Source organism: Eleginops maclovinus, chromosome 4, assembly GCF_036324505.1.
Source record: "Eleginops maclovinus isolate JMC-PN-2008 ecotype Puerto Natales chromosome 4, JC_Emac_rtc_rv5, whole genome shotgun sequence".
Taxonomy (NCBI): domain Eukaryota; kingdom Metazoa; phylum Chordata; class Actinopteri; order Perciformes; family Eleginopidae; genus Eleginops; species Eleginops maclovinus.
In genome coordinates, this window is record NC_086352.1 from 33,299,691 (window position 1) to 33,359,238 (window position 59,548).

The 59,548-nt window shown below is 39.7% G+C and overlaps 2 protein-coding genes across 2 annotated transcripts; both read left to right on the forward strand.

The window, feature by feature from the left end:
• Positions 1-3,569: 3,569 nt before the first annotated feature.
• Positions 3,570-25,989, forward strand: LOC134862518 (tryptophan 5-hydroxylase 1-like). The gene is made up of 11 exons (XM_063880487.1): positions 3,570-3,818; positions 6,638-6,778; positions 6,926-7,109; positions 7,482-7,582; positions 7,673-7,740; positions 18,075-18,271; positions 19,083-19,218; positions 19,318-19,444; positions 19,874-19,969; positions 20,442-20,575; positions 23,201-25,989. Exons 1-11 carry the CDS (start codon positions 3,723-3,725, stop codon positions 23,373-23,375), a joined length of 1,455 nt encoding a protein of 484 aa, XP_063736557.1. The 5' UTR covers positions 3,570-3,722; the 3' UTR covers positions 23,376-25,989.
• Positions 25,990-26,290: 301 nt separating this feature from the next.
• LOC134862899 (CD81 protein-like) lies at positions 26,291-52,473 on the forward strand. The gene is made up of 8 exons (XM_063881016.1): positions 26,291-26,551; positions 36,251-36,365; positions 44,720-44,817; positions 45,238-45,312; positions 46,232-46,363; positions 47,223-47,321; positions 48,981-49,064; positions 49,936-52,473. Exons 1-8 carry the CDS (start codon positions 26,486-26,488, stop codon positions 49,996-49,998), a joined length of 732 nt encoding a protein of 243 aa, XP_063737086.1. The 5' UTR covers positions 26,291-26,485; the 3' UTR covers positions 49,999-52,473.
• The last annotated feature ends 7,075 nt before the right edge of the window (positions 52,474-59,548 follow it).

Below are 59,548 nucleotides of genomic sequence, written 5' to 3' on the forward strand. Positions count from 1 at the left end.
TGAATCAGACTGAAGTTCCAAAAGTTCCATTTGAAGCTCCTCACTGACTGCATCCACATTTACAGACAAGGGTTGCGCAAACAGCTCAAATGCTGTTGTATTTGCACGAAAATCTTCAAAGCGATGGTCGAACTCCACCACAAGATTGCTGAGAATGTCGAGGTATTTTGGTGTGTCTTCCTCCATCAACCCAACTTCTCTGTGTCTGGGAAAATGTGCCAAATTTCCTGAATGTACAGACACAAAGACAAAAGTAGCAATGTAAGATGCAAGGTTGTTCATGAAATGAAATGAAATACCAATCATCAATCAAATGAGAAAAAAACAACTTCTTTTGTTTTGTTTATGGCTGCAGTAGGCGATAAAAAACCAATACTGCTACTGTTAGTAGATTTAATGCCTAGATTTAAAAACAACATCTATTTTCCACCAACACAAAGTATGCATGCATCACACAAATATTGTAAACGTCGTAAAACTTTCCCCCGGCTCAGCCACCGCACCTCCTGGTGGTACAATACATCACCATACTGGGCATCCATCTCATCAAGAAGAGCTTTGAGCTGACGGTGTGAGAGGGCGTTTGAGCGAATATTATTGACAATGGCGACGAACATCCTGCATGTGTTTAGCGCACAGTTGCTCCTGATGCAAAATACAATGATATTTAAAAATCGAGCCACCAAACTCAGACTTTGTCCAACACAAGTGCAGTTAGGCCTGCTCTATTACCGACCATGGCCGAGGGTTCCATCAGTCGTGATGCCAGATTTTCCCACTTCAAACCGTTCTTGTGCATAACTTGCTGCACTGCCATAAATATATCGATACCTTTTGTTGTCCCTTTTAGTGTTACAAGGGCCGCTAGTTCTTGGCACACTTCAAAGTCCTCACTGACGCCTCGCAAAAACACCAGCAACTGTGCTGAGTCAGATATGTCGGTGCTTTCATCGCACGCAATGGAGAAGGCAGAAACCCGACCTGCTCTTTGGGCTATCTGGCTCCGAATGTCTTCGGCCATGTCCTCAACGCGGCGGGTGACCCTGTTCCGTGAAAGGCTAATCTGAGAAAAAACCTGCATCTGATTTGGACACACGACTTCAGCAGCAATTGTCAGACACTTTTTGACAAAATCACCCGCTGCAAAAGCTCCTCCACTTCTGACAATGACATTGCTAATGAGATAACTAGCCCGAGTGGCATTTTCTTGTGCAGTAGACGGCTGAAGTAAAGTTTGCTGCTGGGTGGTTAGCTTCGTTAGCAAGTCTGCTACCTTCACCTTGCGATGCTCTCCTGTGTATTTTGCGAACTCAGAATGCTTAGTTTCGACCAATGTTGTACTTCTTTGAAACAGCGACCCTTTGCTTACATACCAGACACACTGCAGTGGAATCGACCTTGGTAAAAAGATAATCGTGTTCGCAACTTTTTTTGAATTTTCGTTTGGCTGTGTGCCACTTCCTAACACGCTCCATCATTGTATCCTCTCACTCACTGGTCTTGGGCGTCATCGGATTGGAGCTGGCAGGAGCTCAACAGCGCCACCCTACCATCAATGTATCTCACAATGGTATTATTTGGAAGTGCACCAATAAATAATATTCAACGAGAGATTCCGAGCGCTGATGGCGGGAAAAATAGGACAGTGGGCAAGGCGCGGGCCAAATATAATTGGTCAAGCTTGGCCCGCGGGCCCCAAATTGGGCCGCCATGACTAGAGAAACGTGTCCCTGCTTTTGTCTTCAGTAGATTGGACTACTGTAATGGCGTCTTTACAGGTCTCACTAAGAAATCCATTAGAAAGCTGCAGCTGATTCAGAACGCTGCGGCTCGAGTCCTCACTAACACTAAGAGAGTAGATCACATCAGTCCAGTTCTGAGGTATTTACACTGGCTTCCTGTCTGCCAAATAATTGATTTCAAAGTTCTGCTGCTGGTTTATAAAGCATTGAATGGTTTAGGCCCAAAATACATTTGTGATCTCCTGCTACATTATGAACCATCCAGAACTCTCAGGTCTTCTGGGAAGGGTCATCTGTCAGTCCCCATACTTAGAACTAAACAAGGAAAAGCAGCGTTCAGTTATTATGCTCCAAATATCTGGAACAAACTCCCAGAACCCTGCAGGTCCGCTGTAACTCTTACTACTTTTAAATCCAGGCTGAAAACATTTCTTTTCGCCGCTGCTTTTAATCGAACTATTCTTATCTAACATTGCACTGTAACTTTTATTCATGTATTTTATACCTGTTGTGTTTGTTTTATTATCTTTGCTCTTAAATGACTGTTTAATGCTTTTAATGTGTTTATGCTGCACTATTTCTTAATGCTCAAAAACAGTTTGGCTTTCCGGCGGAACCTCTAACCACAAACATTGGTTCCTACCTTCATACACACAGTGTTAATTGGCTTCTACACATAGCATGTACAGTATTGATGAGCAGAACAACTAAGTGTACAGTTCATATAAGGAACTAGCCAGCAATACAAAATCAACAGCATTTACAAACACACCACAGTGCCACAGTGCAACTCTTAAAATGCTACATGGGAAAAGAAAAAATGACAGGGCAATTACAAATATATTGAATTCATGTCCAAGCCAAAACAATGATATCTAGAGAAACGAGTTGTTATAACATTTATCCTGCTCATTTATTTGTTATTTTATGTATTTATTTCCTGTGTGACTTTTTGGACCCAAATGGAGTTTGACTATACTTAAATAGAACATTCTAAATTAATATAAAAAGAAAGCAAGCTGATGGTGTGTTAATTATTACATTTTATTTTATAACCAAGCTGTTTTATAATAAAGCTTTTTGATTTCTAATTAAGCTTTAAAGTAAGAATACATTAAAGTGAAGATAACACGGTAAATGTTGACTGCATCTCAAAAAAATGACATGAGAACAACTTACCTCTCAAAGTGAACCGTTTGTCCTGATAGCTGCCAAGCTAACTAGCCCTCTGACCATTAACAAACTAACTAGCTCACTTACTTACAGTAACAATCTAAATATGAAGAAATAGCTTATAAATACTGTGACTGAAGGCTGTTAGAATGCTCAGGCATGGGATTGAACAGCCTTAGACACAACAATAGGCTACGTTTGTAGTTAGCATGTTAGCCCACCAGCTACAATAGTTAGCCCTGCGAGTGTCCCCAAGTTTGTAAACCAACTAAATTAATTAGATATTGCCACTTGTATTTGTAACCCCGTCATAAGATCTTAAATTCTTCTACATTCTCTCTTATGTTGAATGGCATTGCTGTTGCTCTGTTTTATTATACTTTTTGTTTGTGCTTTCTTTCCTTAAAACCTTGTTGAGCTTTGGAAAAGGAAAAGTGCTTTGTAAGCCTTATCCTTTTTTCCAATAATTTATGAACAGAAAATGTTAAATGCCGTCGTTGTTGTGTACTTCTGTGGAGTGTGTTAATCGTGTCCAGTACTAATCTCTTTCCTGCTGGAATAAATGGCTGCTCCCTCTCCATGACCCCCACCCACTACGGCTTCATAAACACCTCAGCATTTTGCTCAGTGTAACAGTACAGCTGGCAACTCATACTGAGCTGAACTACTACTGCACTTCTCAGCTGCCAAGGGAAGGCTGTGCTTCCTTTGAAGAACTAATTCATCTACCTTCAAACTTAGCTGTTGCTTGGGCAGAAAAACTTTATTAGTAACAATTGCATTTGTACTGCTGATATAGAAACAGCCATGTATGTCAACAAGTCTGAAGAACAGGGACCATTCAGAGGAGGGTCTTTGGACTCGGTAAACCCTACTAATGAGGAGAAGCAGCTCAACAATGAAGTAAGTCCATGCATTCTATGTTCATTTAAAATCCTCAACAAAAGAATAATGTTTGTTTTCTCAGGAGTTCTTTTGACCCGCTGATTGAACATATTCCTTGCATGATATAGTTTAAAAATTACCACTTTTCAATACTATTTGATACAAAGCCAATTGTTTTTTTATAATATCTTTTATCAAAATTATCTCAGCACCCAGGATTTTAGGAGAATGTTTTTTTATTTTATTTTGATATGTCATCATATGAATTTAACTGTATTGCTACCGTACTCTGAAAAAAACTAAATGTTGTTTACAAATCTAAATTAAACTTGCAGAGTAAAAATTTACCCTGCGATGAAAAAACTAAGTATTATTTTTCTTCTAATAGACACAATCACATTTTGTATAGTTTCTTCTTCTTTAACTTTTTACAATGAATTGATTGCAGCGATCTTGACTCTATAAAAGGCAAAAATATATAAAATGTATTTATTAGGACTGCCATTATAAAAATCTAATCACATAACTCATTACAGCCCGCAATTAAGATGTTTGAGAACAATAAAAAGAAACTACAAATCGAAAACAAACAGTGTAAATATCAAGGTTTCAAGGGGTTCTTATTATCATGGTTTTTATTATGTGCACAGTATTGTCCAACAGTGCAACATATTATAAAAGGACGTAAGACAAAGTAATAAAACAGAATAAAAATAATAAAATAAAACAAAAAGTAGTGCAAAATGAAACAGAGTAGTTTAAATTAGAGTAAAATAGTGAATGTAATATAAACACGATAAGCTAAATTAAGCCCTAACCCTAACCCAGGGCATGATGAAAGTGATCAAATATATGCAGGATTCTATGTACATGTAGTAGAATTAAATATACAACAGATCCAACATATCCAGTTGTAGTCCATTGTACTTTATATCAGTGCATGCACAACAACAGTTGGTAGCCGTTGATCACATATAGATCTTTGGCAGTGTAAGCACCAACTGCAGACATTCAAGAATTCAACCTCTTCCTTTCCCTTGTGAAACCTTATCCAGTTGTTGGGCAGTAGCTTGTTTGGGAGACTTCAAGCCACACCTGATCAGTGCCTGTACTATATGCTTGTGAAGCTGTGGTGTGTATAGGCGCCTCTTCATGTATGGCATAACAAGCTCTTTGCCCAGCTACTTTCTCATACATGGGTTATACCCGCAATGCAATCATCAGGGTGTGGTGAAGGTGTTGAAAGCATGTAATGTGGAAACATCCAGCATGTTGTGCCAGAGCACCATGGGCCATTTCTTTCTTATGCATGTGTAGGTGTACATCATCTGTGTCTTTCTGTTCTTGTACTGTTCTAATTCTTGCTTTCCCTTCACCCCATTATCCACAACTTTGTCATCATGCATTCTGCTGAGGAGGAAAAAAACAGTTTCATTTTATGGAACTGAGCATAGCTAATGTTGTTGAATCAATTTGTGGAGCAATTTAAATCCCTGGATTTAGATGGTTTCATTATGGGCGTTATTTCTGGTTGTTCTGACAAGGGCCTGTAATATTGTCGGGTCCTTCTCAAGAAGCTTCAAGGAGACAATGGAATAAAGAAAAAAACATGGTTTGATCGACCTACATTTACTCCATATAAAATTCAGAAATGTATCTTCAAGACTAGCTACACAATAGTAGACCACTTTCACTCCTGTCTTCCGTCAATGGTATTTTATTGGAATTTTGCTGATTTGCCTAGATGATATTATAAAAGCTGCTTCTAAATTACACAAGCTGCTTATCGTCTGTGAAATAGTTACCTGGGCTGACCTTTGCCCTGCAGCATGTCATGAAACAGTCACCTACCTTAATGCTGTCGGTGCAGTGTGAGCGCTGTGGTGCAGGCTAATCTCGTCTCAGTGTAATCTCTTTAAACTGATTTTTTGTGTGATTGCAGAATCTGCAAAGTGCTGTCCCGTTACTGATTAAACCTTTTAAAGTGCCTGCACTCTATTAAATTCAAGCACTTACACGGTGACGTCAATAAAATTCCTAGGGTTTATTGGGCCTTGGTGTCTGCAGGAGCACATTCTGCCATGATGACACACAGATTTACAATGTTAAAATCTGAAACGCATTGATGGCGCGGCTGGTCATACCATTAAAAAGTTCACATACTATGTGAAGTGCCATGCGATGAGGTAGCTAGCTAACAAATAATGGGGAAAGGCACTGTAAAAATGAAAACTGACAATGTGTCTTTGTGCAAACTAAGAGTTTAAAGTGCAAAACACATTTTAAAAAACTTAAAAATTGAATAGTTTAGTACATTAATTCAAACTCTTAAATTAGCATGCTAATCGAGCTACATCCCACATGGTTACAGTAAGCTAGCAAAAAAAGGGAGTAGTTTTTAACAAGTTATAAATGGTGCACTTTGCCTGAAGGTATGATCGGCAGGTTAACAGAATTATCATTAGAAAATATTAAATATATTCGCTCAAATTATATAATTCAAACGCACCTAATGTGCTTTATCTCAGACAGTGCAGTGTGGAGACATTTGTGATGCAAAGCATGCACAGAGTTCTATTAAATCGAATGGTGGCAAATGTTTACATGTAATTCAAAAGCGCCTATTGAACGCAATGTGTGAATACAACGTAAATGGGCATGCATTAAACCAAAACCTGCCATAAGAGCTAGTTTTATTTATACTGTATCTGCATTTCCCCTATAAATGAATTCAGATTAAAAGGTAATGATCCTTAGCTTAATTTCCCTTTTACATTTATATTTCCGGTCTTGCTGTTTCTGTAGCTCACTGATGTTTACAATATCTATTTTTCAAGGCCAGTAAATTTGGAGACCATCAGGACAACAGGAGCATCTCCACTGGAAGACCCACCAGCTCCAAGAAAGACGTTTCAACCATAATATTCTCCCTGAAAAATGAAGTTGGTGGTCTCATCAAAGCACTTCGGCTTTTTCAGGTGAGTGTTTTATTCACTGTTTGTTTTAATAAAGTTTCATCTCTAAATTCAAATTTGCTGAATCTCTTCAGATGGTCAATGAGTTTGATCAGTGTTTGCAAACCTTTTACACTTGTTAAGTTAATCTTTTATGTAATGTTTTTGCAGGAAAAACACGTCAACCTTGTTCACATTGAGTCCCGCAAGTCCAAACGAAGGAATTCCGACTTTGAGATCTTTGTGGATTGTGACACTGACAATGAACAGCTCAAGGAGCTGACTCAGCTGCTAAGGGAGCATACCGATATAGTTGAGATAACTCCATCAGAGAACTTCACTATACCTGAGGATGGTAAGCCATAGCTGACTTTTGACTAAGCAAAAAACTTTACAACCAGCATCATAACTGTATGGTTAAATAGCATGGCTGTTTTGTTATGGTGTACTCAATATTGACACACAAAATCTGACCCCAACATATTTCTAGTCAAATTGAACCTGAATTGTACATTTGTTCTATTAATATTCTACAACTCTCACACTATTTATATCCCGCTTTATATTTTGTTTTTTAAAATATTTTCTGTACATTTTTCGTCACAAATATATATATATTTTTTTATTGTATTGTAAATATATTGCCTTGTTTTTATGCTACTGCAACGTAAACATTTTCCAAATTGGGATCAATAAAGTAATTCTATTCAATTCTATTGTGTTTCAGATATTGCTGGTGTGCCCTGGTTCCCGCAGAAGATCTCTGAATTGGATCTGTCTGCTAACAGAGTTTTGATGTATGGCTCTGAGTTAGATGCTGACCATCCGGTATGTAGGACAGTCACAGAGGTGCTTCATTAATATCATATTAAGAGACTTATGAAGATGGATACTGATATTGTGAGTCTGTTTTTGCAGGGATTCAAAGACAACATGTACCGTAAAAGAAGACAATATTTCGCTGATTTGGCTATGAGCTACAAACTGTAAGTTCCAGTGCTCTTTGACAGCGATGCAAATTGTTTAGTTTTGATTTGATTTGATTTGTGTAAAATTGATATAGGTGACGATTTCGAAAATTGAAGGATGAACCCCACCCAAACCCCAACTACCAAATCTCAATTATGAGCATCAACTGCATAAACATCAAAAGACATAAAATAAATATTACTATTATTATTGATAATCAGAATAAGAATATCAGGCTAAATGAACTTACTTTGTATTTTGTTTTGAGGTAAAATGTGCAACCAAATGTACAAAAAGTTACAAACTTGAATGAAATGTTCACAGGTTTTCACACATGAGGAATTTATCATCCTGTCCTGATTTAGATCAAGTGTCAATAATCAGCTTGAAAATCACACAAGTATAGAGAAAAAGGTGGTCATTAGTGATAAAGAAGTTGTCAATCAAATAAGATCCAAAAGCAGGAAGATACACAGGTCATGGTTTCATTCATTGAACTATATCCCAGTAGAAGTCAAGTTTCCTGCAGTTGCATGTGTCTATACATTATACCAAAAAGATATACTTAAAAATAGATTTCAGCCTGGCAGTGGCGGCCATGTTGAATTTCTCAATTTTTTGGTATTTTGGGACATTTTTGAGCTTCATATACAGCAGATTTGGATTCAGCACCCCTTAATACCCCTAGAAATGTTGTATATTATAATATTCACAAAATGCCTCCAGCACTTTAAATAAGCACATTTTCAGAAATTCTGCCTAGACTAATATAACGAACTTGGGAAGCGCAAGTCCACCAACTGATTTAGGCATCTCTAAAATAGCCCTCTTTGCTCTTGGGACAGATTTGTTCCAAATAAATGATGAAATGTGTGAATTCAGATCCTTAAAAAAGGAAATGGGGAGAAACAGTGGTATCATTTGAAAAGCATACAAAAATTGAGGAAGGACTGTCATTTTCACAGTGTTGACACGGCCAGATATCCTTTTAACATCGTTTAGTAGACGAGTGACATAAGGCAAGGAAGCTGTAGGGGTAGAAAGATACAAAAGACGGTCATCAGCATAAAGTGAAACCTTGTGGGTAAGGCCCCCCCTAACAATGCCAGGAACTCTATTGTCAGCTCTGAGAGCTATGGCCAGAGGTTCAATATCAAATAAAAAAGGGGACAAACAGCAGCCCTGCCTCACCCCACGTTGGAGAAAAAAGAAATTTGAATTTTTCTAAAATTAGTGCTCACAGCTGCCTGTGGGGTACTGTAAATAAGGTTCATCCATGTAAGAAATGTTGTGCCAAAACCAAATCTACTAAGCATTAGAAAAGGTATGACCACTCAATGCGCTCAAATGCCTTCTCGGCATCTAGGGAGAGTAGAACTTCTGGTGTATCTGTAAGTATGCTGAGAAGACGCCGCATATTGAAAAGGATTGCCTGCCAGGTATGAAACCCGTTTGATCAGAGGAAATGAGATCAGAGATGACAGTTTCCAGTCGGCATGCTAGTATTTTTGTAAGAATTTTGTAGTCATAGCAAAGAAGGCTTATTGGACGGTATCCACTGCATTCCAGGGGGTCCTTGCCATTCTTTAGTAAGACTGTTATTACAGCCTGATTCATTGTTTCTGGCATTCTCTTTGTGGAAAAAACCCAGTATAGGTGCAGTTTGTTAGAAAAAGTTTTGTAAAATTCAATTGATATCCCATCAGGGCCTGCTGCTTTACCGCTTTGCAAGGAGCTAATGGCTTGTGTGATTTCCTGGCATGTTATAGGGGCATCAATAAATGTTTGTGCTTCTAGGCTTATCTGTGGAATGTCAAGTTTATCCAGGAACTCTTGGATCTCCCCAGTATTGGCATTAGCCTCTGATGTATAAATATCTGTATAGTAATGTCTGAATTGTTCATTAATAGTCTGTGGATGGGTGGTGGTTATCTGGTGCAATACGTATTTTAGGGATAGCTGTCTTAACTGTTTTCTGACGTAGCTGATGAGCGAGGAATCTGCCTGCTTTATCACTATGTTCGTAATGCATTTGCTTTGATTTAAAAATAAGTTGTTCTGTGTCTCTAATAGATAAGCAGTCATACTCTGATTGCAGTAGCAGACGCTCTTTGTGCAGATTGGTATCAGGATCAGAAGCAGCCCTACAGTCTAGATCAGGGGTGCCCAACCAGTCAATCGCGGTCTACCAGTCGATCGCGGGCTGAGTTCCAGTCGATCGCGAGAAAATGTTGTGTGTAGGCTGTCCTCCTACTGTTGTGTTAAATAGGCCTACATCAAAACTTCCAACTTAAAACCTCTTAAATAGGCACAATGAACTGCTGATCGCGTGAAGCAGTGTGTAGATTTGTACAGCTGTAGTAAGGTAGATCAGGCATAATCACAGAAAAAATCTCACGCGCTTCTTTCTATCTGCGCGCGCATGGTATGGTTGCTAGGTTCTAACTAAGGACTCGGAAGGGCGCGAGAAGCTTGACTAGAGTGAGTGGATACTACCATGGCGGCAGAAGCTAAAACATCTAAAACTTATCATTTTCATTCAGAGTGGGAGGAGGATTATTTTTTCGTGTATTAGAATGCCAAGTCCATCTGTCTTATCTGCAATGCAAATGTGGCTTTACCAAAGAAAGGGAATTTGGAGCGGCATTTCAAGACTGTCCACAAGAGCTACGATACAGACTTCCCAGCTAAATCACCACTGCGCGCCCGAAAAGTCAAGGAATTGAAAAGTCAGTTAGCAGCACAACAGTCCATTTTTACCAGGCCCAATACCACGAGTAAGGCTGCAACCATAGCTTCTTATCGTGTCTGTCGTGTTCTTGCAAAAGGAAAGACATCTTTCAAGGATGGTGAGATTGTGAAAGAAGCGTTCATGGAAGCCGCTGATGCGCTTTTTGCCGATTTTAAAAATGGAAAGGAGATTGTGTCTGCTATTCAGGATGTGCAGCTATCAAGAAATTCTGTTACACGGCGATGCGAGGGAATGGCGGAGGATGTTGAACAGCAATTGAGGAATGATGTTGAAACATGTGAGTGTTTTTCTCTGCAAGTCGATGAATCCACTGATGCTGTGGATGTGGCTCAGCTATGTGTGTTCATTACAATGGTTTTCGACAATATGAGTGTAAAAGAAGAGCTGCTGACCATTTTGCCTTTGAAAGGGCACACAAGAGGCACAGATATTTTTCAGGTTTTTATGGAATTCGTTAGTAAGAGCAAGTTGCCCCTCTTCAAACTCATCTCCATTACAACCGATGGGGCTCCAGCAATGATTGGACGTACTGCTGGGTTCATTGGATTGTGCAAACAGTCTGAATCTTTCCCGGATTTCCTGAATTACCATTGTATAATTCACCTGCAAGGGTTGTGCGGGAAGATTTTAAACATGAAAGACGTGATGGATGTGGCTAACAAGATTGCCTATTTTGTTCGGGCCAGGAGTCTGCAGAGGCGATTATTCCGTGCGCAACTGGAGGAGACCGGTGCAGAACACACAGATCTGCTGCTGCACACAGACGTAAGGTGGCTCAGCAGAGGTACATTTCTGGAACGGTTTTCTGAATTGTTGCCCGAAATTAAAGACTTTCTGAAACGTTCAAACCATGCTGAGTATGCACAGCTAGAAGACAGTCAGTGGCTCTTGGATTTAGCCTTTCTTACTAATCTGACTGACGAGCTCAATAACTTGAATCTAGAGCTGCAGGGTAGGAACAAACACATCATCAACATGATCAGCTCCGTGAACACCTTTAAAAGCAAGTTATCTATCAAGCAGTTTGCAACAGTGTGATCTGCGGAACTTTCCACACATGGACACAGAACTTAAGCTAAAAATATAGATGTGGATTGTATAAAGTCCAAAGTGGCATCACTCTTCAACCTGGATAGCGGTGCTATTGAGAATGAGATCCTCACACTAAATAATGACATTGAGCTCAAATCAAGAGCTACATCTGACACAAACGTCCAATTCTGGAATCTAATGCAGAAAGGGAAGTACCCCAACCTCAGACTGCAAAGAATTTGACTGCACTTTTTGGATCAACATATTTGTGTGAGTCTGCCTTTTCACATATGAAAATCATTAAGTCAAAATACAGATCCACCAGGACTGATGACCACCTTGCGGCCTGCTTACGGCTGGCACTCAGCTCCTACTGTCCGGACTATGAGAGCTTCCTCCTCTCAGTGCCAGAAGTCCCACTAAGGTAGAGAAGCACTTTTCCAACTTGAATTAGGCATTGTATTAATTGGGTTGTATGTTGTTGTGTTGTTACGGGCCAGTCCTAGGCCTACTTTGCTTATTCTTTGCACGACGTACATTTACTTCAATAAATGTATTATTATTGTTAAAACTTGATCTTTGTGTCTGAAAATTGTGTTATTATATAGGTGCACAATTAATTGTGGCTACGCTATGGCTTTCGATATGGCTTGGTAGATCTCGACACACTATCAACTTTAAAAGTAGATCTTGGTTCAAAAAAGGTTGGGCACCCCTGCTCTAGATAAATCACTAAGTTGCAAATTACACATTGGTTGCGAGTTGGCTGAGTAGCAGATGATTTGCCCTCATATATACGCTTTAAACTTCTCCCAAATGATGCTATATGACATATCTGGAGTTGTATTGGTTTCAAAAAAGAAGTCTATTTGACTACTAATGAAATTACAAAAAATCCTTGTCAGCTAATAGCACCGGGTCAAAGCGCCACGCTCTGTGTTTTGTGCTACTATTAGGCATATGAAGGTCCAACTGTAGAGGGCAGTGGTCTGATATAATACTGTGATATTTTGAATGTTTGACAAAAGAAAAAGACTTGTCATCAACACGAAAATGTCAATTCTTGAGTAAGACTTGCGTACTGGAGAGTAAAAAGAATATTGTCTGGTTGTTGGGTTAGAGCTTCTCCAAGGATCCTGTAGCCTGTAGTCATTTAGAAAAGACAGATGTACCTCCCCAGATTTGGAAATATTGATTTGGGTCCCGGCCCTGGACCTATCCAAAACCGGGTCGAGAACGCAATTGAAATCTCCTCCCAATACTATATGATGTGAGTTGATATCTGGTAACTTGGCTATAAGGCGTGAGAAAAACTGAGGATTGTCCCAGTTTGGACCATATACGTTGGCTAGGATAATGGGAGTGCCAAACTGTTTCCCTGAGACTATGATGTATTGTTCATTTGTATCAGAGATAACTTGAGATGGGACAAAAGGGGTCCCACTTTTAATCAAAATTGCCACCCCTCTGGCTCTGGCCTCATAGTCAGAGCAGAATATTTGACCAACCCAGCCTCTTTCTAATTTAGAACGTTCAGTAGCCAAGAGATGCGTCTCCTGTAAGAAAATGATATGTGGGCCTAATGATTTTAACTGCTAGAAGACACGTATGTTTAATTGGGTGGTTCATCTCCTTTACATTCCAGCTGATGAGAGGTGTGGTGCGGGGCGCTCCGCTACTTTGTGAAGTCATACAGTATTTTAAGTGAACACTTGGGTGATTTAGTATTCAAAGGTCCCAGTGGTGAGCAGACAAAGAAAACATTCAAAAACGCACAGTGTGCAGTGTAAAAAAGAAAAAAACTAACAAACAGGTAAATATGTACCCTATACTCCTATGCCGGCCTCCCCCTAAACTGGAGATCGCATAAGCACATGCAGTACCGGTTCACCCAATACGCACACTACGCACGTTGCGTAGGGCCCCACAAACTCATAGAGGCCCTGTGGGGGAAAAAAAACAAAAACGTGACCACGTGACCGTCCGTCGCGCTGCTCGCGCACGTCAGATTGCCAGTGATGCATGTGCATCAACGGCATCAGCAAGATGAAGCGGAGTTATCCCTCGGGGAGTGAAAAGAGAAAAAAGAAAGTGCATGAAAATGAACAGCAGCAACAGCAGTCAGGTAACTCTCCTCTCCGGGTGGGAGAGTGGGAGGGACGGGGCTAGTCCGTGTTTGACCTAAATCACAGGGCGGTGAGCCCTGGGTGAACCCCGGACGGTCTCCGTGTGCGTCTTGCTAGCTTCTGTAATTTCAGTGTTATATCAATCGCTCTGAGTGTAGTTACAACTGCACTTATACAAAATGGAAAGTAACGGATAAATATTTACTAAGATTGAATTTTGTTTGCTTGGATAGCCAACAGGCAAATATAGGTGCAGATATATTGGTGAATAAATAAAACTCGTGAAATGTTATGACAGTGGTGCTAAATAATAATGTAAATCACCTACATTTTAAGTATATGAAGGTAAAACAAGTGCAGTCAATTTGATGGAGCTGAATAATGGTAGCCTATTTTACAGGTGCTATGCTTAAGTTCCTAACAAGCAGCACAGAGTCCAGTCAGTCAGCCAGTGGAGGGACAGACCCAGATAAGACAGGCACAGATGAGCCACCTTCAACCAGCAGCAGCACAGGTCCAGTACAGCCACCGTTAAGTACGTGTGTACAGCAAGCATCAGAAGCTAGCTCAGACCCTAAAGCAACAGTCTCTGCTCCACCAAATGACCCAGCAGACTGGCCCCCAGTCTTAACGGACTGTATGCGGATTGAGTTAGTGCGCAGAGGTCCATTCAAGCCAGGAGTGGATTTTTCTTACCCCAAAGACAAGTCCAGAAGAGGGTTCCATCCAGGATTATAACAGAGATGGCTGTCAAATGGTGAAAAGATTACCAGGAGCTGGCTTTCACAAAATAATAGGAGAAGGTGTTAATGACTGGTCAAATATCAACGCCATTCTGAAGCAGCATGAGGGTAGTCCTGAACACACAAGCAATATGATTAAGTGGAGAGAACTTGATCTGCGCTTAAGTCGTGGAAAAACACTTGACCACATAGAAATGACAGCTTTGGAGGCTGAAAGAAAGAGATGGCGAGATGTCCTTACACGACTCATAAGTATCACAAAGTCTCTAGCTGAAAGAAACCTAGCATTCAGAAGTTCATCAGATAAGCTCTTCCAAACAGATAATGGAAACTTTCTAAAAGAGGTTGAATTATTAGCTAAATTTGACCCTGTTTTGGAAAATCACGTCAGCAGAATTAAAGACGGAGAGACACATGCTCATGACCTTAGTAAGGACATACATTCTCACAACTATTGTGACTCAAGTGAGAGACTCAAAATACTTCTCCATTATCTTAGACTGTACACATGACATTAGTCACCAGGAGCAGATGTCCATTATCCTCAGAAGTGTGGCTTTAAAGGGACAGCCAGAGATAAAGGAGCACTTCCTCGGCTTTGTGAATGTTGAGGCTACAACTGGCTTAAGTCTGTCTACAGTCATCTTGGACAAGCTGACTGATCTGAAAATTCCATTTGACAATTGCAGAGGGCAAGTCTATGACAATTGGGCCAATATAAAAGGTAAACACCAAGGAGTACAAGCCAGACTGTTGAGAATGAATACCAGAGCTGTGTTTGTTCCATGTGGTGCACTCACATTAAACCTCGTCATTGCAGATGCTGCCAAATCCTCCAAAGATGCTGTTGTTTTTTTGGCTATGTACAAAAGCTGTTCACCTTTTTTTCTGCTGGCACACAAAGGTGGAATATCTTGAAACAACATGTGAACATAACAGTGAAGTCATGGACTGACACAAGATGGGAGAGCAGGCTTCAAAGTGTCCCTGCATTCAGGTATCAGGCCTCTGAGATTCGATAAGCCAGACAGAAGATTAATGATCCTGTGGCGAAAGTGGAGGCACAGTCACTTGCAGAGGAAGTTGGTTCTTACTGCTTCTTGATTTGCTGTGTAGTGTGGTGTGAGATACTGTCAAGAACAAATACAGTGAACAAGCTCCTCCAATCTGCTTCAATGCAGCTTGACGTAGCTTTGCAGTTAATCTCAAATGCAAAAGCCTCTCTCACTCAATACTGAGACACTGGATTCTCAGATGCCCAGACAACAGCCAGAAGCATTTGTGAGGAAATGAGTGTAGAAGCTGTTTTGAAGGACAAGAGGCTGAGAACCAGCAAAAAGCATTTTAGCTACGAAGCTCCTGATGAGCCAGTGGCTGATGCACTGCGGAATCTTGAGGTCAACTTCTTCAACATTGTGGTTGACTCCACAATAGCATCCATTGATGAACGATTTGAAACTCTGAACCAGGTGAAGACTAAATATGTAGTAGTGCTGAACTTCAGCACTGCATGTCAGATGTCCAGTGACTCCTTAAAGGCTCAGTGTATGGAACTTGAGAAAACTCTGACCTTCATCCAAGACTGTGACATCAGTAGAGTTGATCTGGCAAACGAAATCAAGAATTTACCTGACCTACCATCAGCTAATATGACTGCCTTTGAGCTGCTTTCTTTCCTTTGTGAGAAAAATCTGGAGGAACTCTATCCTAACCTTTGGATAGCCCTGAGAATTGCTGTCACTCTGCCTGTGACAGCTTCAGCAAGTTAAAAATGATCAAAAACTATCTGAGATCTTCCATGTCCCAGGAACGTCTGAGTGGTTTGGCCATCATGAGCATCAACTATGATGTGGGGAAGCAAATATCATATGATGACATTATTGATGATTTTGCATCCAGAAAGTGCAGAAAGGGACACTTTTAATGGTGAGTAATGTGTTACACATTTAGTTCGATTTGATTTGGTCTGTATTTATTTTGAGTTAGACTAACAGGTGGCGACACTAGTGCAATATGTTTAAAGGGGGGATGAGTGGAAGCACTGGGTGTCAGGTGCGACTGTTCAATTAAGAGGGCCCCTTAGCAGAATTTTGCCTAGGGCCCCATGGAGGTCTGAACCGGCTCTGAGCACATGGCTTTACAGGTAGCCTAACTACTAAACTAGCATGCAGTCTGCAGGGAATTAGAAATGATAAACAGAGGTAGGTTCCATAATGCAAACATTGATAACACATGAAGTTGAGAAAACTTAACAAGAATGGCAAGTTGCCATATTAGACCAACCATTTATCATTTAGCCATCCTCAAATAACTAAACACAGGCAAAACCAAACATAGTGCAAACCAGTGAGGAGAATAATAATAAGAAAATAAAAAGCAGGCCTATCGCCTCGACAATCCTCACAAATGACTATTGTGGCTTTGACAGTCCTTATAGTTAGCTTATATTGAGATCAAACATAGCCTACTGTAGAAGAGTGAATAAAGAGAAATGATATCACCTTGACAATCCACACAAACCTATTGTGGCTTTGGCAGTCATTATTAACTAATTAGCTTATAAGATCAAACATACTGCAAAACAGGGAGGAAAAACAACAAATATCACATTGACAGCCCCCATGAATGACGGTTGTGACTACAACAGTCAGCCCTATTGATGGCGAACAATGTTCTGGGAGACGTATGCACGGGCAGCTTCAGGTTCAGTGAAAAACGACTCGGTCCCGTTGAATGTAATGCGGAGCCAGGCTGGGAAAAGAATTCCAAACTTTACTCCTGGAATGACCTTTAACATCCGTCTGACGTCGTTAAAAGCCGCTCGCGCTTTAGACACTCGCAGTGAAATCCGGGTAGATAGAGATGGTCATGTCGTCAACTTGGATCCTCTGGTTGGTTCTTGCTAGGCGCATGATACCATTGCAGTCCTTAGTGAAGATGCGCTATGGCCGCCCTGGCCGGTCCTCCTGTGGACCTGGCTGTGGTGATAGGTGCGATCTGTCGACCAGGGGCGCTTTATCCAAGTTGAACGCATCTTTGAGCAAAGCTGAAATCGCTGTGGAACAACTGCCAGTGGATTCAGGAATTACGACTATCCTTATATTATTCTCCTCGACTTCCCTTCTAAATCTTCACATTTGTTTTGAAGGGTATCAGCCAGCTCTGTCAACCGCCTCACATCGTTGCAATGTAGTCACATCGTCAGTACACGTGGACAGACAGTGCTCTGCGCTAGTTTAGCTAGCGTGCTGCGTAGCACAGCTATTTCTGAGTTAGTTGTGTTTTTGAATTCCTCCAAGCCTGATTTTAGAGCCAAAACTTCCGATTTGAAAAATCCCGGTTCGCTTTCGAGTACAGATCGAACCTGCTTTTTCATTGCACCAACTAGGTCATCGCGTAGTTCACGTTTAAATCCTTCAAAATCGAGAGGCATAGCTGAGGTGCCTTCATCCGCCGTCTGTTTTTCGCATGTGGTCTGACTCGTTGAAGAAGGCTTCGACGCAGATATGTTTGTTTGTGGTGTTTAGCCAAGTTTGTTCGACATCTTGCGTGTCTAACAGTTGCACAAAGCAAAAATGACTGATGAAGTGCTGTTTAAAGAGGTTACAACTGAAAGTAATAGTTTAGTCATAGTTTCCTGCAGAGCTACACAAACACGTCTTACTCCATGCTTGTTTTACTTACTTCTTGTTGGTCAGTGGCGATCCCATCCTTCGTGTAGACTTCACATCAGAGGAGGTGCGTACCTGGGGGGTGGTGTACAGGGAGCTCAACAAGCTGTACCCCAGCCATGCCTGCACAGAGTACCTAAAGAACCTGCCCCTGCTGACCAAATACTGCAACTACAGCGAGGACAACATCCCCCAGCTGGAGGACGTCTCACACTTCCTCAAGGGTAACGTTTCAACCAGCTTTGATCATCCTGTGGGCCTCAGCAAACAACATGGTACAAACAGACACGTCGGAGCGCTCAAGCCGCACATCCTTAAAAAAGTAAAGTATTTTCTGACAAATATCCAAAGGGAAATCTAAAGTTACTAATACTGAGTTACGTCTAGCCTCAAGAGTGAGTATTCTTCTATTTTTCCAATGAAGGAACGTCAAAGCATAGAAATCCTTTTACATGTTAACGGCAATATGTCTTTAAAATGTTTTTTTTATAATTAATAATAATAATTAATACTTAGGTTTTAATGTATTCCTTTTTTATTTTGATTAGCTTTTTAAAAACAGTCAAACGAAAAGTGCATTTTTACATTTCTTAAATTACACTTACCGTACTCTTATGAGTCAATGCTGGAAACCATATCATACCCTTATCATATATTTTTTTACCCTTAGGTTGTTGTTTAGCTAGCTGGTATCTGGCCAAGACTTCCTGTCCCTTGCAGAAGTCCGATAAGCAATTTAAGACACAAGAATTGAACTGCAGTTGAATTAAACTTAAAGAACACTTTAAGATTTTTTTACACAGCTAATTGAACGCTAAATTGTTGCAAGACTGATGATTTTTGACTTTTGGTGTCTTTTGCTTTCCACACAGACTGTTTACCTCGATTCACATGGAGAAACTGTTTATAAAGATTATTTAAGATTAATTCTGTGGTTCTTGTATAAAGCCCATTGTTCCTGGTAATCAAGGAAATTCACAGACTTGGCTTTTTAACCGTTTTCACTGGAAAATCCCTCTAACTAACTGTGTTTAGAGCGCTCAGGCTTCATCATTCGCCCAGTAGCAGGGTACCTCTCCCCCAGAGACTTTCTCGCAGGCCTGGCCTTCAGAGTGTTCCACTGCACTCAGTATATCCGCCACAGCTCCGACCCTTTGTACACACCTGAACCGTGAGTAGACCGAGACATTCACATTGTACTACTGTTGCAATGACTATAAGTTGAAAACTTCTACCCACATTTGCCTTCTCAAATGTGTGTTCGATGCAGAGACACATGCCATGAGCTGCTGGGTCATGTTCCTCTGCTGGCGGAGCCCAGCTTCGCCCAGTTCTCTCAGGAGATTGGTTTAGCTTCGCTGGGAGCTTCAGATAATGCTGTTCAGAAACTGGCCACAGTGAGAACACACACACATGCAAATGCACACACATGCTAACACACTACCGAAACAACCAAAGCAGAGACTAAAACAAAAGGGGTATACACTTTTTTTTCATTTTTATATAATGACAGCTGGTTAGATTTTAGCACAAAATCGCTTATAAGATGGCGTGTTGTTGAGCAGCTTACTGATTATTGCTTATGGCTCAGCATTGTTGATATGGCATATTTGTTTGTTCGAAGTTCCCCAAGGTTGTAACTTACGTGAGGTATTTGTGCTGATTTATTCTGACTTCATAAATTGTAATTGGTGACAAAGTGTTTTTTCCATATATTTTAAAACATACCTACGATATGCACACACACAACAGTCACATCTATTATTTAAGTTCTCATACTATGTGTGAATGGGATAATGTCAAAATGACAACCTGTTTTGTTCTAGTGTTATTTCTTCACAGTGGAGTTTGGTCTCTGTAAGCAGGAGGGCAGGCTAAGGGCCTATGGAGCTGGACTCCTATCCTCCATCAGTGAACTCCAGGTAGCACATGACATGACCTTTTTTCTGGCTTTATACAATACACAATCATCTACTGCAATTTATTCTTATACTGTTAACTAACTGTGCCTTTTAGTCCTGCTCAGGGTTTCTTACATAATCTTTACCAAAGGAAAGTAGGTGAAATAATGGCCATTAATAAATGATTTGAGATTTGGTGCCAGAAAACACGTTCTTTGGGCATTACAGTTCCTTATTTATAACTAAACAATTGATTTTGAATACAGCAACAACATTTGTTGTAATACTGGCCTTATCAGTCAGTCCTGTAGCATTAGCCTTACACAGCAATGAGTCTTGGGGGGAAATTCATAACTAGCTTTTACTACCAGAGATTTGAATCGGGTACTTATTGTTTTGGTCTGCCAAAACCATGTTACATGACCAATCGGGTTTGGAATGCCATTCTCTCAATATGTTAATGTGTCTACAATATGTCTCTCTCTTCCATTAGCATGCTTTGTCTGGCAAGGCCCATATCCTTGAGTTTGACCCCGTGGTGACGTGTAACCAAGAGTGCAAAATAACTACGTTCCAAGACGTTTACTTTGTTTCTGAGAGTTTTGAGGAGGCCAAGAACAAAATGAGGTGAGTAGAATTCTACAGATTTCTCTTAATAATGTGACTACGGTAATTTCCGGACTATAAGCCGCTACTTTTTTCCCACGCTTTAACCTCACGTCTTATACAATGACGCGGCTAATTTATGGATTTTTCCCGCTTTCAAAAGCTTCATGCCGCCAAAATGGGATTTTGAAAAAAAATAGACAAAAAACTGAGCACCGTCACATAATGTGACGTAAATCGAGCGTGCTCAAACTTCCCATCATTCTGATTACGGTAGTCATTTTGTCACCCTCATCATGGCAAAGACACGGAGAAATGCATATGATGCAGCTTTCAAGTTGAAGGCGATCGATCTGGCAGTTGGAAAAGGAAATAGAGCTGCTGCACGGGAGCTTGGCCTTAATGAGACGATGATAAGACGTTGAAAACAGCAGCATGAGGAACTAACTCAGTGCAAAAAGACAACAAAAGCTTTCAGAGGGAAGAAAAGCAGATGGCCCGAACTAGAAAATGAGCTCGAAGACTGGATCAACACACAGAGAGCAGACGGCCGAGGTGTTTCAACTGTGCAGATCCGACTGAAAGCCAAAACAATTGCCACCGCAATGAAGTTTGAGGATTTTAGAGGTGGACCATCGTGGTGTCTGAGATTTATGAGACGTAAAGGCTTCTCCATCAGGGTACAAACGAGTCTGTGTCAGCAGCTCCCTCCCGACTACGAGGAAAAAGTTTCAAACTTCCGCAAATTCATTGATGCAAAGATAGCGGAGCATTCCATCGGCCCGCACGACATCATAAATATGGATTAGGTTCCTCTGACGTTTGACCTGCCTCTCACTCGGACTGTCAACAGGAAAGGCGAATCATCAGTCACGCTGAAAACAACTGGGCATGAAAAAACGCACTTCACCTGTGTTCTGAGCTGCACGGCATCGGGAGAAAAGCTTCCACCGATGTTGATTTTTAAACGCATGACGATGCCAAAAGAAAAATTCTCGAGAGGAATTGTTGTGAAAGTCAACAAGAAAGGATGGATGACGGAAGGCCTAATGCATGAATGGCATACGGAGTGTTACGGCAAGCGACCGGGAGGATTCTTTCACAAGAACAAGGCTTTGCTCGTGTTGGACAGCATGAGGGCCCACATAACAGATTCAGTGAAAGAAGCCACCAAGAGGACAAACTCAATTCCAGCTGTGATTCCTGGGGGCACAACAAAGTATTTGCAGCCACTCGACATCAGTATAAATCGTGCATTTAAGGTGGCGCTCCGTGTTCAGTGGGAGGCTTGGATGACAAGTGGGGAGAAATCCTTCCCTAAATGGGGAATTTGCCTCTGGATGAAAGTGACGAGAGCGACAATGAAGACGATCCAACATCGGATGAAGCAATTCTGAGGCTATTCAACTCCGACACCGAAGGAGATGACTTCAGTGGTTTCAGTGCACAGGAGGAGGAAGATAGTGACCAATGACTTTCTTGGTAGGCTACTGTTTACTGCTATTTTTTTTATTTTTGTTACAAGCCGTGTTTCGTTAAAGCCTATTTATTTTTGTTCCAAGCCGTGTAAAAAAGAACAACGAAATTGGGGAGAATATTCATTTTAACAGCATTGACCGTCGCTGCCAGGGATAAAGGGAGATGTGACAACCGACCAAAATCATTAATGTACGCTCAAATACAGGTTTAAAGTTCAATTCAAACAAGTCTTGGATAGATCTACTCGTGACCACATCCAAGTATCAAAAGGATTTGTCAAACATCTTATATGGGAATTGAGAGTATGATATACCTTGTTTCGTTTAAAGGCCTATTTATTTTTGTTCCAAGCCGTGTTTCGTTAAAGCCTGTGTAAAGTTCATTTGTTTAAATGTACCGGTAGGCATCTGCAGCTTATAGACATGTGCGGCTTATTTATGTAGCTACAAAATACTTCTTTTTTTTTTTATTCAGTGGGTGCGGCTTATATTCAGGTGCGCTTAATAGTCCGGAAATTAAGGTAACAACATTTTACATAATCCCAGTAAGATTGGGCATCCTATCTAAACATGCACTGTAGTCACATTATTAGATTTCCAAAGTTTCATCAATTGTTTTATTTCATAGAGTTGAATGAGCAAGGCTAGCTGTTTCAAGCTGCTTTTAGTCGCTTGTGCTTAGCTAGGCTTATTACCTTTTTGGTTTTAGGTCTATATTTTCACATGGACGTGAGATTGGTATCCATTGTCCTATCCCACACAATAGAACAAAAATATATATAGAACAAATAAGTGAATTCTCCCAAAAGTCAAACTATTTCTTTACTGACAGCGTCTACTTTATCTGTAACCTACAAAAAACATTTTGTTAGCATAACCAAACATTAGCTTAGCTTTAACAATTCCTTTTATTTTTTATTTCCCAAGAAGGTAACTCACAGTTTTTCTGTTTATATTGTGAATAACTGAATGTAACTTCTTGAGTCCCTCCCTTCCCCTTTTTTCGAAACTTGTACTGTATTTATGAATTTTGAATTTCACTTTAAATTGTTTTTTATTGACCGTACAGAAAAAATGTGGTGGTTGAATATTTTTGTATCGGCACTGTCACACTGATGTGAACAATTAAACTAGATTGCTAATATGAAATACTTTGTTGTGCCTGCAGGGAATTTGCTAAGACCATATGGCGTCCATTCACAGTACGCTACGACCCCTACACCCAGAGTGTGGACGTCCTGAAGGACACCAACAGCATCAACAGCATGGTGAAAGACATCCGGCATGAGCTGGACATTGTAGAAGACGCCCTAAACCGACTCCACAGACACCTGACAGACTAAGAAAAGACATGATGGAGTTGAGTCAAGTTATAATTATACAGTAGTTGTGACTTGTTGCCTCATGGTTAGACAGACATATAGATGTTGTGTACAGCTGCAGACTGATGTGCAACAAAACTGACAAGGAGGGTGAGGGATATGTACACACCGATGTAGTTCTGACAAGAGATTTACTTAAACGAAAAGACCTGTGTGAGTGCACCATGCTGTATTTTTTTACCCAAAAGTAGCTTATTAAGTGTGCTAATCCCGACCGATGCTGCTGGTGTCGTTACACAGGTGTCCCTCACAACAATATACTAATATTTATTTATTCTGCAGCATTGGTTATTCTGAAGCGTGACAACCTTGAGTCTGAAAAGTAAAGCCAATGCATGAAAAGACAACTCCACTGGTTGCAAAAAGAGGTCCAATTTCATAGAAGTTTATGAGAAAATGACTCCTGTCAATCGATGTATTACCCTGGTAAAAATGTTCTTAATGAGTTTATGGTCTCAATTGCTAGTTTTCTCAAAACAGCACAATGTTTATTTTGTATGTGAATTTATTAGTTGCATTAAGAGTAAAATACACAATAAAGCTAGGTATGTTTTATGGCGTACATTGTGATTGACAGGTCACTTCCAGACAAATGTCCGTGTTTTTGTCTTTCATATGTTTTTCAGTTTGTGATCGTGAGTTGATACATTTTAGGATTCAAAAGGCTTCATAGCCATCCACAAATGGTGACTATGTCCACGTCCTATATGAACTATACTTTTATTGTACTGGGCACGAGACTAGTTAAAGTTGAGTAGACTTATCTGAACACCAAAAAAAAAAGCTTAGAGCTTGGCTGTTTTAATTTAAAATGTACTAAATGTAACAAGTAATGTGAGAATACATAATTGTATGATTGATTTCACTTATCATAACAACGACAAAAGTGTGGAGTGATAATGTCTTGTCTATAGGGGTACCTTAATGTAGTAATTTATGTTAAGTTTTCCATGTATACATATGTATAATGAATTAAAAATATAATATTATTTAAATACATCAAAATTCTAAATTCGGGTTCATGCTTTGTTTTGTCTTTCCTCTGTTAACGGAGCATAAGGAGCTGTTGTTGATAGCATTGGATTACAATATCTTTGTTAAATGGAAGTGGAACAGTTTATATCAATACAAATACATATAGCTGGCATACAAGCACATTATTTTTGACATATTTTTATGAAAGTACTTATTGTGGTTTTTGGGGATTTCCATTTCATGTAGTGTGTGCTATAGATTTACACACATGTGAATGGTCTTCAAAGGTTCAAATGCTTCTGTTCCCTCGAGAGGGAGTACACATTTAAATAATTGTTAGCATTGTTAATCACTGCAGGCTGCATTTACACTCTTGTTTTATTGCATTATTGTGTCTGTATGTTGTTTCTTGAAAAGGGAGACAAGAAAACAAAGTAAGAGACAATTTAAACATGTCCTTACCTACTTTTCTGCGATGCACTGCTCATACCACAAGGTGGAACCGTAACACGCACAATGGTGCCGGGCAGATACCCACAATAAATTATCTCACTTCAGGAAAAGCTGAGCAAAGCAGCCACTCATTTAACAAGGTGGACAGCTATTTGCAAATTTACTTCAATATAACGATCATTAACATATAGGCATATTAAGCAACTAACGCACTTAGATTTAATGTGAATGCATTGAGCTACAAAAAGCACATTTAATAAAGGTAAGTCAAATCAAGTAGCACAGGCTTTGCAGCGTACGGTATTGCTCAAATAATTAGAGGAACTCATTAGCATGTAATGTTAAACTGTAAAACCATCTGCGGTGACCTATTTTGCAACAGAAAGTGTACTTTTTTCGAACTCCAACTATTTCTCTCGGCTAGCTTGTTGAGATGAATCTTAAATAAAAGAAGGACGCCACTATATTGAAATGGATTGATGTGTACAGGTTTTTTTTTTTTAATCAAAAACATTTACAGGTATGTTAATTGACGTCCAAGAAAAATATGTTATAGACCTGGATCTGAATCTGAATGTTCTTGGAAATAATTAGTTTTTGGAAATTTCAAAAGATAATATTTGCTCAAATTTAAGAGTTAGCTTTACAGGTTGCACTTTAAAAAACATTCTATGTAGCCTCCATAGGTAGGCCATCATGGCATCAACAGCTGAAATATTATGGACAATCCTAATGTACAGCATTACTAGACTGTATTGATATAAAAAAAAAAAACATTCAGAGGGGGCATATTTCCTCCAGAAGAAGCTGTTAATGCAAAGTGGTGAATTTCTCCTGGAGTGGGGATTATCCATCCTCCACTGAGCACGACATGCTACTGGTTCTGCTCAGCATTCACCCAGATTCAGATTCAGATCTACAATACCTTTCTAATAGATGTACCTGTAACAGTATTTGATAAAAAATAATGACAGTCGAGACGTCAATCCTTTTCAGGATAATGGCGTCCTTCACATTTATTTGCTTCATTTGTGTGAAATGTGTAATGCTGTATTTTGAATGTGTATTATGTCTGCATATTTTACTAAATACTGTTCACTTAATGAAATACTGTTTTATGTTGTCTTAATCTTTACTGTCCCTTTGCTGTGACCATGTACATTTTCCCTCTGTGGGACTAATAAAGGAATACTAATTCTGATATGTTAATATTGTGTTTACAGCTCGTGCTGGAGCAGAGCAAAACAACACATCCTTTAATGAGATGTTTCCCTTGTTCTTTTGGCGCGAACAGGCTGCCATTCAAAGCTGCACTACGGGAAAAACAGACGTCAGTTTCTGGGAAATTGTGTATGAAAGGAAGCATTTACAGAAGCCAAACAGACCCCTCCCAAAATGACATAGCATGTTAGCAAATCGGTGTTTTATTCTGAAGGCGTTGGCCGGAAGTCCGCTGTGTTTTTGGGACTGGATTACGGGGGTGCTCGGCAGTGAGGGAAGGAGGAGTTGGGTGTTGCCTCTGTGTCTGAGACCAGTCAGGATTCCCAGTCGAGATTCAGCCCGTTACACGCCGCGACATCTGGCCTGCTACTGCTGCCGTCCTGTGAACTCAGTACTCGAAAATACCCGACTAACGGACCACCATGGGAGTCGAAGGTTGCACTAAATGCATCAAATACATGCTTTTCTTCTTCAACTTCATCTTCTGGGTAAGCAAACATTATTATTTCAAATCCATATTGCGTTTATTTCGCTACGCAGCGCCGCCTCCTCGCGCTGGTTAGCGGGTAGGGTTTGAGGACCGTTAAACCTTATGAATACCCAGCGACGCCTTTTCACCACTAGGGGAGAATATGACTACAAGATGGTAACAAATTAAACTGCTAGAAAGGCATGTGTGCTGAGTATAACACCCATTCGTCAGTGGATATCGTAGTTTAGAGGTGTAGGAAATGTTCTTTTATTCGAAGTCCAGGAGTAGATTTAAAAGAAAAGGAAGTGAAGCCCCTCATATAAGTTTTAAAAGGAGTGTTTAATAAAAGGATGCAGCAGTAGGTTTTACAAAAGTTTCACAGCTGTGGCTCAATAGCTCGGTACACGCGTACACAGGCCGCTGACTGAGTGGTGCTCATCAGTAGTTACTGTCTGGCGGTCCGGAACAAAAGAGAGCTCGATTCTACAATACAAATATGTTTTGTACAACCATCCTTTTCCGGTCATAAAATAAACAACTTCAAAATAAGACGAGCTCTAGTCTCGTCCTTTCCGGATTTCTGTATTGGCTGATGTCGTCGGGGCCGGTCCTCCCATGACGTCACCTTCGCCATCTTGTTAGCGTAGTCACGAAGCTCTCACCTACGATATTCTATTATGCAATCCTTCTGAAGCTTATCAGTTATTAAACACGCAATAGTATCATTGCAGCATTAATGAGTGAGAGGTAGAGGCGGTCTGTTTAGTATGTAACTCCAGGCGTCCTTCTCCCTCTACCCATACATACAATTAGCCTAGCAAGCTAAACCCCTACAGCAAAAAGCTGTACCGGGGTCTAGTCTAGCTCGAAGGCAGTGTGGGCGGGATCAACGGTTGTCTGTCAAGTTGCCTCTGCACTCAACGCCACGCAATAGGATGGCGAACAACCAATCAGAGCTATGAAGAAGGATTACGTAGTCCGCGCGACGGGAAGTACATGGTGGAGTGTAGTCACTAGTAAACCGAACTTTGTGAAACATGGAACTGAGTGATTGTTGCCGGTTTTGCAAAAAAAACTTGAGAATATCTGGCGTGCTTTCAAATTCGGTACTTATCTGACACGACAACCACCAGCGGGTTGTCGAGGTCCATGCGTCGCCCCACCAGCTGAGCAAGCTGGTAAATCAAACTTTTACCGTATCCAGTGGGCAAAACTCCGAAAACGTCCCTTTTCTCCAGAAAACACTTCAGTGCCGGTATCTGCTCGTCTCGCAAAGTAAATTGAATATTCAAATGTTCAAGAGTCGCTGCCAAAGCCAAATCGAAAGATGCTAGGAATTCGCTAGGATTAGCCATTGGGATCAGCCAGTTTACCTCTCTCTAAAACTACACACTGAAACGTCGCACCTCTGTCGTCACTAGGTAGCCCGGCCCCCGATCTCGCTCCTCACGATTTGATTGGTCCGAACCACCGTGGCCCGAGCAGCCTTGCTAACTGACGAGGGTTGACTAGACCGCCCCAGCAGCAAATTCAATTTGCGGTCGCTAGGGGCGTCTAGATTTCTAGGCTAACATACAATACAATATTAGCTAGAATTCGAATAAGACAGGGTTGTAGTTACACCTAATATTGATTATTATTTCTTACACAGGCTACATTACAAGGATTCGAGTAATCTCAAGCGGGAAAAATAGCTCTAAAAACAAGTTCACTCGATCATTTTAGTTTGTTGTGACGTAAAACACATATTTCAACCAATCGGATCAATATTTAGTTCACTGAGAGAGACTTTCATACCATAGGGGCTTATTAAAAGTTGGGGAAATCTAGTTTGTGTATCTGCTTTGAGGCATAGATGTTTGGCGGTAGTGGGGACTGCTTTGGTTTGGTTTGGAAAATGGCTCTGTTTACATTGCTTAACATGCCCAGATCTATTCACATGTACATTTACATGCACACGGTGAAATGAATGAAATAAGTAAAGATGTGTGTTTTACAGTTTTTAGAGTATTCCTGTTAGGACAGAAGGTAGTGGAATTATTATCAAAAATATAAGATGTGCACAGTTATAAAACACTTTTTATTTGCCATATAACAGCTAAACGGATTACATCCTCATGTGTGTGTGTGTGTGTGTGTGTGTGTGTGTGTGTGTGTGTGTGTGTGTGTGTGTGTGTGTGGAGGGGGACTCATGGTGGTGTCCATTTGTTGAGTCCAGGCCCTGTTGTGGTTGATGGATCATGGAAACATTTGTGGGAGTTTAGTTTTTACTCTCCTTATGGAAGAGTTTGTTCCTCAAAAAGCCTTTTCATTGTTTATTTATTTCCTTTCGTGCTTTGTTTTAATTAGAAATCAGCATTTATGACCTAAAAATATGTCCCTATATTTTCTTAGATGTTGTTAATGATTACGTGTGGAGCTGAGCGACAAGCAAGCTGGTTGATCTACCTCAGTTCAGGGGACAGTTGTGGTACCAAGAAGAAAACTGAAAGAGCCCAGTTTAAACTGCTGGGGGCCACATGTTAGGGCCGTGTTTGTGTTGTCAATGAAATATGATCACGGAATTCCAGTTGGAGAAACCCATTAAGGCCAAACACCCCCAACATATATTTTGAATACTCCAATACAGGATTTGAAGGCAACTATTTCATTGTTGTTGCAATGTTTGCCAGGTAAACAGTAGAACTAACTAGGCTATGCTGTTCACATAACATTTCGTAGCCAAAACCCTAATTATTAGATTCTTCTATCTGGTTGGACAATATGGGCGACAATGTTACCACAGTATTTCTAGAAAATAATAACAATAATGCTTAATTAACATTATTTGTGATTACATTTTTTTATTTAACTTTTTCATTTATTATGACAAATTCACATACAATACTTTGAAATACTTCTGTTTACATTGCTTAACATGCCCAGATCTATTCACATGTACATTTACATGCACACAGTGAAATGAATGAAATAAGTAAAGATCTGTGTTTTACAGTTTTTAGAGTATTCCTGTTAGGACAGAAGGTTAATTATAGTGGAATTATTATCAAAAATATAAGATGTGCACAGTTATAAAACACAATTATTTGCCATATAACAGCTAAACGTTAAAAATATTTGTTTCACGTTTAATAGCCACACCAATTGCAACAGTTGAGCTCACAGCTTTTAAAAATAAACTTTAGGTTTTTGAGAGGTTGTATAGCCCAGCCGTAGTGCAGACATTCCTCAGCACATCAGCAGGATTCAAGCAGCGGACCAATACCTAAAACTATTAAAATGCTGAAATAAGGGGTCAGAGAAGGTGATTTTAAGGACTGGCTATAATTAATTTTGTGATCATTTGTTTTGTCACCCATTAATCTGTCTCGGCACAGATCACTTCCGGTCACAGCCTGTCTGCACAGAGAAGTTACACTAACACAGGATGTTAGTATTGTAGGCCTGAGTGCAGTAAGCACCACAGACAGGTCCCTCGGTTTGGAAGTAGCTCTATCAGCAAATAAGCAAGCTGGTAGAGAGAGTTTTAAAGTCTGGCCGTCAACATTTTTTGTTCCACGGTAAACCCCCCCTGCATTATGGAAAGATTGAAGTAGCTTTTTCCACATGTGTTCCAGTGTTACGTTTGGCTGGGTTTACGTCTTCGAAACATTTTAAAATGATCCAACCAACAGTCCAAAACCCGAAGATATTAATTGCACTAGACTAGATGATGATGTTAAATTGACTTTCATAGTTTGATATAATGAAAAATCGATTGAGTGTGTCTGCTCTATCTTTTCCCCAACTGTTTCGAATGTAGGCATCATGTACGATTGATTCAATGTATTTAAGCGTATGTCCAATGTCTATTTTTTTTCTTGACTTCTGTTTGTTGTTTTATGTCTTAAATCTTTTTGTATAGCATTCGAGGTTGACGAGAACTAAACTACATTTTAAAAACGCTTGTAGAAAAAGTAACAACACCCAGTATTATGGGCTACGTTATACATTAGATTATTTGAAGTTACAATGTTACATGTCATGGCCTTCTCCGTATAAGGCAACATGTCAATAAGATATGATTAGTAAAAGCTTTAGCTGGCACCAAATGGAAACTTTTTTTAAGTTTCACATTGGTGTTGGTTGACAAACACCTGGCCTATAGCTTACACCTGGAAACCCCCACAGGAAATGCTGTTGGCCTATGACCTCCCACTTCTGATTGCCATTACCAATAATGAATGTCAACCTAAGACCTGGTGTTGGAAAGGGAGCAATTGGCTCTCTGTTTCCCACCGCTGCACTTTTTGTCAGTCGAACTGTCCAGGGAGCAGAGAGTTAATAATTAAGCCCCATAGCCAACACTATCTCACATCGATAACAGTAAGTTAGCAAGCCCAGCAGCAGCTTCAATGTCAACACAGGAGACATACAGGCACGGTATCCAAGTTAGGATACCAACGTGTGCCTTTACAACCTAAAACCTTTTCTTTGGATCAGTTTTGGGCTTATTTTCTTACTTTTCAGAACCAGCATATCAACTGACAATTGCTGGAGATACAAGTGCTTACTAATCTTTAATGTTAAATAGTGCGTTACCCCTTCAGTTAAACTATTATGGGTTAAAGTGAGTTTTCTACCATGCCCACTATGTTCACCTCACCACCAGTACTTTCTCTTCCTATTTATTTAATGACAAAACATACAATGCAACACCAACGTGATAACATTTGTTACACCTTCAGTCAAAGCTGTAGACATTACAACTCTGTGGGCAGCTAGTTGACGTTAGCTGTTAGCAAAAGTTCATTATAACATAAACATCAGGGGAAATTTTGACATTAGAGCTTATAATACATTACAATTAAAACTACTAAAACCGACAAAAATATGGGATGTTAGCATCTCTGATCGTGAATCAATGTGCAAAGTTGTCAAGAAGTGTTGGTAATTCTCTTCAGGTGCCACTTTTAATGTGATTGTTAGTGCATTACCGCAGCTCTGTGGCTCCTTCTTCCACATATTCCACTTTAACCCTTTTAGTGTTATTGGCTGCTCCAAAGAGCTCTGAAAGGATGTGTGGGATCAGATGGCTCTGAAGAAACACTTTGCCTGCAGTGTGCGGCTACGGAGCAATGGGATCGTGGAGCCGGGCTCTTTAAAACGGAGTCCTCCTGTTCCCATAAATCACACTGGACATTGAGAGGGTTAAGAGGCTATTGGGGTGGATAAGGAGGGGTGGGGGGATGGGGAGGGGACCTCTGTGTGGCGGTAGTGGAGCCTCATGGGAAGTGCAGACAACACCCCAACCCCCCACTCCCAGTCCCTGCAGCATGCCCGGCATTCTACAACCCCCTGTACTCTGGGCAACAGGCAGAAATAGACACTGGAGGGAAACTCGACCCCACACAGGATGGTATTCCAAGCAATTTCAGAGTTTCACCTTCGTTTCTGTGTCGCCCCTACCCGTTGAGCGCCATTTAGTACGTTGATTCCTGCCTTGCAACACATTGTCTCATATTAATATGAACACTGTCAGGCAGCAGAAGTAGCACTCTCTTTAGGGACAGCTGGCTGTAGGAAACATGATAACACCGGCCAATGTGTTTAGACATTTTTCCTGGAGTGGAATGTGTGACAACAAATGCAGTAGTTGAATGAGCAACAGATGGTTGGATAATCTCTTTGGCATATGAGGCCAAAAATATAATCAGTCAGTGAGAAAAGGGCAGGTACATCTGCCGTGTTATGCTGTGTTAGACTTAAAGGTCTCCTATTATGCTCTATTTGAACAATATATTGTAGGGCCATATCTCTACAAAACTTATCTGTGAAGTGTTTTGCTCAAAATACCAAACAGATCCCCCATTGTAGCATGCCTCATCCTCCTCTATTTCAGCCCTGTTCCTGAAGTGCAGATTTTGTGACTGTAGCTTTAAATTTGAGCTGAGCTGAAGCTGGCCACGGAGCGTCATGCAGCTCTCTCTCCTCTGTGAAAGTGTTCTACCGGGAGATACTGATACACGTAGTGCATTGTTTCTGATAAGGCACATAGCTTGTTCTTTCTTCAGTGTTTACTGCTAGATAAATGCCATTATATAACAACAACTCTAAGTCCCTCCTGCAGACATCCTTCTGAATACACAGACACACAGAGGTGCTGCGAGGGGGATTCAGCTCGCGACTGTATATTGCGGATGCTAGTTTGGGACATGTCACGTTGGCGGGACGTTACCAGGAGTTCAATGTAAAGCCAGCCCACATTTAGTTTTTGGCGTCCTATCGGCAGCAAATCTGGATCAGCTGGTTTTAGAGATGTGGGTAAGGAGGAAAAGAGGGAGGGTTGTATTTTAGAACACTTTGTGAGTCTCCTTACACACCGGGGACACATAGTTATGGATAAAAGCAAAAAACACATTTAACATAATAGAAGACCTTTAAGCCTTTGAATGACCAACATAAGAATAGCGTTAGTGTACGTCATGGTTGTAAGCGTGTCCTCTGGCCTCTCAGTTTTAACTTTCTTACTGAAGGTCTTTGTCACACCGGACATTATGACTGCTGTTGTGTTTCTTTTAAAGAACTAGTTATCCATAGTGTTGAATCCACGCACAATACCAGGGTTCTGTTAGTGCCTAAAGTTTAAAAACGGTGTCTGCTGTCATACAGGACAAGAGGAAGCTGTAAGAACAAAGTGTTTTGTAATTAAAACATTTATTGAACTTATTGTTTCAGTTCTACCCAACCAGTCAATTGCAAAACTGTCATTTGAAACTAACATTTTGACTACTAACTTAAGATTTTCATTAAACTTTCTGTGATTCTCTAGTGATTCTGAAAAAGTCCATGCTGCCGGTCCCTGTGACTCAAACCTCCCACATAACATATTTATAGCTCAAAGACTGTCTCATGAATTTGTGATCAGTTTATGTTTTTACTTTCTCTTAGCAACCGCCAGCTTGTATATGTGTTTGTGAGTCCTTTAGGGAGTAGCGAACACAGGACCGGGCCAGCAGTTTGGCGTGCTGCTCCTCGGTCACATCTTCTAGGTATTTTATTTAAGTTAGAAATTCCAGTATCGTAAAAACAGGCTGTTATTGGTTGCCTTTCTCTCAGATGGAATTTTTCCCAAGACTTTTTTGATTAGTTTTTTCCCCTGAAGTTCGGCCAGACCTCTCCCCCAGTGCTGACACGGCACTAAAACCAAGTGGAGATAGCTGTAGCAATGTGAGACTACACCACGCGAAGCATAACACGTCATGGATTTCAACCTTGTTCTGTCTGGGCACTCCCTCTATTCATCATTTAGATATAAACGCTGTAAATGAAAGCCTTGCGTGAATCTGTTTAAATCTGGATAAACCTTCATGCATGTCATTGACGAGTCAGTGGTAATTCAGGGGTAACGAGGAGTTGTGGTTCACTTTAAAAAAGTGAGTCATTTTGTGTGTGTGTGTGTGTGTGTGTGTGTGTCTGTTGAGAATCTGCACTCCTCCAGTTATGGTGTTGATCTGGTTGCCGGGCAGCAACTGGCCTCAGCCCTGGAATGGACCTCACTAAGAGAAGAGGAGGAGGAGGGGGCAGGGGCGGGAGGATCGGCCTGTTTTGGTTCAACTCTTTTCACAGGAACTAGTTTAATTTAGATATTCTGTTTCGCCACATTCTCTAAGTTCTGAAGCATGACCTTTATTAAATATACCCGCCCATGTGCAACAGAGGGGTGACCGTGGGGGGGGGTTATTTCACAGCCGCTGTGGTGCTTGTTCCTGTGTGCCCGGCTGAGGTATATGCTAACTCCGGTTATATTTAGGATTTCTTTGTACTGGGCCAAACAAAAGGGCTTAGGAAGGCTTATGTCAATGTAAAGCACCCTGAAGAAGCAATGCAAAGTTATACCTCGCAGTCTGTGCTCGGCTTCCCCAAGGAAATTGGTTGGAAGTTGAAGAATGGAAACAAATTGAACAAAAGGTTTCACAGATGTTAGCTGTTGCAGTGTTTGCCTCAAATGTACTCTCAAGGAATCGCTAGCCTCCTAAAAAAAGACCACAATAACTTAAAGGAGTAGTTTGAACATTTGAGAAAACCCTTTATCCCTTGGTATGATGAAATGATTAACGTTTCTGTATTACCACTGATCTAGTTTCTTCAGTCAAGACACAAACGAAAAGAGTTTTTCCAAAATTTCTATTCAACATCTGCCCTGCTCAACTCTCCCAAGAAGAGCACACGTTTTCGATTCTACAAACTACTACAAACTAAGGATATCACAACATATTTTTAACCAGTCACACATCAGTCTATTGGTACGTTTGCCATGTTTAGTTTTCTTTACGGTAATTCACAAGCATGTGCATGTGTCCAACATCTCTCTCAGCATCTGTGAAAGCAGGTGAATGATTATGGAAAATGTTTCAGTTTAAAATGTATGCATGATCTAATTGGCTCTGATCAGCCTATACAGAGACAAACAGTTAAATTATCCAGAACAAATATCAGCTGATAATGATATCTGGCGGATCGATTGGAGGAACTTAATCATGGCCAGTGCAAAAATAAAAGGCATTTACATATTTAGAACACTTTATAGGTAACCATTTGGGCTGTTGAAAGCAACATTAACCAACACTGACACACTAAGTAAAGATTACAGAAAATCATATGCTGTGTTTCTAGTGAGCTTTAGTGGTTTGGGTGGATCCAGGCGCTTGCCTGGATCCACCCAAACCAGAAATGTCCACACTGCTAAATTGTCTCTGCCTTATTCATCTTGCAGAAGAAACCCAATCAAAATACCTATCCATAAATGTTTATGGCAACTGAGTAACGTATTTTCCAGTCACAATTAGAAGATCACCTACTCTTCAATAGTCAGCTAAACAACAGCCCTGCTCATTTATTGTGTGAAATAGCTCCTCTGCTAATTTCCCACTAAAGGCCCCTGTGGTTTTAAGCTGTAAAAACCCAGCAGCTTTTATAGTGTTAATGGAAAAGTCTGCCAATTTGGGAAATAAACATCTTCACAATGACTCAGACGTTTGGATTAAAACTCAGATTGATACCACCCTGTTGTCTGTCGGTTTAATAATATTAGGCTACATCCAGCAGCTAGCTAATGAGATTAGCTCATTTAGAGTATACACACTTGAGAGTAGTATTAGTCATATTTGTATCAAATACTAGCAGACAGACCTGCTTTCTCTAAACTGTAAGGATCAAAATGAAAAGATAAATGACTGGCAGCTCATAGTTCTGTGATGAAACCTTGACTGGATCTGGAACAGGACTTTTGCTTCATTTTATTCAGTATGATGAATGTAAAAATAAGAAAGTCAATAAAAACTGATTCTACCTGCAAGGTGTGTTCATAAAACATGACAAAACACAGTGTTAGACGAAGATCATGACTCACAAATTGTTGTTATTTTTGATATTTTTCTATCAGGACTGACTTTATGATTTAGGATAACCTCATAAAGATGGTTTCATTTCAGTTATTTGTTTAATTAAAAAGGATTTAACTAATAAAGTTGATTGTCCTCTGTATAGAATGCATTACAACTATTTCTTTCTTAACAAAATGTCATGCAAAGTCATTCCAGTATGTTTCATTTGAATAGTTTTAAGCATATTTTAATTACTATCAGAACATCATGACATGGCATTTTCATAATGCCTCACGCCAGTGCTCTGTAGTGAACAGGAGGAACTTCATGTGTTGTGTTGTGTGTTGCAGCTTACCGGGGGTGTTATTCTGGGCGTGGCCCTGTGGTTGAGACATGACCCCAAGACCAGCAACTTGCTGGGGCTGGAGATTGATGGAAATCAGGCCCCCAGCACCTTCTACATCAGTACGTATCTCATCTCTACCACAACTACTCTCTGCCTCTCTCTGCGCCTTCACACTGTCTCTGTCTGATGGGAAAACCTCAAACCCTAGCACACAGTCCTTTAATGTAGAGGCCTGTTGGGAAACTACTTCACGACTGAATCACACTTGGAAAATGGCGGTGTTTCTGGCATTTCAGCTGATCTACATTATTTCCACATGACGACACTGCCCTTTGTCCACTAACCACACACAGCTAAATGTTACTCATTGGAAATATTCAAATGGAAATAATCTTTTATGTTATATTTTAGCCTAATTCCCACTTTTTATTAGCTTGTGCCAGTATAATCAAGTTACTCTCAGTATATGATTTAGGGCTGTTCTCAAAATAGCAACAAATGCATCACACTCTCATATTAGGCAGTCAGACTACAGGATGTGACTTTGGCAAACATTTCAAAATAAAAGTTGACAGGTAATTAATCCCTGGCAGGTTATATGATCAGCCCGCTCTTAGAAAACACATGTCAAAGCCAAACAAATAGAGTTCAACAGGTGTGAGAGGTCTGCGTTGAGGTTTCCCTAGAGAGACAGCAACACTGTTTTATGGAAACAGCCTTATCATGAAGCCAGCAACCGTTCCTTTGAAGGTTTTAATGTACTTGATGTGCTGCAAGAGTGGGATGATATTTACCTGTAATAAAAGGTACCACAGTAATTATTAATGGGCGCAATAAACGATGCTTCTTTAAGGCCCTCTGATAGAGATGAATTGGATATTCATTATTAATAACTTAAAGATATTAAAGCTCAATTACAAAATCATACATGAAGGGCTGGGCAGTGATCCAATGTAAAATGAATCATCCCCCAATTGAATCGTGATGAAATCATGCCTTTGTAAAGTAATGATTTCATCAAATAAGTCCGATATTATAAGATAATAACAAACACATACACTCATTACTCAAATGAGTGGTTTTACCCAAAACACTAAATTCAATATGATTAACACGTGGTCTTTAAATTTAAAAACATATCATCTAAAGGTTAACTTGAAATGATTGTTTATTTGGCCCAAAGTAAATGAGAAAACACATCTTAGTCAAGTTTTTAATTCACACAATCGTAAAAAAACGAGCTAAAACCCCATAACTAGGAATGAATGAAAGTGGAATATTCTCAAAATAACTTCACAACATAACGACACTTACACAAATATGATAGATTGTGAAACAGCCCTGTTAGAATTTCCCAGATATTAAGGTCATGTCTCCAAATTCCTGCAATTGTGCATTCAACACATAAAGTATCCTGTGATATCAAAGGAAGACGAAGCTTTCGTTGATTAAAGGACTTAAAAGATCACAGTATTGTTTTAAACACATACAGTACAGGACGCACAAAGCGGACCCTCAGTAACCTGGACGTGAGGACATTAACGACGTGTGAAATATGTTAGGGTGGAGTTGGGCTGGCAAAGGTCACCAGCAGCTTGTGACCTGGACTAACAGAGGACACACCGCTCATCATATGACTGTTAAAAGCTCGCTTTCCATTATATAGTTAGCCGCTGTCACCTGTTGAACTCTACAAAGTAGCGTCCACATTTCTCCATCAGTTCCTCCAAACGGCCACAGCAACCTGAGTCATCTGCCTGGTGACAAAACGAGAGAAGATTTTCTGAGAAATTCAGAAATGGTTGTTCTGCCTCTATCCAAACTGCAGCTACAGAAGAAAAGGAGGGTGTGTTTGAACATTGTTTTCTCCGTCCTCTGTGGCGGCATAGCTGTGGTCGTTCAATGCAAAAAGGGCTTACCAGTCGGAGAGGAACTACTTAGGGACTTTCTCCCAAACAGCCTCGATGATTACATCCTACCCATTACATAAAGCCTCCCTCTCATTGCTGAGGAGGGGAGAAAGAGCCTCGTCGGTATAGGAAAAAATTCCTCACTGGCCCTCCCTTCTTGTCCTCCTCATCGGCCCCACCCTCTTCCTCCCTTCTCCGTGAAAGTTTTCCTCTCCCTCTCTCCGCCTGCTTTCTTTCCACTGTTGCTCCCCCCTCGCTCGCCCATCTGGCTGTGGTTAGTGTTCGAGTCGCACTGTCTCACTTCTCCTTATTTTTCCTTTAGTACTGCCCACCCTCCCTCTATCTCTGTCTGCCCTGTTTTCCCTCCCCCTTTGTCTTTATCCCCTGTTGCCAGGAACGTTTCAATATGGAGTCCTACATCTGCTTCTCTCCTTTCTCTCACCCAGACCCGCTCTCAGACATAATAACCCAATGGCGAACCTTCTTGCCTTTCTTCGAAATACACCAAGATTTCAGTTTTCTAATAAAGTTTGTTCCCATAACGATCCAAATAAATACAGCAGTAATTAGTTAAGCTGAAAGGGACGTAGAGGAAGTTCCGGTTAAGTCATATTGTTGGATCACTAATCATTACATCTTTTCTGGTGTATTTATCACATTTCATGATAAAGGCAGTAAGAACTAATAGATACTTATTTTGGTTTTTGGTACAAATGTTTTGATCAGAAAACAGACATGACTGACACTTTTGAGTCTGAAAACAGGAATCAGTAAATATGTATTAAATATGTTGTAATCTTGAATTAAGGATGTAGAATTTATGCAAATATGGGACAAAACACAAGCAGTCAGAAGATCGAGACATTTATGTTTTTCAAATGATTTTAAGAGAGAGACAAATGGTATAACTGTCTCCTGTTAACATCCATTACAGTTAAGAGTAAGACATCAAACCATCCAATACAAAATTGTTGTGTAAAAGAACTGGTTGCAAAAAGAGATGCAATTGTGTAGAAGTCTATGACAAAATGTTCCAACTTCTCGCCTAATGTCTTACCCTCCGTGGAAGTGTTCCTAATGAGTTCATGGTCTCAATATTAAGTTTGAAGTCTTTTCTACAACATGATGTTTATTTTATACATGATGGTTAGATTTAGTGTTAAATAGAAGGATAGCAGGGTATGAATTATCGTATGGCTAGCTTATGATTGTTACAACTTTAAACAGTTCAGTGTGTTTCAGTTCAGTCATGAAATGTAATTAAGAGTTAAGTTTTGATTGGCGAAAAGTATGTTCAATGTTGGGTCTCACTAAGCTAAACCCCTTTATTTCAAACCAAGAAGGCAATGGCCAAAAATCAATGATGGCGGCCAAAATGGCAAACGTGAGGCTTCAAAATGCCATGGGGACTGTCGGGGTTATTGGGTTTTTGTTAGTTTTATTTTGAAATGTATCTTCCTCCTTGTGTCTTGTCTGGTGTCACTTCCTGTGTTTGCCCTCCTGTGTCTGATTGTCTCATTGTGTTCACCTGTTGCCTTTGTGTTCCTCCTCCCCTCCCCAGCTGTGTCTTGTCCTGTGATTACCCTTCTGTGTATTTAGTCTTGTCTTTCCTTTTTACTCCCTGTTCGTTCGTTCGCTTTCCCCATGGTCTGTATCTCACTTGTTCTCTCCATGTTTGTCTCAGTCATGCTCCCCTGTAGTATATGTTAGGTTATTTCTTGTTTAATTGTAATCGGCTTTTTGATCAAACCTTTTGGATTCCCTTTACTGCACTTGGGTCCTATGTCCCCAAGGGTTGGGGAAATAGGACCCAAGTGCAGTATAAACCTATATAGTTTATGTTTGTATTATGGTAAATAGTTATGGTAACTGTAGATTTTAGAATAAAAATTGAGAAATACATACATTCAGTTATGACTCAAGATCTACAACGTGATTATAGGATGTACAGTTGGACTCCTGTCTGTACTGGGTCAGGGCTAGTATTGTATTGAGTGCTTTAAAATGAGAACAATTCAATGGGTGTGGTTCGTGCGTGTTTCAGGCGAGAGCGCATTGTTCGACAGTTCCCTTGCCTGATATTTAACCCATATTTGCAAACTTTTGTAACTCTTAATGTTTTGGCAGATAGTGGGTTATCCAAGCATAACAAAACCATTCTCGATCTTTGACAGAGAGTGGTCTTTCGTATAGAGAGAACAACCGAGGCAAGTGGAGCCTCAGGAAGTTACTACTTAAACTACATGACTCACTTTCCTGCTCAGCAGAAACACACATAGACTTGCTAAGATATTTGCTGTCACTGTCACAGTGAGTATTCCCAGAAGAGTTAACATGAAACCAACATGACACACCAAGGTATTTGTCACATAGCATGGGGACTTTACACATAACCAGTGGTTTGCAGCACCACCCCACACAAATAGAGGCCGAGTCAGAGGAGAATCCCCTCTTTACAGAGAGGCAGGCTTTTTTTGAATCTAATAGACTTGTCCGGGAAAGGATGAAATTGAAACGTGTTCAACTATTAAGTCTTCCAGACTCGTGCTCCACATGTTTATCAGCTGAGAAGGGGTGAGAGGCTTTCAGTATCTAATTTTCCGGTTTAGATTTAGATTCTTGGGGACCTTTTTAAAAATCAATTCTGGACTCGGTACAAAGGGGTTCCCTTTTTTCAGGATTTATTCCAGTCCACAGTGCACCAACAATGGGGATATGCCCATATTGTTATTTTTATTTTTGAACAACTTTATTTTTCAGTTTTTCACAAAAACAATATGTCCAAGATTCATGACAAAAGTAGCAAACCTTAATTGTTATTTTTTAAATGTTAATCCACAAAGGAAAACCAAAGACAAAACATACTGATTAAGACTTTACTTACGAACACCTAAAAAGGTGAATATGTTTTTCACTTTTGTAGTCAATTCTGAGTTAAAAAATAACACGTTCAAGTTATACGAAAATTTGAAATTCTGCCTGTAACAGAAATACAACTCTCAGGTCTGAGCTAGGGGCCTGATAAATTGTACACAAAATCAAAATTTTAGGCAAGACAGCAACAAAAGACTGAAGCATCTGTAGATATTGCTTAGCTACAAACCGTTCCGGATTCCAGATTAATTTACTGTAATTAGAAAGGATTGATTAGTTCTGCTTTAAGGAGCCAGAAAGAATCAAAGGAATATCACATGACAGTGTAACACTTATTCTCTTAATGAGCACACTGTATGAACACAGGACTTTATGACGTCTATCCATTCCAGTATCAACCTTTTGGAACAGCCATTGTTTTTGACAACGAGTTCAAGATGTCAGTGAGCCAAGGCATGATATTCATTGGTCCAAAACAATAAGGCTTTATACCAAATTAGCAAAAGGAAAAATCCAAAACTTGAAGCAGATTCTAACTTTTAGTCTGCAGGGACGACTTGCTGTCTGTCCTTCAGTGTCCTCAAGGAAATTCCACCTCAAAGGTAATTTCAACTGATCGCAGTATTCATAATAATCCACCAAAATACAACAGGGTAATGGAAAAAGTAGAAAGGAAGGCTTTCATTGTAGAATAAAAAATACTCGGTTGACTTCAACTAAATGGATCTGGGTAAAATATTTGGAGTTATATTAGCTCCATCACCTTAGGGAAATCCCACCTGAACTACACATTGTTTACAGCAGTGAGCGGATGAGAAAACACAATAAGCGAATTTCAAGAACATAGGTGGAAATATTTATTTAATGTTTGCTCATTATAAAACACAAATAGGTGTCTTTCAAAATACAGATATTCACATACAGCTCCGCGGAAAATGAAGAGCCCACTCCACATGTTTCTTAAATCTTTATCTCTACGTATGTATGGCAGCCATTCCAGTGTTGAATTCCAACACAGAGAAATGTTGTCAGTAGTTCATAGAATACAATAAAATAAAAAATAATTGAACTCAAAGACAAACCTATAAATAGTAAAACAAGAGAAACTGATAATGCTGAAGTGGTCTCTTCATTTATTCTGCGGCTATATAGCTAAAAATACCAGTAGACAAAGGAATTGAGATTTATGTGATATCATGTATGTTATTATTTATATATAACGTATGATAACTTGTGTCTTACAAGCACTTTTGATGAAGCATATTGACACATTAAGTAGCAAGCGTGTGAGGAATGAGTCTTTAAACGCAGAAATAAGTTATCAATTAACACATCCAGGTCTGGTTCAACTGTGTTTTTGGCTAGATGCCTGAAATAAGGTCTGTGGTTAACACAATCTTTATTTAAGATTATTCTACCACATTAAATACCTCAGTGAAAACCCCACTGGTGATGGTCTGAAGCCATAAAAACAGCGGTTGCTTACAAGAGACTCAATGAGACTGCTTAATGTCGAGCTTTAGCTTTAGCTTTAGCTTAGCAGTGCTGATGTGCAGCCATGCCCTCCAAATTGATTGATAGCCTTAAGTTAGCTTTTTACTTCTGGCAATTGCATTCAAGCCTCAAAAATTATACAAGTGGTGTTAATATGTGAATATGAATATCCGCAATACTCTCAAATCCAATGGAAGAATCCCAGTGCTTTTTGTCAAGGGCCCCCTGATGATGCCAACTTCCTCGTCCTACAAAAATACATTGTCACTCCAACACTCTATGGACGCTTTAAATCTGGTTTCTATTTATTACTTGTGAGTAGACCATGTTTTTTTAATGTGTAGCTTTAAAATTTGTAGTGATCTCAGCACACCTCAAGTCTTAATCCATCAGCTCCTCTTCGGACCATTCGATGCAGAATGCCTGGTGAGTGAGCAAAATGGAAGAGGATCCACGAGAAAATTAAATCAAGACAGACAGGAAAAGACATTTAAGTAAATGGAATTATTGAGCGCATAATTTCCAACATGGAAATGCATTAAATGGAAAGGACAGATGGGTGGTGGCAGGAGAGGGAGAGTTTGAGAAGCCTCGGCAGCATCGGGAAGGCAGGGATGGAGGGACTGTGTCGGGCTGAAGAGCCACAATATAGGAGATGGAGGGAGCACTTGGTCAGTCTCCAAGATATCGATTTATAAATTAGCCTTAGTGTGTGCGTGAGTGTCTCTGTGGCTAGAGGAGAGGTGGGGGATGGGGCATGTGAAGTACGGGACCAGTTAGTGGTCCACAATCAAATTATGTCTGAACTGACAAGCAGGAGTAATGATGCTGGGGCCCAAACACAGAGAGCTGCACTCCCAGCCTCGCAGGAGAACAATAAGCACTGTATGCCACAGCACTCACTGGCATCAATATCAAGTACGCTGAAATATGATTTAGTTGGACAAAATCAAGGCGGGCATTTGTGATTTATGGAGCCCCACAGAGCTCAATATTCATTACATTAAATTATCCTATTCCAAAAGTATCATTTATATAAATGTTGACATTTTTCTTTACTCTAGTTAGTATGTAATGAGTTCTACCTATCTTTATACAGTTTTAGTTATAAAGTTAATGTATTTGGTTTGATTGCTTTTCTGGCAGCATGATTTTTTGGAAAAAACAACTGGATTTTGATGAAACTTGACACCTTAAACCTTTTTTTTTAATGGTCAAGGGGGTTTGTTAAAATAAGTCATATTGTATAGAAGTCTATGAGAACATGTACCTCTCATATGAATACCTGAGTAAACATTTTCCTGACAAGTTTCGGGTCTCAATTGCTAGTTTCAAATCCTCTTTTATACAGCGAGGTGGTGCTTTGTAAATGTTCACATTTAGAGTAAAATGTAGAACAGTGTGTTTCAGGGTGTGGCTACCTTGTTATTTAGCTTTATTCGGCACAAAAACACCACCGACAGCAGCACCTGTTTCATGTCCTGGATGAAAAATAATGTAGAGCATTCTGAGCAGGCGAGAAACAAGAAACAACTTCCTGTGAAAATGTCTCACTTTTATTCTACTGGCATAGAAACAAGATTGTGCCTTCTACTGTCCATCAGGCGTCACTGCAGGCCGGCAGGGATTCAAAGGGTGTGGAGGATGTTTCATAAGCCCAAAAGCCACAGCGAAGCCTTCCGGTGGTTTCCATTCTTGTCATAGCTCTTTGCAATAACTTGTTTGTCTCTAAAAAGCAGAAACAGTGTCAAGTATAATGGCATCCCTGCAGTGTTCCTGCCTGCTCACTCAAATCCTTCAACGTTTTACTTTAAATATTAAGAAAGTCCACAAAAAACCAACGGACTCTAAAACCATCCAATATACAAAATCAACCTCCTCCTGATTAACACAGCTTTATTTCTGCAGGCCTAGCAACCTGAATAAATAAAAGCCGAAAAAAGATCTAAAAACAAAACGAAAAAGAATGATATGAGATTTAAAGATTCTCCCAAACTAGAAAATAAAATATTCGCTTTATCTAAATTCATTCTCATATTAAAAGCTGACATCCAAGGGGAATGAAAAACATTACAACTTTTAATTATATACCTCACGTTCTTTTTTATTATTTAACATTTAATATATATAATTCTACCTGTTAATGTTGTTGCCATGGATATTAATCAGTCATCTCTGTGTGTGTGTCTGTCCAGGTGTCCACATCCTGATTGCAGTGGGCGCGGTGATGATGGTGGTCGGCTTCCTTGGTTGCTATGGAGCCATTCAGGAGTCCCAGTGTTTGCTGGGAACGGTGAGTCACATGTGAAGGTTTTAATTTGTTGTAAATAGCGGCCGAAAAGGGACTCCAAACCAAATAGAAGATGCTTTTCACACATAGTTTTATGAGTTTTTTCAAATGTTCTATTTATAAAATATATTTGTGCCATTTTTGAAGGAACATGCACTCACATATACGCACGTGTGCATTCACAATACTCACACTGCTCTGATTATCAGGTGGCGGTAACATGCAAGATATGTTTGTTAGTAAATGGATGTAAAGATCACTGGATTTGGAATACATTCAAAAGAGAAACAGCGATTGTAAATATAGCTTCATTTTTCTGGAGCGACTCCATGTGGCAGCTTTACCTTTGTAAATCATAGATTCTAATTAATCCAATATGTTATCTGACTGCTTGAAGTGTAATGAGATGTTTCTGTCCTGCAGTTCTTCGCCTGCCTCGTCATCCTTTTCGCCTGCGAGGTTGCAGCTGGAATCTGGGGCTTCATGCACAAAGACACTGTAAGAATGCGAACACACAGAGGTTTACACATGCATGCTACATTCAGGTTCTTCAATGAAAGAGTTAAATATTATAAAACGAATGATATATTTGTTATTTTGGTTTATTACTCCTGAATTGACAGGTTTAAGTAAGAGATTTTGAGGAGAAAATGCAATATAATATCACTGAACTTCCAGTTGGTTCCTCACATTACGCTGATGTTTTGTTGTACTACGTTTTCTAACTTGATTGTTTAAAAATGCAAATGAGAATAATATAATCCTTTCTTTATTTGTAAAGCACACTTTAAAAACAACGTCATCTCAAGGTGCTGCACAATGCTATGAGGAGAAATTAAAATAAAATAAAAAGTAATGCAGGAAACATATTTAATCAAATACATGAAGACAAGTGAAGTCATTACAGGTGTTCAGCATTGGATAACTCATAACTATGTTATTGTATTTACATATTAGATTAGATTGTATCACTCCTTTGAAAACACTGTCAAACAGTATATATTTTAAGGTTTCCTTCATTATGATTATATTTCTTATCCAAACATAGATTACATATTTCAGGCTCAATCTTTCTAATAAAAACAACTGGATGGAAATGCAGCCACTCACTGGGGGTGCTTTTGGTTCAACAGATTGTGCGTCAACAAGTCCAAACTGTAAAATGATTCTTAAAATATGTTGTATGTAGCACGGCATAGATCTTTAAAATAATTACCTGGACTTTATGAATTATTCAGTCAAGTTAAGTTCTGCCCACATGGCCACTGTGTGTATTTTAGAGTCTGATAATACATATAAATGATTCAATAATTAGCGACTGAAATCCTGAAATCAAAACAACAGCAAAAATAAATTGGCTGAATTCAGGAAACACGTGGTTTAAAGTTCCAGGCTGACCTCTTTGTTCCTGCCTCAGGTTTCCAAGGAGATGATCAATTTCTACGACTCTGCGTATGAGAAGGCCATGAGCCAAGCAAAATTACCAGGAACAAATAACAACCAGGAGATGGAGGCCGTCCACGCTGTGCTCAAGGTCTTCCACGAGACGGTAAGATAACACAAAATGACTGACTATCAGATCACTAAATCATTTTTAAACCCAGGAGGTACTTTGACCTAACAAAAGAGGTCTTCATTTTTCGGATTGACAGTAGTTTATTCATTTAGCATTCAGGAGTATGCTTATTTCATTTCAATGGGACCTCTTAGTTCACCTGTTTATGTTTAGCCTTAAACTCACACTGTGCATTTGACTTTTATATTTATTTAATATTCCATTCCTTACACACTTAATATATACTGTGTATAATATCCTGCTTCATATTTTGTGTACATTTTTATTCCGACATGTGTATTTTCTACTTTTTTAATGCTATTTTATATTTATTTAATATTATGAGTTGTTTATTTTTAGTCTTTTAATTTGACTGTGGACAATGCCTTGTCTTTTTATGCTGCAACGCATTTTGGCAAATTGGGATCAATAAAGAAATGATCTTATCTAATCTTTTCTTCAACTTCTGATAGTAACTTTGATTATAAATAACTGAAACACACACCGCACACTTTCTGCTCAGTGATTCAGCCGGTAGGTTTAATTTCAGTAGAAAAAAGATATATAGTGAAATAATATTTGAGACTTCTTCCACACCAGAACAATCTGGATTTACAAATGGAACTGACTATTGACTATTTTGTAGGATTGGGTAATGAAGTCTCCTAGATAATGTAGAAATATAGATTAATGATACTGAACTCTAGATTTTTGGCTGAACCCTCTCAACAACGCTGTGTTTCAAGTTGCAACAGATCATCGTATGAAACGAAATGCAGGTCAATCCAAGGAAACCTGAGGACAGGTGTAAAGAATTGAACCGTGAATCACTGTGTGTGTCTCTGTGTTTCAGCTGAACTGCTGCGGTAAAGGCAAGGGGTCGGCTTTTTTCACACAATTCACAGACGCGCTGGGCATGACTCAGCTCTGCCCCTCCGGTGTCACCTCTGTTGTAAGTGTCTCCCTCCCGTCTGCACCTCTGTCTCATGTGTTCACATTGTAGCTGGAATAAAAGCCACATATTTAAAGTAGGTTAGATTTCAGATCAAATATTAAAGGAAAAACCCACCGTGTGAACATTTAGCATTTATTCAGAAGGTCTGTGCAGTACCACTTCATCACAGAGTAATGTGTCATGACCTTGAATTAAGATTTTCATTGCTGATTTTGTGTATCAGGGTAGTATTCACATTCTCTTCTAAGTAGTGGCAGGTTCAGCAGTTAAAAAACCTTCTTTAACATAATATAATGTGTTTGAGGTTATGATACAAATAAAGGCTATGTTGGTGTTCATAACTGGGAAGGTGATTTAAAATATGCTAATTTAACTGAAATGATTCAAGTGTTTTTGGCCCAATGACATCACTCGGCTGACACAAAAGTTCTAGTACCACCGTTTGCCCACCAGGAGCATTTGCTGCACTTCCTGGGGGCTTGGGTCAGGGGCCTGAAAAGGTTTGAGAAACATTGAAGCAGTCTTTTGATGGGAAATAAATAGAACATTTAATTCCAACAAAAAAAGTCATTTGCTCTAATGCTGTGATCTGTATTCACAGTGTGTGCTGCGCGCCCGGGTTAACCTGATTTCTTGGCAGCACATGGACATTACTGAAATGACCAAAGTTCAATCCAAGCCTCCCAGGATGCCAGCATTGTCTTGTGTTCCGTTTTCTGGAACTGGGGGTTTTCCAGTGTATTTAGCCAATAACCTTTTAAAGAAGCAGGGAATTTATTTTTGTGCATTTTCTATAATAAAGCAAGATTGCTGAAACAAGAGTAGTCTAAGATAGGGCTGTAGTAACTGACATCTGTGCTTTAATGCGGCACGAGAGGTGGCCACACCCTGTCAGAGCGTGGATATGCCTGGATTTCTGAATAAAATGAACCAAAGAAAGTGAAACCATGAAGCAGATTCAGGCCGTAGGCGTATAGACTCACTCTTAAAGTATTAGTCTCCAGAACAGAACAGCTGAGAGGAGAGAGAACACCTGATCCTTTACAACACACACTAGATGATCTTTTTAGGTTTTAATAATACTCATTGCTATCAATTCACCATTTTTAGAGATGTAACATGAATATGATTGTGTTTTCTTGATCTTACTATAAGGGAATACAGGTGTTTTTTTCTGTATTCTGATTACTTTATCCTGCTACATGTACTCCGTTTCTCCCCGAGCCTGCACACAGCACATGTGGACATTTGTTTTGCATGAAATCTGATGTCTGAGAAGGTTGTTCGCCATATTGACCGTCGCTCTGCTGCCCTCTTAATGTCTCCCTGTTGTCACACAGTTTGCAGCCTTCATTAAATCACATTGTGACCATTCAAGACATTTGAATTAATTACAGTACAGTAATGAAAAGCCTCCCTCTGTTGAAAAATGATCAAGAATTACATGCTGAAAATATGGCTCAATTGTCAGTTTAAACTCTGTCCGGTGTGTGATTGGACAGATTGGTAGCAACACTTACTAAAGGGGCGGGGCTTAGTGAGCGTACATCTTTGGTCTTACCTCCTTCTTCCAGCCCTGAACTAATCACGAGTACATCTGAGGAGTAGTATTTAGTTGATCAGATCTTAATGACGTGTTGATGGTTTCCTCTGCAGGATTGCCACCAGAGGATCGATGAACTGTTCTCAGATAAGATCTACCTGATCGGTATTGCCGCTCTGGTGGTCGCAGTTATTATGGTGAGAACACAGAGCTGCACATCACACCTCAGAACTTCATATACCATGTTGTATTTACGCATGAATTCATATCAAAGCAGCCAGAAGATACCATCACATGGTTGTGTCCCCTGTTTGTCCGTTTATCAGACATTAATAATAATAATACACTTTATTTGTATAGCACCTTTCATGCACAACGCAGCCCAAAGTCTTTTACAGAACAAGAAGAAAACACAACAACAATATTACAATAAATAGAGAACAGTCTAAAACATCGACAGTGAGCTAATGGAATTCCCTTAAAGTGAAGCTGACAAAAAATTAAAATAAGACAATTAAAAAAGAAAATTAAAATGTAAAATAAAACCAAAACCAAAAACGTACAGTAAAACATGGACAATGATACCAGTGAGAATGGAAAGCTCACCCGAGTTTGCTGTTCTAAGATCCACATTAGAAGATATTGATTTGCATTTGAGGATGACACTCGTGTTATTCTGAATCTTTACTGTTGTCAACAAATCCAACAAAGAGGATCAAAACCTACTATTTATTGTTTATGTATCTATCTCTTGATACTTTCTGTCAAGGTTTTTTGTTTACTGTGTTGAGAAGTATAGAGGCTGCCATGGCAATCATACATGAGAGTTTTGATGGAATATCGGGTGAACATTCACAAGGATTATCTAAATGAAGGTCACAGAGACCAATTTGCACGAGCACCAGCCTTAGTGAACATTATGTTAAGATAAGACGTTTCATATTATATAATAATAATAATTACCATATTGAATATATTATCATATTTTTACCACGCCTCTGTGACCTCTCATGTTTCTGGAGGATGTTAAAATGTAACCACTGCTTGTGTTTGTGCACGTCCTCCCAGATCTTCGAGATGATCTTCAGCATGGTGCTGTGCTGCGGGATCCGAAACAGCCCGGTGTATTAAAGCGAGGGGCCGCCAGCCCGCTGGAGGAGGGAAGACCCTCCTGCGTCTCCGCCTCACCCTTTCCCTTTTTTCTTTTCTAAGCAGGAATGTCACGTATTATATTGCTTGCTGGATTTAGTCCGCTCTTTGAGAAGACAACGTAAGACATCCTCCATTGAGCGTTTTAATTACACTGTCCATTCTTTTTTTTGTCGGTCACACATGCTGGTATGCATATTGGACCCGTGCTATCCTAACCTGATATGTAGATATTATATCTCACCAGTCACCAGTCAGTACATTAATACTTTAGTGATAGGTGTTTACTGCTTCTTCGCGTATGAAAATGCTCTTATATTCTTGGTTTTATGGATGTTTTTTCACTGTTTTATGTATAAACTGTATATAAATATATATATTAACAGTGCTTTATGACTGCCTAAGCATGAAAATTGTATTACAGCAGATCCTTCTGTGGTATTCTTCCTGCACTCTCTGCTTGTTTGTCTCGCTCTAGACTGAACCAGATGATGGTGTGTGTGTGTGTGTGTGTGTATGCATCCCACACCAGAACACATTGTGTGGTGTGTGCAGGAACTGACTAAAGAAGGAAATCTCAGTTAATCATGGAAGCTGGAACCAAAGTCAAAGTGACCTGATGTCTGTCATTTTGGCCCCCGTGGAGTTTTGTCTCGGGCTGTCTGTCGCTCATCACGTGTCCAAAACTGTCTGGGTGCTCAGTTGTGTAAAACATTTAAGGAAGGGGAAAAAAACTGTATCAAATTAAATCTTTACCAAACGTACAAACCACACTCTGGCTTGTTTGGCGTGCTCAGCTAATAAATCGTCACTTGCATCTCAAATTCAGTGCAAAAGTTTCATATGAATATCACCACCAGGCTTTTGCTGGTCTGAGAAATGATTATTTCACCTTGAGGAATTTAAACATACGTGCGTACAATGATTACATATGATACATTTAAAAGCTTTTATACAACTGTGCACTTCTATTTGTGAAGGCAACTTGCTTAATCTTATAATCATCTCTCCCAAATCAGAGGAATGAAACTGAGATATGACCCATCACATTTAAACTGAGAGCAAGTTGGCAGAACTATCTGGTTGAGTCTAGTCCGGTCTCATGTGACCTGCTGTGTCATTGTACTATCTCTCCAGCTACTAAAAAAAAAAGTAATCCAGCTGAGACTCCAGGTAGCTAACCTGGACAGTGGAATAGTTCCAGCATGCAGCTTCACTTATGTTACTTTGTTATTAACTATTCAACTGTCATTTATCAGTCTAACAAAGTGATTTCACAGCTGTTATATTGACTGTTTACAGTGGTATTTGTACTATAGGGCAGCTCAGTGACATTAAAGGCATAGTTTGGATGTTTTTTTAGTGGTTGTATGAGAAGAGTGGATGGTGTTCCAGACGCCCAGTTTGAAAATAAAAAAGTTACAGTGAATAAGCTAAGCTATTTAATGCTGTGTAAGCTGTACAGCTGCAAAACACATCAAACTAAAAAACTACAAAAATCAAAGTCACACAATAACAAACAACCTGACTGATCAAGGCAGCGGTAGACCAGCAGCTCCTGCGCTCTGTACGGTAAAATATGGTTTCTGTCAATGGAGTCTGGTGGCTAAATACATCGAACACTTAGATTGATATTGACTTTTTTAAGTAGGTCTTCCATTTGCTTCTCAAAACATGGGGGGTACCAACTGCCATCCAATGGAAGTTAGGATAAGAACCTCATACAACCCCCCTTCTAAAAAATATTCCATCTATCCCTTTACTATCTACAGTGTTGACCACAAGTCGGTCATCACTGCCTGCTGGAGTTCAGCAAATCAGAAAGCCCCAGCTTTACCGGAACATGCTGTTTATTTGGTGCAGCAGGGTGTTTAGCTGGATATTGTTCTGTCCTGAGGTCTTGTCCCACTAGCTCCTGACACTAACACGTAGCTGCACACCACTGCGGTGCTGCAGCGGTCACACACCCATCACACACTCACATTAACTCTTGTCATCTTGTGTAACCTTCCATATTATCACAGCTTTCCTCAACAAAGTAAAACCTTGTTAGCATCTCATACTTAAACCAAGAAACAGTAAAAGTGTCTTGTAATATTTACAGCTCTGACGTATTAACGAAAAATCATGAAGGCTGTAGAAAGACAATGTATGCCTTTTTTTCTTGTATTGTGATATCAGTGTTTGGTACGTTGTCAAAGGAGTCCGCGCAGAGAGGGGGGTTCTTTGGCAGTGGTGACTAGTGACCTTCAATAGTTTCTCAGAGTTCATTGGAAAACAAGACCAGTATTGTGAATATGAGGGCACTTTCTGTGTTCCTCTGTCACAACCTGCTGTCCATAAAACAGGAAGTGACTCTCAGGATCCTCTGCCACGGACATCTCAGCCCCTCTCTGTCTCGTGGACTTCGGTTTGCCCAAATATAAAGGGATTAAATGTATTTTACAAATAAACAAACAGGTTGTCTTGTCTTTTTTGGGCTGAATTCCTCTCAACAAAAATTGGAACTATCACTCAAACATCAAGGATGATAACATACAGGAGATCTGTGACCTTTTCTAACTGAGCTCTTTGAGGCAGATGGTCAATGTTCTATCCCCGACTGATTTCAGCTGAAGGACTCATTCCCTTTGAGTTGATTAAAGGTTATTTATAATGTTTCCACTAGGTTAACTCAACCCAGTCTCAAGGCATTTTTGCAGTTTAATCTATTGATTTATGTACACCAACACGGTTTTCAGTCACACAGAGTGATTTTAAAAACAATGTATTTCTATATAGTATGTTTCGTGCCTGCAACACATCTTTTTGTCAGGAGGAGTGTTGGGGCTCAGAATACTGGAATCTATATTATTTAAATCATTTTTTTTCCTTCTAATTTGTTATTGTTTTCTAACCACTGTTATTTACGCAACAATAAGTCACAATTACCTTTGTTTGTTTAATCAGGTTTTAGTCTGGGACACTGTGCTTACCAAATAAAAGTGTAATGTCTGTAGGCTTTATTCTGTTATTGGTTGATGCGTTTTTTGTTCAAGAGGCATTTTATAGTCATTATTTTATTTAGGAAGCCTTATTTACTGTGAAAGTTTGTCTGGAGTTGGGAAGGGTTTCTCTGGATTCTTCCTGATCAACTGAAATTTGGGGAATCAGTAACGCAACAAGTCACTAAATTTACTAAAAGCGCTCATGTACATTGATCAACTTAGACATTCTTTATTTACCATCATTTTATTCAAGCTTAGTTTTTCTTCCTTTCTACTATTGATTTGCTCTTTTATTGAATTTGCATTTTAATTTCAGCAATTCAATTTTTCAAGAGAGCAATGTTCATGGCATGAATATTGCTCTCCAAAATAATTGTAGGCCTGTCACAATAGTTACATCAATAATTCTGATCAACTTATTGTACATTATAAGGACCTAACCTCCATTATTTCGGTTCAGTTTTGTTTACACAGAACAGCAGGGTTTTATTTGATTTTTGAATATTTTAATTTCCAACTTCAGTACTCTGTAGAATAAAACCAAACATGCAGGATTGATAGTTTTGCAGCACATTCGATATAATCGGTATAACAGCATGGATTCAAAGTTTTGGGTCCATTACTGTTTTAATGCCAAGACATTTCTAAATGTCTATTTCAACAGAAGTACAGAGTGTTAGGATCAACAGACGTCAACACATTACATGAATTATTGTGCCTGGTGGTTATTGTTACATCCCAAGGGCGTCAGCAGTTTTTTGAATGTGGGGGGGACACATTTTTGCGGGGGTCTGGGGGTCCTCCCCCATAAAATTTTGAAAGAAGTAGATTCAATTTCCCGCATTCTGGTGCATTTTACATTCAAAATGATCTCCCTCTTTCATTGTTTTTCCTTGGAGCCGGCATGGTCTGCAATTACTGACTACTATTATGTTTTGGTGTAATACACAGAGGACTGACACTGACAACTTTTATGGCACTTTATTTTCTTTTAATGAGAGCAAAATATGAGGATTTAAAAAATCAAAGAGTGAATTAGAAAAGAATGAGGTAAATTTGAGGCAACATATAGCCCTATTTTAATGTCATGCAACAAAAAATCTCTTGAAAAAAAAGTTATGAGGAAACATAAAATGCGTACCTAGGCTACTCAGAGCCTATTACAATCAAACTTAGCCCTCTTCAGTGCCCTGCAGAACATAACACTATAACTCAATACAACCTTACAACCTGTTAAAGACTTGCTTTTACTATCTCCATCCTTTCCCCAAAATGGTTGATTTCCCTTTTTGTTGTCCTTTCATTAAATGTTCTATATCTTCTCCTATAATCATATTTCTCCCCTATTATCTGTATCATGCCTACAGCAGGATTTTTACAGTTAGAACAAAAGTAAGAGATCATACAAAGGCTCCAAAAGTGTGACCTCTTTTGTCATTTGCAGACACAAATGGCTGGCAAATCTCCCCTAAGTCAAGTTTGTCAAGATGCTCCTGGTGGATGTGGCAAACAGCCACATTGTTCAAGCGCTTTTGAGACATTGAAGAGCGCAGCCACGTCTTAAGCCTTCTCAAGGCACTAAAACTTCTCTCAGCTTCTGCTGAGGAGCATGGCACAACAAGAAGAAGCCTGAACAACACTTCTACTTGAGTGAACAAACCTCGAACCTCTGGCAGCATAGCTCTCAGGGTATCCATCACTTCACTGACCGTGCTGCAGGGATACTGAAGTTTGAACATTGCCAGCTGTACCTCCAAAGAATGCTGGTCTAGTTCTGGGTAAGAACTGACCACATCCACATCCTCCACCTTTCCAGTTATTAACACCCTTTCCAGTATGTTGAGTGTTTGGAAGCTGCTCTGGTCAAAGTGCTTTGTCAACTGGACCTCAACTACATCCAACATTTTAAAGAATTCTATTCTGTAGAACTCCTCAGGGGAAGTAGGTCTAAATGCAGGTGCATTTCCTGTGAAGCGCTTTGGGGGTCTCCGGATATGAGGAGTCTGGATAGCCTCAATGTCCAACTCCTGGATCATATCACAGGCTTGGGTATATATACGATGAAATGTTTCATCAGATCTCTTTACTTGAATTGTGTTTTTCACACAATCAACCGCAGCCAGCATCCCTGAGACACTCACTGTCTTGCTCTGAAGGGAGCGGTTGAGACATTCAAGTTCTTTTAGAACTTCAAGGGCCATAATCAGGCTGAGCAAAATGTGCCCCTTCTGAAACCTCTCCAGAAGCCCCCTTGCAGTTATGCAAGTGTCAGAGGAACCAGATGCCATTTCCTCAAGACTGACCAAAATCTTTTCATATTGATCTACAACTGCCTGGATAGCTACCACCCTCATGAGCCATCGTGTGGGGCAGAGGGGCCTCAGAGTTCTGAAACTCCCTTCTTCCGACTGGGCAACCTCCTTAAATATTGTCTTATATTTCCCAGATAGATGGTACAGGTTGCCAAGTTTGTGGACTAAATCCAGCGCATCAGACATAATAGTGCTTGTGCTACAGGCTGTCTGAGTCACCAGATTAATGCAATGAGGACCACAATGAACGTAGAGAGCAAGAGGCTGTGTTTCCTTTATGACTGCCTGAACGCCTTTAGCTCCACCTGCCATATTGGCTGCCCCATCATAGCTCTGCCCGCGAAGGCAGGATAAGGGCAGGTTCAATCGAAGGAGGACATCAGTTGCCATCCGAGCCAACTCTTTCCCTGTTGTTGAGGAGACTTGATAGAGGCCTACAAAGTCCTCATGAGGTAGCAAATCACTATCTACATAGCGTAGGCATATGGCCTCTTGTTCATTCCCAGACAAATCTTGTACTCCATTTATGATGGAGTACATGAGTGTGGACACCTCATGTATTTCCTTTGATATTTTAGAGTTGCCCATAATATTTAGCATCTCATTCTGCACTTCTGGACTTGTGTAATGGTTACAGGGCTTACTGAGCCAACGCTTTAGAACATCACCCTCTGCTCTAAGCTTTAGTAGCTGAACAAAGTATATATATATATATATATATATATAGCTGATCTAGCTCATATTTGGTTGATTCCAACGTGCAGTGCGCTGAAGGATCTTTGTGACTGACTAGCTAGTATGCTAATTATATTGCTAATATAGACAGAATGTCTCATAAGGGTGCTAACATTCTTATTAGAAAAGCTGGCTGTGTTTGACCATGGAAGAATGCAATTTCGCTGTTTGGCCACTCAAGGGAAAACTCAGACTTACTTTCCTCTTCCGTATGTCCATCTCGTGATCCGATTCTCAACAGTGAATGTTTTGAATATGCGCATCACGCAGCGTGCCGCGCGCGTGATGCTGCTGCTGCGGTGTGTTAAAAAAAACAAACGCGGAGTGGATTTCTGTTGATATGGGTAATCCCCTACTGATAAAGTGGAACGGATTTGTTTGTGAAGCAATGGAAACAACGCTGGACTAGTAGAGCAGTCATGCACTCATATTTTTGATGGCAAATGTGGGGGGATCCAAACGATTTTTTACGTGTCCCCCCCCAATACTATTGTGGCGACGCGCATGTTACATCCTCTATGCTGGAAAACATGCATCATCACGTATCCGAAGTGTAGAGTCAAGTCACAAGTCATGGACTCACATTTGATAATTTATTTAAAACTTTATTCACAACTTGGTAAAATCAGAAAGACTTAACAGACCTGCATTATTTTTACTGTAATGTTCCTCCGAGCTTTATTTAAACATTCTATGGAAGTATATTGATGTCAAAAGATGAAATTAGGGCTCAAAACCAGTTTTAAATTCACCTTTGAATTTAAATTGGACAAGGGTCCCGGGGAGGACGGAACTGTGAGTGTAACGTGAGATGAATCACGTTTCACCATCAGTCAGCAGCGGGGGCTTCTCACGCTCATTATGATCACAGCTGCTCACTCATGCTTACTTTTGGCAGACTAAGCATACATTTAAACTGAGAGCAGACAACTGTGCAATTTAACCTGGAAGTGACAGGTCAGCCATTACTTTTATTTTATTTTTTTCTAAATAAAAACTGGGGCAGCTGCATTTCCTAACCACCAGATGGAGGCAAAGTATAATATTTGGAGCCAGTGTCGAAAATCCAAACGGTGAGTTTGACAGTAAATACTCAGAAATCAGGTTCAATATATTTGGGAGTTAGAGCCATTATGTTAGAGTGACTCCAAACAATTAAAGTAGTTAAAGATCAGAGCGGCTGCTTTGCTTTTACTTCTTTTTACAATGTAATTTTACCAGTAGGTTGTAGAGTATCTTTTTTCTGTTTTTATGAATAATTATGATAATTATTAAAATAAATGTATGAATAAAGGTTGATGCCATTCTGATCTGAATGAGTGATTTACATTTTTCTATTTTTTGGATCAGTTTTTATTCATAGCATCCGAATTGCTCAGGTCAGAGTTACTCATGTGAAACAGCCCATAAAGATGAGAGGGGAGGTCAAAGGGGCATTTGTTTGACAGGTAGAAAAGGACCATGAAGATCTTTGGACAAGAAGGAATCTGGCTGGAGGGGGACAGAGCAGCAGACAGAACTTTACAGGTCTGATCCACAGAGCTACAGAAAGTGATGTTGCAGTGTAACCAAAAGGTGTATAAACTATAAAAACGACATGTTGTGCCAAACAGTCAAATTGTCATTAACCACTCCTTTACTGTGCAACAATATTCAAAAACGCTGACTTCTTCCCCTAACTTTAAGTTTGAAAACTCATTTCATAAAATGGCTGTTGTCAGCTAGTATCACTATCACTGTAAATAGTCACGGTCTAAACATAGGGTATCAGTTTTTAAACTTGTAGTTCATGTTGTGAATGAGAGAAAACCCTACTTGGTTTGGTTTAGAAAACAAAGATAATGGTTTGATTAAAATATGTACATTTAAATAAGACAGTGTATTTTACAAGGGAGACAGACAGCAGCCTCCGAGGGGAAAGTCCTGTGTATATTTTAACAATTAATTCACCCCCAACTTTCCTCAAATTGATCACTCATACTTCACTTCCCTGTGTCATGATTACTCAGGCCACTAGAAGTCAATTTTGTTTTCAGTGATCATGTGAATAGATGATAACGACCTTCTGAACATACTATCATGTGAAGCAGGCCCCTTTTAACACACTACCGATAAAGCCCATTCAATTGGCCGAGAACATTTGAAGCTGTGTTTCCGGTTTGAGCTTGTCCAACAGGAAATCTTGCAATTTTAAGTGCCAAATCAGCTGGAGTTTGCCTGATGGGGATTTCAGCTGAAATCTGATTCTGCTCTTACGAGTCTGTGCCTGCGCGATTCTGGGATAAGTGAATTAGCACTTTTGGATAAAGCATGACATCACACAACTGTGAACATTTGGACAAATCAGAGGGCTTTCTGCCTGTCTCTTATATCAGGCCTTGGCTTTTATAACCATGGACAATACAATCCAGGTGAGCTTCTCCATCTGGTCCTCTTTATTGTCTGCTGCTGGAATGCCTTTGAAGTTACACACCCTAGAAACTACAATATTTTCTGTAGACACAAACAAAGTCAAACATCAATCATTCGAAATAAAAATGGAAATACACGTTATACACATGCATCGAATATCATGGTTATTTTGAAATCTAAATTGTATCTTATTTTTCCAAATGGGTGTGTTTGTTACTTCACAGATGTTTTTCTGGTCCAGAAGAATTGCAATATTATATTACTATTTTGTAAGAGTATGATTTAAAGTCCTCCTTTTCATATCAAATTTGTGAAATCAGTCACGCATTTTTTCTCTCAGTAAACTTCTGTTACGTTAGCATCTTGGGTAGCTAGCATGCTACATTATCATTCTTCTTCTTTTGTGGTTTACATGACTTGTGTGTAAAGGATTGTTCAACAGGTTAATGTCCTTCTAACTGAATGTTATTTGTAATGTTTGTGTAAGCCATTTTTCACCCCCCCTGGACGCTCAGAATTCCAACACCCACTCTCCGTCTAATAAACTTACTCCACCCATCTGTGCAACAAGAAAGCAATGTAAAAACAAATATGACTCCTTTTATATATACCTGAAAGAGATGTCATGTCCAGTGCTTTTATGTTCTTCTTATCTCAAGAAATCAGCATCAGATTATATCCATGTATAACAGCGAAGAGCTCCTGCCACCTTGTATCATAAAACTCCTAAATGTGTCAGATCTGTGTTTGTTTTCTAAAAGCTTATTTTAAAGGAATTGGTCTTATTCAATACACCTGCACTATTCAGAAATAAGGCCCTGGTTCTGTTATAGAAAATGTAGCAGAGGTATATGGAAGACTCTGGCTGCACATTTAAAAATGATATCTTTCAATCCATTTACATTTTTATTTCAGTTTCTGTGTGCACGGTTACAAATGAAATGTACAACATCATAATCCCATTTTCATCTTTAGAAACACTTCATTACTTGCACAATTGCAAATTAAAACTAACTAGACCATGACCAGGAAAACTACATTTTCCATTTCATTTTTAGTGGCAATTAGGATACCATTTAAACAGGT

Excerpts from the sequence above, each read along its gene's own strand:
- LOC134862518 (XM_063880487.1), top strand. The coding sequence starts at position 3,723 with ATGTATGTCAACAAGTCTGAAGAACAGGGACCATTCAGAGGAGGGTCT. Across the intron at positions 19,445-19,873 it reads CTGTTCAGAAACTGGCCACA|TGTTATTTCTTCACAGTGGA; the intron begins GTGAGAACACAC and ends GTTTTGTTCTAG. Across the intron at positions 19,970-20,441 it reads CCTCCATCAGTGAACTCCAG|CATGCTTTGTCTGGCAAGGC; the intron begins GTAGCACATGAC and ends CTCTTCCATTAG.
- LOC134862899 (XM_063881016.1), top strand. The coding sequence starts at position 26,486 with ATGGGAGTCGAAGGTTGCACTAAATGCATCAAATACATGCTTTTCTTC. Across the intron at positions 44,818-45,237 it reads CCCAGTGTTTGCTGGGAACG|TTCTTCGCCTGCCTCGTCAT; the intron begins GTGAGTCACATG and ends TCTGTCCTGCAG. Across the intron at positions 49,065-49,935 it reads TGGTGGTCGCAGTTATTATG|ATCTTCGAGATGATCTTCAG; the intron begins GTGAGAACACAG and ends ACGTCCTCCCAG.